General features: G+C 32.7%; 2 protein-coding genes across 2 annotated transcripts in view; both read right to left on the bottom strand.

Annotated features, from left to right (window-relative positions):
- The window catches only part of LOC127728411 (uncharacterized), a 12,501-nt gene extending 11,050 nt beyond the window's left edge, over positions 1-1,451 (bottom strand). The window contains exon 1 of the mRNA XM_052235776.1: positions 1,000-1,451. Coding sequence (XP_052091736.1) covers positions 1,000-1,090 — 91 coding nt within the window. The 5' untranslated portion in view covers positions 1,091-1,451. The remainder of the gene's footprint in view (positions 1-999) is intronic.
- A 25,195-nt stretch (positions 1,452-26,646) lies between these two features.
- On the bottom strand, positions 26,647-58,762 carry LOC127728386 (ATP synthase subunit beta, mitochondrial-like). The gene is made up of 9 exons (XM_052235738.1): positions 58,620-58,762; positions 57,487-57,660; positions 46,796-46,970; positions 41,283-41,404; positions 38,897-39,081; positions 36,625-36,906; positions 34,346-34,558; positions 31,586-31,787; positions 26,647-26,888 (listed from the first exon to the last, which is right to left on the bottom strand). The coding sequence occupies exons 1-9, from the start codon at positions 58,735-58,737 to the stop codon at positions 26,791-26,793; spliced, it is 1,569 nt and encodes a 522-aa protein (XP_052091698.1). The 5' UTR covers positions 58,738-58,762; the 3' UTR covers positions 26,647-26,790.
- Positions 58,763-72,089: the final 13,327 nt, after the last annotated feature.

The raw sequence follows: 72,089 nt of genomic DNA, 5'->3' as shown, positions 1-72,089 counted from the left end.
TTTTAATTATGAAAAAAATATTTATGATAATAAGCATGCTTATATTTTTTATTTGTAACGTCAATGACTAAACGCTTCAGGGAAACAAACACTTTTAAATGTTTACAAATGTTTAAGTGTATAAGCTCTTTATATCATGTTTGTCAAAAATATTGGCCTTGGTTTTACATGAACATGCATCCGTTAAACGCGAAAATAAACATTATAAAAACGCCTTACACTGTGTAAATATATATTATATATGACAGAGCGAGAAAAAAGATCCTAAATTTTAAGTCCGTTCACATTTTTATTCATTGTGATTTATGATAATTCAAAAATACATTAATATTTGTAGCCATTTACAAAAATGTATTATTTTCTTCTTTTCAAACATTCTCAAATGAAGGCCACTGTCACTCCCATTTATATATTTTATGGAAAAAAGGGCTATTGGCGAGTGTTTTGAATTAAGGAGATCAGGTCTGAATATTGATAGTAGTAAATAACGAATGCATATGTAATTTTATTATCTAATTGTGCATTCATAATTTATATGGTCGATGGCTCGGATTCTAACCGATGCTAGTAAATATGTATGTACACTGATGTTTATTGTTGTAACAATCAATTATGTCAATCAATTGTAACTGATTTTTATGCCCTTTAAGGGCCATGCAATTTGGGAAATGAAAATATTCTGTACTATTGTATTGTATTGTATTGGATTGTACTGTATTCTATTGTATTCTAAATTTTACAATTTTATTGCCTCAAGTTGGCTATTGTTAACATACTTTTTATTTAGATTTATTGTGAATATGTTATGATATACTAACTTGTCCTCCAGCTAATTATCTTAATCATTTTACTTGAATAACCAAACTTGCATGTTAGAAAATTGTTTGGCAGTCAATAATTAAAATGCTGTGTGTACAGTAGTATATAGCCTTTAAATTTGTTTACAACAGAAAATAAGAATAATTGTTGTGACAGCGTTTAAAATTAGGGGGTTCTTACCTATATGAAAATACGGCAATATGACCAACAGGCAGAATCCTACCAAGCACTGTGTATAAATGGATCCACACAACATCTTGAAGCGTTCCATCGAATCAATATATACGTTCTATACGTTAATGTTGTCCACCATTTCCTCTCACTTATCACTTTCAATACGAGGAAATAAAAATCATTATATTAGTAGTCGATAATTAATATGAATTAAGGTAACTTCTCTTGGTCATCTGTTTACGCATGTGTAAGACTTTTAAACTGTGTATAGTTGTATATATACACATTAAAAAGGGAATCTCACATCTGTGTATATAATAGGATTTCCATTACACGTCTGTAAAAGGTATCCTGAGGGTAAATAAACTCGACGCTGGGGGTTGAATTGTTTGTGTAGTTTTAAATTTATACCTGGGATCTTGCCATGCGTTCAAACTGCACATTACCAGTGTACATCAAGTGCGAATCCAGTTAGTTTATTGTTACTGTCGTATGCGAGTATGTCTATTGTAGCATAAAGGATGATGGGGGAAAAACTGCGTTTGTTTTCTTTTTGAAAATACAAAATAATTGATTTGATGTATGTTTTAACACAATTTCTTTACAATATAACTTTTTAATGTATAATAACAGGATTAAAGTAAAAAAAAAAGTGTAATTAAAGCAGCTGAATCCATAATATTGATTACTGAATGCGATTCATTTTAACTATAAATGCGATGCATTATCACTGTAAGAGCAATCATTTCTGATGTGGAATTTTTTATGGTGCGATAAATTTTCATTGTTGTTTTATATGATAATTCGACATGCAACAACTGAAAAAAGTCCTTTAATGACTTTATATTGATGATATTTACAACTTGAAATGCAAGCTAGTCGTAGATGCTCACTTGAACATACACAGGTATTATGATACCCAACGTATAGTTGATTCCGAACGTTTTGCGTTGTGTACTGTTCGTCGATTTGTTTTCTGTACGTTCGTTGTGTGTTTTCGTCATAGTTCTGTACCGTTCGTTAGTAAAAATCGAGAACAAAATTAGCTGTTTCTATTGAAATACCTATCTTTTATTTTTTGTTAGCAAGCATTTGAAACTACTAAAACTATTTGACATTTCTAACATTTCATATTGGAGATTAAAACTACCTGAATTGTGTATTTGTTTGACGTGAAACAGAACTTACTGGAGCTAGAGAAGCCCACTCATCGGCAGCGCCTGATTGCAATCCAGTTTCTTAGAAATCCTGTATTTTAATCTTGAGGCCAAAGGTCAAGCTCAGGGTGAATGCGTCACATCGCCTTAAGGTGATACACGTTCAAATCATATATTTATTCAAATATTTTTTGTGAGTTTGCTCTAAGTGTATCACGGATCCGAAAATATACTGGAGTAGAACATCCATGAATATAACGTATTTTTAAAGCTTTGTATGGTTTGAAAATTTGTGACGCCGTTTCATACATATTTCTACCATATTGATAGGCTTTTGCACACCGAATAGTAGAAGAATGTACAACGAACGTGCGTACGATACTAAAGAAAGCAAACAAACTACAAAGAGAATGAATCGCGTACAGTGCCAAAATTCTGAGGTCAGTTTTTCAAGTAAATGTCTGCAAATAAAATAAAACAACGGGTTTCTCATTCGCATTATTTATTTTAATCAACGACAAATCACAAAATACACGGCCGCATTTAGTGTAAGAGCCAGCCAACTATGCTGTATTTGTAGTTTAATCAAGTTACAGAGTGTTTGTTTCGCGATGTTTACAAGTTATTCACAGACCTGTCTATTTAAAATAGTCACATGGTGTTCATGTAATATAATTAACCCATTTCTCTGACGTCAGTCTATTGTTCTTACAGTAGATTATTTTTCAAGAATCCACTGACCACTTCGTTAACTTAAGATAACTTATTTTATAACTTTAAATTTCTAACTTACTATTTTTCATCCTTTCAAAAACGAGAAGCATATGAAGGGTTCGAACTCGCGCGTATTTTCTTCAGAATCAGTAGAGTCTTCAGTCTATGCATGATACCACTATACCACGAGTGCTGACATAAATCAATATTTAAATAACACTCTTAAAGCACACAACTGTCAATACATGTCAATAAACTGTATTTCTATCTCAGAGATAATTCGCTTTTGTTATCTAATAAAATATATATACTATGTCTGGATTTGTTCATGTTCTTTTCAAATTTATGTAAATTGTTTTATGCGTTATTTTTTAAGGAAGATTATGTTCTACATTTGAACGTTCTTGAGTATAGTTATATAGCAGTATGGAAATATCTTAAAAAAGAGTTTATTCACGATGTCAGGTTTGAACATTGGTCGATTTTCAACATCGTTATAATGAACCGATGGGTCTTTATACGATTGTGGCTATTACACACTAGTTCTAAACACTAGAGAATCGAGGAATTGTATATATTAGTATAAACAAACAACCATATGCCCATTACATATGTCACTTTTAACGTACAAGGACTTTTCCTTTTCATCATAGCAAATGCTTACTTAAGGTTTTAGTCTTATAATGATATCGAACTATCAATATTTTCTTCTTTGTTTGATTATAAATGGTCCAAATATACACCACGTCAACATTGAACGTACTCTAATTTGAATAAAGTGTGATATATAAGCTACGACCGTAAAACTACTTCTTTGACTGTAAAACCAGAAACAAAATCGCCTTAAAATGAAAATGAAGTATATAATACCTCTTAGATTAAAACAATATTTTTGTCGAGAAAAAAATTGCAATGAAAAATTATAGCTATTTTCCTAATGCTTATTTAAAGGTTTGGTTGGCTAGCTTGCTTTGTTTGTATAAATGTTTGCTCAATCTTAATTAAAATGCTTAATCAAACATTTATACAAACAAAGCAAGCCAGTCAACAACACCTTTAAACCTGCAAGACCCTCGTGGGTAGTCAAGGTCGTTAAAAACCAACCTCGTCGTCTTTATATGATAAAAACTAATTAATTTCCTTCTGTGAAAATGCATCGCATGTACAATAGAAATGAATCGCCCCTACAGTGAAAATGAAAGTCTCATATCATTATTCGACAGTAAACATGAATCGCATAACGGAAACAGCATAGTGGAATTTAATTCAATATCAACAAGCTGAATAACAAAACCTGTTTTAAGTAATACAACATTAATAATTATGTTAAAAGGTACATTTTTCTGCAAATGAAACTTAACTGCTGCTTTTCAATCTCGTGCATGCTCTGTTCGTGAACTATTCTTAATATTTATCTATTTGTGTATCAATTTTACACCTGGATGGCTGTAGGCGCGATGAAAACCCGTCCGCATCTCATACCTAGATATCATGAATTTATAAAAACAGTACACATTATGTATTATTTCTTATTTTATTCAAAAATCATGAATTTGTCGTCTGTTTATTTATCATTCTAAATTAGAAATTCATAACGGATACAGTAAAAATGGTATTTCAGGATTCGCACATTATATACACTGAGTACGTATGCCAACTTATGTTTGTTTCTCATTATAGAATACAACAGATGTCCCTTTAGAAACATTGTCATAAACATTTCATTATAAGTATTATAAATCGAGCATAGGATCAGATTATCTGTTTGTTCTATTTATCATGAGATAATCCTATCTACAAACTGATTAATCAGTCTCACTTGCGGACAAACTTGTTTCCCTCATGCATTAAATTAATACACTACACTAGTGTGCTAAACAAACAATAATTTTTTTGTTTTAACTAACTCTGAGGTATGAAATATGACCGCAGAAAGGAAATGGACCCAGAAGAAATGAGAGAAGGAGCCTCGAGAAAAAGGAGTCGAGATGGAAGAAACAAATCGCCTGTCCTTATGAATTAAAGCTATTTGTATAGTTGGTATTTTTGCGTTTTCAAAATCAACAGCGATGGACCTTTTAACTTAAAAGGTTAGGGCACACCCTGTACAAATTATAATTTGTATGAAATTACAACTTGTACACAACATATATATATATATATAGATATATAGATCCCCCTTACGGAGCTCCGTAAGTGCCAAGTAAATAGAAATATTTTCGTTGATCTGGTGCGCACTAGTTTGAAAAATCGTGCGCACGAGTTTTAATCTCTAGACGACATTTAAAAACTGGTGTACACGACTTTCAAACTGGTGCGAATGACTGTCAAACTGGTGCTTACGACTTTCAAACTAGTGCCCACGAGTTTCAAAGTCGTGCACACCCGTTCTTGAAAGTCATGCGCACCATTCTGAAAGTCGTACGCAACGTATTTTTGAAAGTTGTGAGCACAAGTTTGAAAGTCGTGCGCACCATTTTTAAAGTCGTGTGCGCCAGTTTGAAAATCATGTGCACGAGTTTGAAAGTCATGCGCACAAGTTTTAAAGTCGTGCACACCATTTTTGAAAGTCGTGAGCACGAGTTTGAAAGTCGTACACACCATTTTGAAAGTTGTGCGCGCCACTTTGAAAGACATGCACACAAGTTTGATAGTCAGGCGCACAAGCTCAAAAGTCGTGCGAACGAGTTTCAAAGTCGGGTGCACGATTTTTCAAACTGGTGCGCACCAGATTAAATCTCAGGCAAACGAAAATATTTTTATATTTACATGACACTTAAGGGGCTCCGTAATTATGCTTTACTACACTGACTGTATTATCAACTATAAAAACTATTGTTGGCGTCTTTGTTTGATTTAAATGTAAGTTTGTTTGAACATTAAATTAAGTTTTGTTGTATGTCTCTGTCTGATGTATGTTTACACAGTTTTGGCTGCTGGGTCCAAGATATGGCCACGTTAACCAATTATGTCTGTATGGGTTTCTTGGCAATATTACCGTACGGAACAATAAACAACTGTCATACACGTGGACGTATTAGCTAGCTAGAAAACCAGATTTAACCCACCATTTCTTTAGGAAAATGCCTGTGCCAAGACAGGAATATGACAGTTGTTTCCTTATTGTTTTTTTTTAAACAATGCTTTTTTCCAATTTTTACAAGAATCAACAAGGATCTTCGTCTTATAAATATGACTGCGCATAAAAGTTAATAGAAATCAGATGAGATAATCTTAACTTTTCAAACGACATAAAATTAATGCAGGACGGATAAACGGACTTTGTTATAAGAAAACTAGTCGGTGTGGTATTATCAAATAATCGGATCCAATTGCATTGAACCATCATAGGTCTATTCACAAACAAAAGTGAAGCGGAATAAGTCATGCAAATCCAATCTTTTGATAAACCAATTACAAATATGAATTATCATTTGTTTAAAGAAAGATTTTATCGTTTTCGTGGATTTTTTTGCAATAACGAATAAGCGGCAACAGACCTTTCACGATCATCAAAATGCGGTACCTGATCTTTCATGATCCGAAATATCAAATTTTGAAAAATATTTCTGTTTTTGCAAAGTTTCTGATTAAACTAAATCAAAATAACTTTAAGAACTATTTTATACAGTAATATTGAACGATATTTTTAGGAGAAAAGTAGTGTGTGCATTAAGAATTTGAAAAAAATCATGTTTGTTTACATTTTTATTTCTCTGAAATTTTGAAGAGCAATCTGCCTTTTTTAGTTTAGTAGAAACGGTGTACTTTTAAGCCTTGTTTTTTCTCGGATACTGATCATAATGTTGAACCATTTTGACATACAGTTTTCTTTTTCCAACATTTGTCATTGTAATTGATTAAATTAGATTATTTACTGACGTTGTATACGTCTTCTAGATAAGATTTCCTGACCAGCGGGAATAGAGGGTACCCATTGTGTGTTAGGAACTCCTACCACAGTTTTTAACCTTGTAAGACATTTCAAGCTTTGTATAATGTATACATGTATGTATGTCCGTTGAATCCATTAAAGGAGGTACACATGATCTAAATATTTTCGATATATTTTGTCCATTTTCCGGGTGTTGAAACTTCGTGAATTTTCGGCAAATTTGTACATATGCCTAACATGACACCTCAAGGGCTCCACGAGCCCTTATTAAACATTGCAAATGATCTTAAGTATAATCATCTGTTTAATACACACTCTATAATATATCTACAATGTGTGTTTCTTATTACAATGTACATCTGTAATGGTAAACAAGAAAGAATTGAATATATGTAAATTTAACCTCTGCTAGCATCCGTTCCATCCAACCAGGACTATTCTAAAGGACATATTATACTTATACTGTTTTATCCAATGTCTTCCCGTGTTTTTACGCGTCTGTGTTTCTCATTTGTCTCTAGTTTCAGTGTGGACTTGTCTATTGTTTTTTATCCTCGGGTTTGTCTTTTGTCTTTTAATTCAAGTCTGTTTTCCTGGCTGACCGTTTTGTATTTTGGCTTTCTTCTCTGTCCCGTTTACCCATGCTGCATGAACCCTTACGCTAGCGTTCAAAAAGTCGAAGTAGCTATGATAACCTTGTCATATTTATTTTTTGTTAGCCTTTTACTTCATGTATTCTTAGAACAAAGGCTTTATGGCAAATCGTAATTTCCATTATACCGAAATCATTGTTTATCGGTTGCTGGACCGAACGAAAAGACATATTTTTGCAAATTTTCAAAACATTTCACATTGGAATTTCAGAGAAGATCTGAGATTGTCTTACCTGTTTGACCAACCTTTCAGACAGTCCGAAAATTTACTCCCTGGACATATACCTTCAAAGGAATGTTTTTTTATTTATTTTTTTGCTTACAACTTCGTCTGTTTTTCTTAAACAAGTTTACAAAATTTTGGAAATTATTTTAAATTAAGAAATTAATTTCCCTCATGCAAGGCTCAGATTCCTTGCCCGGCTTTGGCTATACGCTTTGTCCTTTGGGAGTTTTATCAGCTCTTCAATTTTTGAATAAGATTTGGATTTCAAATAGTTTGGCCCGAGCATCGCCGAAGAGACATCTATTGTGCAGTAAAATTGGTATTGTTTATGTTAATTAGCTCAATTTGTAACTTGTAAGGATTATGTAAACCGTATTCGTCGGTTTGACCTCTTTTACATATTCCTGCAAAGATCATATGTCAAAGCATTTTGCATTGTAGTTTCTATGAGATATTTTCGAAAATGTGACAATTAGAATAAATGAATGACTGTGCAGTTACGTTATTCCACCAAATAAAGCTGATATATGACCTTCAATAAACCATTCTTGCAAAGTTTTGTTAAAATCCACAAACCGGTTCGAGAGAAAATCAAAGCATCGTTGATTTTGTGATCCAGCCAATTTTGTAGCTAGTCTGACATTTTTTTCTGAACCATACTTTCAATATTTTTTTTTTAATTTTTTATCTCATATTCTGACTGTTCAATTTCTATTCTATAGCCCAATAGATGGAGAATTTCGCAATATTTATGCAAATTATTTTGATATTCCAATTTTAGACAAGGTCAGATCTTCTTTTTTTAGAAACATTTGCAATATAATGATTTTGACAAGAAAGAAAAGGGAAATCTGCAAAAAAGTAATATATTTTTATATGCTATAAAAGAATAATTGGCTTAATAATTTCCAGAGAGAAGCATTGAAAATGCACTTTCTCAACAACAACAAAAATCAAAATAAATATCTAATCTTATCTAAATTGGTGTTCATTTTCATTAAAAAGAAAATACATTTCCTGTATTCAAATATACATGTACAAATACCTAATGCTGAAATATTTCAAGTTACTGTTAAATAGCAACATAATGGGGAATACACACATAAATTTTACTGCAGAAAATACTCAGGTAAGAGTTATGCAATTATTATCCGTGTTAAACATTTCAAATTGATATAATTACATTGAACCAAGACGTGTGTAAAGCGCCTGGTTACCATCTATCATAGGATTTAAAGTTTCGGTGCATTACACTGTACATTTGCACGTAAAATCACTTCTTTTGCGCACAGCTCTTTACCACATATAAATCGATAATCAATATATTTTGACACAGTAGCCACCTGCACATTCAAGGTCTAATTTGTGAACCTCAGCGTCGAGTATATATATACTTTTCTCAACAAGTCTATTTAAAGTACTTGAGGGATACGTTCCTCAGAATTTGATATTGTTTTAAAATTGTGAACACATTAGTAGCCCAACGATATTCATACACATATGAAATTTAATAAGGAAAGTTAATATATTTACGTTTTATCATAAGCGTTAGATTTCCTTTTCAGAATTATATATATACTGATTCTTTTCACTTCCCTTCTTTAAAAAATAAATATCATGGTTATGGAAATAACAATTACATGTTTAACCTTTAGCTGGTATGATCAATAAGTGTACAATTTTCCCTCTGGCATATGAATAAAAGTAGTATCCGATATTTGGATTGGTTTATTCCTGCTATTCCCACATTCTAAAATCTGGCTTGTCGGCTGTAAGTTAACTATTTAGGAATATGAGATATACTTGAATAAACAAAGAGATTATTAACTTATGAAAATATCTATATTAAAAACCCCAGAAGTTTTCATCCCAATATGCAGTTACTAATAGTCGAAAATGTAAAAAAAATAAATAAAAATAAAACATACTTGTTCTTGTCTCATTAAAATTGTCCTTATCTTTTAAATAATCTTCAAAACTGTGGTGTGGATTTCATCGTGTAATGACACATTTCTTCAATGAATCCATGCGCGATGCGTGGTTAAGTGGTAGTCTTTGTCCGTTCTTCCGAAATACTATTCTCTAAGACTTTGGGACGCAACGTTTCCACTCTTGTAATTCAATGTCAACTTGAGACTGTTCGACAGCAAGATTTAGTAATTAGGATTATTTGCTATCATGTGCAGCTGACCATTCGTTACCGTCATTTTTATTCAACAATTTATAGAGGTGTTATATGTGACTTTTGACCATTTTTTTAACTACCATTCCACAATGAAACTCTGTGAACTAAATCGTCTTGCGACCATTTGACTGGAAGCTTGTACTTGGGGGAATATTGTTTGTCATCATGTGAAATTGGTCATACTAATCCGTCAATTTGATGTTGACCATTTCTACTATTGTACATTAAGTTACATTTGTAACAACTTGTGAAAGCAACTTATCTGAAACCTTTACAAAACAGAAAGCTTCCATATACTTGGTAGGATTGGTTGTCATCTTCATATTATAGTCAATTTGATTTGGCAACTTATGCAGCAGTTATTTGATTTGATCACTTTGTGTAGTATCGTAACGACACCTAGTGAATGCAACTGCTTTATGATCTGTTGACAGAAAGATTTCTTACTAGGTAAAATCACCAGGCACAAAGTGCTCGGTAGTCAATATTTTATTATCAAATATATAGCTTTGATATGTACACTTATTAAATAAAAAAAAACGTCTCGCCTTTATATAATTTTGATAGTATAATGCAAATATTGAAGTTAAAATGGCGAAACTTTAATATGTAAACTATGCAAAGCATTCAAATTTAATGAGCTTTGACTCAAGAGCCATTGTGTAAATGACAAATACCAATACTAATTCAACTGCATACCCCATACCATTCACAGTTCATTTGTGGTTCCCTTTAAACTGTCTTAACACAAACTAACATGTTAAGAGAGTTGTCTCATTGGCACTCATACCACATCTTCTTATATCTAAGAATGATAAAGTGTCAAAGTCAATGAACCGTGATCAGGGGGTTAGGCCATATACTCCAAGGAAATAACATGTGCCAATAGTGGAGCGGCGGAGAGGACAATTTTAGAAATCTAAATTACCTACATACCTCATGGCATTATAATAGCTCATTGGAAAGCTAAAATCGTGTACTTTTTGAAAATATGTGTCGTAAATATAAAAGCTGGTGCAATCATGCCTTTAATCACGGTCAAAGATCATCACTAAAAAAATTCCTATTTTCATCTTGGGGAAACAAACCGCAGATATTTTCAAAATCAATAACATTCAATGAGTTATACAAGTAGTATTATTTATCAGTGCTTAAGTTCCGACTTAGATGTGTTTCATATTTGCACATGACGTCAGAATAACGTATTATTTAACTTTTTCGAAGGTAACACGTTTGGTGGAAATTTCAAAGACTAATAAATAACTGCAACAGAATGACCTTGATCTACGACCTCGATAAAAATGGCATTTCTGGAAAAGATATACATATATCTGAGAATAACAGATATTAATAGAGTATCAGAAATACATTGTTGACATCCAACAACATTTGCAAGTCAAATTTCGTCTCAGTTTTCCATGATTCGACATGTCACTGAGTTTTCTTGAAATAAATTCCCACTGTTAGTCTCAATACATGATAATTTTTCAGATAATACAAGAAGCATGAGTTATTGAAGTGAAAACTACGATTAACTTTCATTCGACGGTACTGTAATGAATGCAAGCGGAATTTATGACAAATTAAAAAAGTAAGATATGATCGTTTTCATATACAAAATGAAACGTCTAAAAAAATCATATAGAAAGTAAAAATTCACATACGACATAAACGGGGAACACCCCAATTTAGTTAGAAAATATTTCCTATAAATATTGTACATGATAGTTCATATGTTTCACTCAGCTATGTCGGTAGATATGGCCTGGACATTGTTACAACTACCTTATTTTTGCCAAAACACAAATTCGCGCAAGAAAGATGGTTGGTTGCTAAACGTCCAGTGGCAAATATTTCATGCATGTACACGACGAGAACACATTTACAATAAATACAATAGGTATTTCCTGTAACAGAGGACGTCCGGGCTGAAGGTCGGGGAAATTTGGACTGCCACTGGAATATGAGGATATATTTGATAGAGACAAATATTTTGCAACATTCCACCTACGATTCTTTTGTGGTATCTGCCTTTTCATGGTTACAACGTAAAGTCGGACAGCTGATAAAACCACCGTCTGTCAGCTTTAAAATTTGAACAATTTCCGATTTTGCTTTGATGTTATTTATGGCGTCGCCAATAGAAATGTCGCTAAATACTCGATTTACCTTGTCGTTGAGAAAAGAACACTATGGCATTCATGTAGTGCTTCGTAAGCTTACCCTTGAGTTTAGAGTAACTGCAGTAGGTCTTATTTGGTATGAAAAACTGGTACATTGTCAACATTAATAAAACAACAATAGTTTTTTTTTGTCACGAATAAGGTCTGTCTATAACTGTAACTACCCTTTCAAACGCCAACTCCTATGTAGATTTATCAGTGTATTTTGGTATTTATGCCAAACATGTGGTCAAACAAATGAATCAAATCATTTTATTAGTGTAAAATCCAAATATTGGATTGTTACCAAGACAAACATGACAATATTTTACAAACATACAATATTTAAATTTAAGTAACGTTCATATTATATAAGTATCTCGTATATTTAAATATTTTGGAGGAGGTGATACTTTTGCAAAATTGAAAGTAGAAATACAATATTCTTAATGTTATTGTTATAAAATATAACATAACAAATATATATATGAAAAATAGAAAATAATCACAAATTTGTATTACATAATTAGTTTTTCTTGTCACCTAGGCTATTTCTTAGTACATATAAATCATTAACCCCCTTAACACTAATTTTAGTTATGTCATACTCATTAAATGTAAACATAAATGTAAATTTTTCCTCATTAGACATTTTGTTGAAAGATGGAACTATTATCTCTACTTCCTGAAAAAAGTTTTTGTCTACGTTTTTCTAAAATTTGACATTTTAAAGCAAAATGATATTCATCTTCAACCCAATTTTTACAGAGGGGACTTAATCTTTTTTCCAGATGTAATTTACGGTGTCTACCCTGTTCAATATTTAGATTACTATTACTTAATCTGATTTTAATAAAATTATATATCATGTATCGGTCTAAATCTAATAATAAAAAAAATTGTATTTTGTACTCATTTTTTAATGTTCAGCTTCTGTATGTTCTAAGTTTGTTTCCTTTGGGGTTATTTTGGTCATTAAAAAGACTGTTTTTCCAGAACTCTGTATATCTTTCAGCTAATTTTTTCCCTACAGCATTAATCAGGCATATTTTTTTTGAAGAAAGTATTTTGATTTTCCCATACATGATTGAACCCTATTTTTGAAAGAGAATTTTTCAAATTGGCTGCAAAACCATTAGATAAATTTATACTACATTCATAGGCATTTGAAGCACAACTTTCTTTGCATTTATCAAATGGCAGCAAAACCCTAAAGAAACCTTTAAAGCATCAACAGCAATAGGTAACATACCTATTTCTGCTAAAACTGCGGTGTTAACTGCTTTATTTACACCAACAAGGTATTTAGCAAATTTTATTTGAAATTTCGATGGCAAAAATGATGAATATATACATTCAAGACTTGAATTGTCTTTAACTATCATATTAAGTGCCCATATTTTACTGCAATAAAGTAGTATAGGTTTCGAACAACTTTCAAACAGTTTTAAATGTGAATAAATATTAAGTTTATCAGAGAATAAAAGCCTTCTGATGCAAAACACTGCCGTTGAAGCTTTTTTTCACAGATGGTTAACCGCACAAGAGAAAATTCCTGAAGGCTTAAAAAAAATACCAAATATTTATATTCATTGGTCAAATCAACTGTCTGTTCATTGAATTTAAAGTTGAAATTTTTTAGAACTTTACCGATTTATTAAAAATCATAATATTAGTTTTAATTAGGTTTACAGTTAAATTCCACTTATCGCAGTAAGTGTTGAGTTTGTCTAAACATCGTTGTAAGCCAGACTCTGATTCAGATATTAACACAAGGTCATCTGCATAAAACAAGCATGGAACATTTGTATGCCCCACCTACGATAGTAGTAGGGGCATTATGTTTTCTGGTCTGTGCGTCCGTTTGTCCGTCCGTCCATCCGTCTGTCCCGCTTCCGTTTAAAGTTTTTGGTCAAGGTAGTTTTTGATGAAGTTGAAGTCCAATCAACTTGAAACTTAGTACACAAAAGTCATGTTCCCTATGATATGATCTTTCTAATTCTAATGCCAAATTATAGTTTTGACCCCCAATTTTACGGTCCACTGAACATAGAAATGCGAGTGGGGCATACGTGTACTATGGACACATTCTTATCATTTAATATGGTAGGATCACAGGAGCTATCAGATATGGTAACTAAATCATTTATATAAAATGAGAAAAATGTAGGGCTTAAAATGCACCCTTAATTGCTTTACTCCAACAGTAGAGCTGAAGGATTCTGTTAACCCTTCACTAAACTTTACAGAAAAGAAAGCCTTTCTATTCATGTTCTGTAAAATGTTATAAAATGATCCATTTATATAATAAGAACACAGTTTGTAAAACAGTGCATTTCGATTAATTGTATCAAGAGCTTTTTCAAAGTGTACAATATATATTTTTGAAACTAATTGTAAATGCAAGCTAAAAAGTGTACTATTTTTTTTGCCTTCTATTACCCCTGGATAGATGGTTCATTTTGTAAACAGGGGCCCTTAGTATGTTCACTGGACGACTAAGGTAAATGTATACAGAAAATATTTAGGAATAAAACGTTTATATGTGTTAAAAAAAAGTCTACAAAACATGAAAGCTACATTATAGAGCATAGAAGGAACTTTTGAAACAGTTTCATTTACCCCTTTTAAAAGCGGACTACTGGAATCCAACAAATTATGATCATTATAATTGTTGGAGTCCAGTACCAGTGTGTCTATGTCTTTTGTAATTTCACAAAAATCATAGGATAAAAGATTAGCTTTAAATACTCCTTCCCGAGCTCCATTTATGTTAATTCTTTTAATGTTATTTTTCTGTAAATTGAATACAGTTTCTTGTACTGACTGAGATAAAATCTGAACTGATATTGGTCAATGATCATAAATTGTAGGGCAGTACTTTCCAATTGTAAAATTGTTAATCTTGGATAGAAATGATACACTGCAGATGCAATAGTCAACAATGGACACACCCATGTGGTTGTAAAAAGTTATTTCCCTTTAAAATTTCCTAATGTTCTCCCATTTAGAATTCTTAACTTGGACACTGTACATATCTCAATTACTGATTTACCATAATTGTTAGTTATTTGTGGAATTTCTGTATTTCTAAGTTTATGAATACAATCAGCTTCATAGTTGTCAGGGAGAAACTCATCTAAAGTATCATCAACTTCATTTGTAATAAAATCTAACTCATCACATTTTACTTGTGCATTTAAGTCTCCCAATAACATTATCTCCCCTGAAGTACAATACCTGGGTACATCATTGTATAATTTGTCAAATATCTGTTTGTCGCAATTAGTACGAACAATATAAGATGAGTTTGCAGGTGATATATATATAAAAAAAAAAACCAAATAAATCCCTTGTCAAACCAAAATAATTTTTATCAAGCTTCAACCACATTATATCATTAACAGATTGATAAACTGCATTATTGAGCAAATTCACATGCTAGATATTCGGTATATGATATCAGCGTCGTTTGCTCTAACAGAACAATCAATTTTGATAATCTTCCAGCATGGTATGTACTTGTTATGTTTTTTCTTGTAAATTATACACTTTGATGTATCGTAAGGGTCAACATAACTTTCAACCAACAAAGAATTGGATAAATCTGGCTTCATATCTGGTGCTTCCTTTTCAGCCGCTCTATACTGATTTCAAATTCTGTTTACTTTGTGTAGCTTTTAAAACAAGACGAGATAGATAGTTATCTTAGGAGGTTTGAGCGTTATGCTACTGCTCAAAAGTGGCAACCAGATATTTGGGCCACTCATCTTAGTGCATTATTGAAGGGCAAGGCTCTAGATGTCTATGCACTTTTACCTGTTGACAAAACTCTTGATTTTGCAGCTTTGAAAGATGCTCTACTTAAAAGGTATGATATGACTGAAGATGGATTTAAACGTAAATTTAGAAGTTGTAGACCAGAGCCAGGTGAAACTTTTGTACAGTTTTCTATTAGGTTAGATAGCTATTTTAAGCGTTGGATTGAGATGGCACATACAGAGACTACTTATAAAGTTTGTATGATTTGATTATGCGGGATTATTTACTGCATATATGTTCGAAGGACTTGTCATTGTTTTTGAAGGAAAGAATACCAGATTCTTTAGAGAAAATGGTAGGTTTAGCTGACCAATATCGTGAGGCAAGACATACCAGTGCTTCCAATCTTATAAGTAAAGGCTAATCAGCCAAACTCATCTGCAGTAAATATATAGTCAAAAACCAGTTGATAACGCAAGAAAAGAACAGAAAGGTAAAACCTGCAGAACGTACTTCATTTATACCTGTCAGAGACAGAAAGTGTTTTAGGTGTGGTAAGACTGGACATATTGCATTGGAATTTGGATTGTAGAGTTAATCTACAAAAGACAAGCAGTGCATTGTCACAGAATCAAAAGAGTTTTAAGGGTAAGCTATGTAATACCTGTACTATACCTACAGATTCTATAGTAGATGCTATTCCTACTGGTTGTACAAGTACACTTCCGTCGTCTTGTCAGTCAATCACAAATGTAAGTATGCCTGTAAGTTCCGGTTATGTTGATGGTAAACCAGTGACAGTTTTACGAGATACTGGTTGTAGTGGCATTGTTGTAAAACGTGACATGGTGGACAATGAGTCGTAAACGGGTAGAAAACAGGTATGTATTTTGGCAGATGGAACCAGAGTTGAAGCGCTAATAGCTAGAATTTTTATTGATACACCATATTTACAGGGAGAATTTGAAGGATGGTGTATGGCCAATCCGGTTTATGACTTAATTATTGGTAATGTTGCGGACGCTAGAGAACCAGGGAAACCTGATCCTTCGTGGCAACACACATGCTCTGTTGAGACAAGGAGACAAGTAAGGAACAAAAGTAAGCCGTATGTTCAACTGAAGGTGAAAGATATTATCACAGATGAGGTAAATCTAAGCGATATTAAGAAAGCTCAACTAGAAGATGCAACTTTGGATAAAATAAGAAGATATGTATTAACAGGTGATACAGTTGCAAACAAGAATGGAACAGTAAAGTGGATATTAAAAAGAGGTATGATATACAGACAGTTTTCGATATCAAAACCCAATAAGGTAAGTTGTAATCAGTTAGTAGTTCCGAATTCTTATCGTGATACAGTGACGAGATTAGCACATGAGTCGATTATGTCAGGTCACATGGGCACACAGCGTTCCCTTGATAGAGTATTATCAGCTTTTTATTGGCCAGGTGTTTCAGCAGATGTTTAGCGATTTTGTCAGTCTTGTGACATATGTCAGCGTACAGTTCCCAAAGGAAAGATAGGTAAGGTACCTTTACGGTCTATGTCGCTGATAGATGAACCATTTAAACGCGTGGCGGTTGATCCTATTGGACCCCTTTTTCCTAGAACAGACAGAGGTAGTAGATATATACTGACTCTTGTAGATTATTGTACACGTTATCTTGAAGCAATAGCTTTGAATGATATTGAGACAGAGAGCGTTGCTGAAGCATTAGTAGATATATTTCACAGAATAGGAGTTCCACAGGAAATGTTAACTGATATGGGAAGTCAGTTTACATCTCGGCTTATGGCTGCGGTTAGTAGACTCATATCACTTAGACAGTTGACTACAACTGTTTATCATCCTATGTGTAATGGGTTGGTAGAAAGGTTCGATGGAAGTCTAAAACTGATGTTGAAAAGAATGTGTCATGAACGACCTAAAGATTGGGACAGGTATGATAATGCTTTATTGTTTGCATGCAGAGAAGTTCCACAGGAGAGTGTGAAGTTTTCGCCTTTCGAGCTTGTGTATGGTAAACAGGTAAGAGGACCTATGGCAATATTAAAGGAGCTAAGGACTAAAGAGATAGATGATCCTGAAGTGAAGTCTACATATCAGTATGTGATAGATTTAAGAGATAGAATCTACATGTGAACTTGCTCGAAGCAATTTGGCTTGTGCATCAAGGAAGAATAAGGTATATTACGATAAATCGACCAAGCAAAGACACATGAAGGTAGGTGAAAAGGTTCTTGTACTCTTACCTACAGATAAGAATAAACTGTTGATGCAGTGGAAAGGTCCTTATACCATTGTTGAGAAATTTGGTAATGTAGACTATAGGATACAGATGAATGGATAGATAAAAACGTTCCATGCAAATTTATTGAAAAGGTATGTGGAAAGATGTGACGTAGGAGATATTGTTTCAATGGTCAACGATGATGTTTTAGCAGTGGTGAGTTCTGCCGTGATAGATACTGATAGTGACCAAGTAGATGTTTATGACGAGATTCATGAAATACCGTTTACAGACTCAGGTGAGAACGCTGAGCATATTGATGTTAATCATAACTTGAATGAAAGTCAAATATTACAGGTAAAGGAATCGCTGTTTTCATTTCCAGAATTCTTTACTGATAGTCCAGTCTTGAGCATGACATTAAATTGTCCAGTGAAACGCCTATCTGGATGAAATCGTACCCTATTCCATATAGTATGTTAGACACGGTGAATATTGAGGTTAGTAAAATGTTAGATCTTGGAGTCATAGAGGCATCTACAAGTCCCTATGCATCACTGATAGTCATTATCAAGAAGAAGGACAATACAAACATATTTTGTATTGGTTTTAGATCTTTAAATAGCCAAACTTTGTTCGATGCGGAACCGATGTCGAATGCAGAAGAGATGTTTTCGAAGTTGGCAGGACATAAGTACTTTTCACGACTTGATTTGTCAAAAGGCTACTGGCAGATGCCGTTATCAGAGGACGACAAACCTAAAACCACCTTTCAAACACCTAAAGGTTTGTTTCAGTTTCGTAGAATGTCGTTTGGACTGGTTGCTGCACCAGTGTCATTTTGCAGACTGATGAGAATATTGTTAAAAAGTATGGAGAATATAGATAATTTCATAGATGATATAATCATCTTCACCTTGACATTTGAGCAACATTTAGAGGTACTTTATGAACTTTTAATCAGACTTAAAGAGGCAAATCTTACAGCTAGACTTAGTAAGTGTTCTATAGGTTATAGCAGTCTAGAGTGTTTGGGTCATTTTGTCGGTTATGACAAACTTAGTCCCCATCCAGATAAGGTTAAAGCAATACAAGAAGCCCCAAGACCGGTTACAAAAAAACAGGTAAGATCTTTTCTAGGATAAGTTGGTTTTTACAGGAAGTTTATTCCAAACTTCTCCTGTATTGCACTTCCGCTCACTGACCTCATGAAGAAAGGACAGCCTAATAGTGTGGTTTGGGAAAATGTACAGGAGAATGCATTTCAGTCCCTTAGATGTGCCTTGGTAAGGTTCCCCATTTTGAAATTGCCGGATTTTTCTCAGAATTTTGTTCTGATGACTGATGCATCAGATAGAGGCATTGGTGCAGTACTGATGCAGATCCAGGAGAACATCAAGATGCCTATTGCCTATGCAAGTAGAAAACTTAAGAAGGGTGAAGTAGCTTATTCTTCTATTGAAAAGGAGTGTTTAGCCATTGTTTGGGCTATACAAAAGTTTCAAAGGTATTTATACGGTAGAGAATTTATACTTGAGACTGATCACCAGCCACTTACTTATCTTAATATGAAGAACGTAGCGAATGCTAGACTTATGAGATGGACATTGGCTTTACAACCTTGCAGATTTAGAATTGTAGCAGTTAAAGGTAAAGATAATGTTGGTGCAGACTATCTCAGTAGAGTTTAAGATGTAAATATTAGTGTTTTGTTTTATCATGAACGGTAAGTAATGAAGAATTTATGGTTTAAGTTTTATTTTTTATTGAACAGTCTAAATATCACAGGACTAGATTTTAATTGGTGACATACCGTGATGTTGTGGGCAGGATATGTCGGGACGTAACACCTTAAATAGGTATTAATTATGAGGCGACAAGACCTGATAATGATCCTTATTCATCTTTTAGGTGAGTATACTTCGATTTATAGTAAGCTTCAGTTTGTATTTTATTTGGACCTGGTCATGAGTTGAGTACTGTCCGGTAAGTGATGGTATGAATAGTTTGTCTTTTGAATTTGGACTAGTGTATTTGTGAATGATTTTTGTGTATAAATCTATTTATGGTTATAATTGTTATATAGTCAGTACTCCGTACTTCTTTTGGTGGGGAGGAACTGTCACAGGGTGACTTTATTTACTCATATATTTATAGTTATTTTGGTTGATTAATTCTATTGTAATTTGCAGACCGTCAGTATCTTATAAAGTGTATATTCTGCAAACTTCAGTGTATAATACATGTCCACATTTTACATCTAATTAATTAGGTAGTGTCCACTTTTTACATGGGCATTTACCTGTAAACTCGTCGAACGGGTTGTATCACCTGTAAACTCGTCGAGCGGGTTGAGTATCACGTGACACCTATTCTTGATGAGCTGAGTAGTCATTATCATGAAACACCTTAACGAGTTAAGGTGTGGTTTTGTAAATTAGTTTAAAATTAAGTTTGCAATGTGGCGAGGATGCACTCACTGGATTTCTGAGGTAGGATTCAATTTATTCTTATTGTTAATATTTATTCGTGCTAAAATGTTCAGTTTTCTGCAACAACGCAAATATATGATATTTGATATTTATTTACATTTTAATTTCCGACATTGTAATTTTGCCAATGAAATAAGTTAATTAATGTTCTTTATACATTTGTGATGATATTTTAGAACGTGTGAATGCTTCCGCCTATAGTAAATAAGCGATTATCGAAACTGTTAGTATTTTACGTAAGTTGCTTACGATAATGCAATGTTGTATGAATCTCCATAAGTATGTAAAGCAATATATGCAAAGTATAGACATGAATATATATTCAGCGTTAAAGCTATATATTGTGAGTAGTAATTTAATAATGACATTATACTTTATAGTCAATTATGAGACATGTAACGTAAGGCATTATGCGATATGCCGTAATTATTTATTGTGTCAAGTAAAGCATTAAACATTTGATGTAACGCAATCTTCTATAGATTGAACGCATAAGTAGTCGTACTAAGTATTCATAATTATTTATGCGACATGTGTAATACATAAGCGTATGTATATGTTTTATTATAACGTATAGTATATATTTCGATAGGTCCCAGTCAGAGAGAGAGAGCTGAGTAGTATGTTGTTAGTAGTATGTAGTAAGGAGATAACAACCAACTGGTAAAAGCATTAAACAGCATGAGATAAACGTAAACCTTGTGAGACGCCAATAGGGCAGCCGTAACCTACACGTTTATATGTTGGGCCAGTTTTGATGACCGGAAGGATTATTTTTCCACAGCATTCCAGTTAACAGAATGAACAGTTTAATTTGAACATTTATCAGTATATATAATTGTAAATTTGTACTATATTAAATTGTTAATTGTTTAAAGTATTAGTCATTATTTGTACAGACTCCTTCTAAGCCAGCACTCGTCTATCCATGACAACGACCTTTACGGTTGTACCTTTAAAATAAGCAACAATACCCAATAACATAAATAAATCGCAAAACTTCGGAAATTCTTAAGTAAACAAGAAATACGCGTTATAATAACTACAAATGACAATGGAAAATTCGCCTAATGTAGGTTTATAACTTGGAACCAGAACAGTGTCGGTTCGTGTGTGACAAATATCCGGAATTGAAATTTGAAAAATGCAGATGTTTAACCAATTATATTGCTTATTACTAATTTTTTTTTCAAAAAGTAAATCGGGTCGATTGAAGTATTATACGACGTCTTTGCGGTTGTACCTTTAAAATACACATTTATTGCAAGTGCAAATAATGCTAGGTGAAAACAGTTGATTTTTTGGGTTTTTTCCCACTATTTTCAGATGCTGTGTGCTTTAAATATAGGACTAATCATAAACTGTTAACACAGAGATATGTCTCGCCTTTTTGTATATTGATAATGCAAATGTTGAAATTAAAAGAGCAATACCTTAACATGTAAGTTATGCAAATATTCAGAGTCAATGAACCATGACTGACGGTACATGGCCAAACAATCTCCATGGAAATAGATGTGCCAATGCTAATACAACTGCATACCAAATACCATTGACTTATCATAAGTCGTTCCCTTTAAACAAACCCGCTCCAGTCATGCTTAAGTGATTCCCTATTGATCAACCAAATTTTTCCCACAAAAGGGAGGGGGTGCCGGCAACTTATATATGTGAATATCTAAAAACATTTCTAAAGATCACTTGTATCGAATCTTATGAAAAAATTCCAATTTTGGAACTTTTAAAAGGTCAAGGTCACTGTATTTAACAGCTGAATGAAAATTGTAAATGTGCTCCCTATAAGTACAAATGTCAATATCGAACCATATTTGGCAATAAAATTATCAAATTAGTCCTAAATATAGAAACTATAGTTATAATCCTTTGAATTATTCGAATTTATTTTGCTATAAACGCAAATATGAAGGGGCGGCCAGCTGACTAAATGTGACTCTACGGTTTCCTTGAAATTTTAAATTTGACCCAAATTTAAGAAAATCGTGACCACTGTAGACAACGACATCAATATTTCGACGAGGCTTGTTCTCCTCTTTCCAATGATATAAAATATAGCCGTGTGTTATTCCGTTAACCCAAATCGATCAAATTTGTTGACTGGGCACCCTACTACAACTGCATACCAATTAACATTGGCCTACCACTAATGGTTCCCCTTGAACTGACCTAATCACAAACTAATACATGTAAACTAAGGAAAAGTTTCAAAGTCAATAGACCATGACTGAGGGGATGGAGCCAAATAATCTCCATGGAAATGAGATATGCCAATGCTTATACAACTGCATACCAAATATCATTGACCTACCACTAGTGGTTCCCCATAAACTGACCCAATCACAAACTAATACATGTAAATTCAAAGTCAATAGACCATGACTGAGGGGGCAGGGCCAAACAATCTCCATGGAAATGAGATGTGCCAATGCTAATACAATTGCATACCAAATAACATTGACCTACCACTAGTGGTTCATCATAAACTAGACCTAATCACAAACTAATACATTGTTGACGCTGCCGCTGACACCGCTGGAAACAGCATACCTATGTCTTGCTTTTTGGCTCCGTCAAGGCGAAACAAACACTGCCCTTATAATGTATGAAGTTCATGAGTATGGTAACCATATTTACCAATTTAGCTCACAAATCATGTTTAATTAGTGGTTTATCGTGAGATTAATCTATAGAAACAGCAGTGGGATCTTCAATGACAGTTGGGCAACGTGAGTTAAGGTTGTTTTAACGTCATATGTACCACATTTGACATTTATGACAAATATTTTTCTGAAGATGAATAATCGATAGACCTTTTAAGATATTAGAATTCCATGAGGTATTTAGGTAATTTAAACTCGTTATGCGTCTTTTTCAACATTCGTCGCTCCACTACATTGCTTATACAACTGCATACCAAATATCATTGACCCGTCATTAGTCAGTGTTTCCCTTTAAAGGTTAAACTGATCTTAACACACTTCTAACAGTGTTGACACCACAGCTGCTAAGTCCCTCTTTTTCATCTTTGAGACAAAATCATGAAAAATGTATTGTTAATGTTGTATGTATGTTAAATGATCAATTGATATTATGAAAATTCAATTTAACTCCAGCTGTATTTACTATTTTGTTTAAAGTTTGTTAATGTTTACAAACGAAATGTACAAAAATGCCCCAAAAAGTGCCCTATATTTGTATATAAACAAGCATTCTGAGAGTATTGCATGGAAATACATAGTCCCCTACCGGTTAAAAATTAATTGTACTGGAACAAAATACTAACTTGATCTATAACTTGTCATGGTGTAAACTAGATAACAAATATCAAGTCAATACCTTCAAGCATGACGAAAAAAAGTGTGGAAAACTGATTATCTAAGTGAATTTTCTAAGTACAAGGTCCATAACTCTGCACAAAATCATCAGACCGGAACAAAATTCAAACTTGATCTGTAACATGTCATGATAAAACAATGTACCAATTATTAAATCAATATATTCAAGCATGACGAAAAAAAGTGCGGAAAACTAAATATTTGAGTGAATTTTCTAAGTCCAAGGACCATAACTCTGCACAAAATTATCAGACCGGAACAAAATTCGAACTTGATCTGTAACTTGTCATGATAAAACAATATACCAAATATCAAATCAATATCTTCAAGCACGAAGAAAAAAGTGTGGAAAACTGATTTGCCAGACTGGTAGATGGAGTGCAAACCTATAAGTCCCCTTCCTAAGTCGGTAGGGGACTAATAATTTCAATTAACAACTGGAGCACATATCAGACCAATATGTAAATTTATAAGTCCAAGTGTACGTATTGCAAGTCTGTTTCTCCAGAATGTATCCCATATGTACCTTTCATGGATTTTATTTGTGTTAGTTGTGCCTTTGGTTACAATTTTGTAAAACATGCTGTCACATCAATTCCAATTTATTCACGAGACATTTGCTTGTATATATAGTCAACTGAACAAAAAAAAAATCCCATAAATCCTGCCAAAATCATCAAACCAAAATGCCGAAATAGTATGGTCATTATGCCCATTAACTCTAAAGTGTCCTCCTCTTATAAAAGGCAATAATAGTCAATGTCCAAGTATTTCTGGAAAGCTTAAATAAAAAGTGGTGGAATATTATTGTCAACTACACCTGATGTCAAACAATCCTACCAGGTATGAAGCTTTTTCTAAAAAATGTCTTTGAGTTGCTTAAGGTTACAATAGGCAAAAATGGTCAAAGTTCTATAACTCCTGGCAAAATTTTCAAATCCAAATGGTTGTATATTATGATGAATGTAAAGTACTAAATATTTACCCTGATTCCAATATCCTTATTTAGAAAATTTAATGGAGCTTTAAATAAATAACTTATGGAGAAACTGGTGATGTTTAATGGAAGTCAAATCTATTTGAGGCTCCCATGGCTTTCTTGGCAATTTTTTCAGTTTTTTACCTAACCAAGCGATTCCATAGGAAATTTACAACAATTGTGATGAAAATTAAATAAAAAATATCTGGTTCTAAAAATGATTTTGAGGACAAATTTGTGCTTGCATGGAACATTATTCATAATGCAATCCAGGAGAAAACTATGTAAATGATAACATTTAGCTAAAATTTATTGTTATGTTCCCTTTACAAATGGTTGTGATCATGTAGCGCTTTTCATTATTATTGATGAGAAACAGTCTAACCTTTTATAAAAGCATTCAGTCATAGAGTCTCTGGAAAGTTGCATGCATAATACATCAAATGGCTACAAGTGAAAACATTGTCAAATCAAAATGTGGTAAAGTAAGGTCCCCTACATATGATGAATAAAATGCTTCTTTGAGCGCAGCCTGATACGACCGCAGAGGTCGAACCCTTAAGAGTTGGGGCAAATTTTGACACAATATTCAAGCTTGATACTGTCTGAATTTGGATTGTGATCAAATTTTTGACATAATATAGGTTTCTGACACACAAAGATTTCTTCTTGAAACTTTTCAAAAATTTTAGAAAAAAAAAATATGAATCCCTTAAAAAACAATGGGAAAAAAATCCCCCCCCCCAACTTTTTGAAAAACCCCTTTGAGCAATAACCCCATAACTCAATCCCATCTTTTCCTTTGTAGTATGGAACCTTGTGGTACAATTTCAGAGAGATCCATACACTTACACACAAGTTATTGTCTGGAAACTAGAAAAAGGCTTGTTTTTGGCCCCTAATTCCTACATGTTTGGGGCAATTAACCCCAAACAATTGCCCCAAACTCAATCCCAGCCTTCCCTTTGGTATATGGAACCTTGTGGTACAATGTCAGAGAGATCCATACACTTACACACAAGTTATTGTCTGGAAACTAGAAAAAGGCTTGTTTTTGGCCCTTAATTCCTGAACTGTTGGCCCCCATAACCCCTAAAATGAATCCCAACCTACTACTTGTGGTATTAAACGTTGTGGTACAATTTCAGAGCAATCGAAATACTTATACACAAGTTATTATCCTGAAACTAGAAAAATGCTTGTTTTGGGCCCCTAATTCCTAAACGGTTGGGACCATCATCCCCAAAATCAATCCCAACCTTCCTTTAGTGGTATCTTAAAAAATTTCATAGAGATCCATTCACTTAAACTAAAGTGATTGTCCGGAAACCAATGTGTTTTCAGACGACGACGACATCATACCATCCCAAAAAACTTTTTGCGGTCATATAAAAACAAAACCCTACCAAGTAAGAAAACCTTCAGTTAATCTTAAAGAAGTGGTGGTAACAAAGAGTTATAAATCAGCTTACAAAAGAAAGACTTGCTACAATTTTCAAAGTTCATACGAAGAACTCTCTCTCGTGACAATCTTTCCAAATGCCACCCAAATTAGAATTTGATCTGTGTTTGGTGGTAACAAACATTGTGTACAAGTTTCATAACATTAGTTTGATTCAAAGTTAAGTTAGAGAACATAACCCAATTTTTTAGATGTAGGGACAGACAGAGTAAAACTTAATGCCCCTCGCCAGCTAGTGGTGGGGCATACAAACATTTATCTTGAAAATGAATGAACAAATTAAACCTTAATCTTTCTTTCAGAGTAGTTGAGAGAACAGAACACTTATTTAAGGCCTGACAACATACATAATATATAATAAACTGGAAATAAAACATCTAAAATTTCTATATTAAGATTTAATATTCAAACTGGACTGTCAAAAATACAAGAAGTTTTAAGACAATCAATTCTTCACAAGTCAACAATAGTATCACTCATTCAGCACTATAATAATTTAATGTCCATAAGATGATGTATGTATTATGACTGTTCTTCGGCCAATCTTTCTGCTTTAGCTACAGCCTCTTCTATTCCTCCTACCATGTAGAAAGCTACTTCTGGTAAATGATCTAGTTCACCTAGAAAATATATCAAAATTCAACCTGAATATTTATGCTGTATGAATATAAAATTGTTTATTATAAGATGTATTTACTTTCTTAATGTTCTTTCAAAAGTAGATTTCCCGTACCATATGCATATTTCTTTCAAATTATTGACCATGACTGAAAACAGCATCATCTATAATTAATGATTTTTGAAAGAAAACTTTTCCGCTAAAACACAATCAGGTGGGAATATTTTGTGTCACATTTTTGAATCAAAGTACTTAATAGCACTGAAAGGTAAAGATTGCTTAAATTCATCGGTGTGATGTCAAATTAAATATTGCATTGTATAAAGCATTGGTTGTAGTTGATGCAACTATAATTCTGGACAAAGGAAGATAACTCCAATTTTTATAGATGACTTTAACAATGACATCATTGATATTTTTAGAACAGATATTAAGATTCCTGCACCTTGCAAAAGTTATGTAATTTTCTTGACAAGTATAACATAATTTTTGACTTGAATATCTGAGTGTTTATTTCCTTGATAAATTTCCTGAAATGTTCATGGATGGGATGTATAGAATGTTATGATCAATGCACTATATTTTGTGTATCTCAAAAAGTAGTGATAAACCTTGGAAGATTTAGATATCAAGTCAGTACCATATGGTTTTGATTACATTTCATGCAATCTTTACCTAAAAAATTCGTAAGGGTTCAACGGAACCCAGTGTCTCGCCTACTTTTTCTGTTAATTGCAGGCTCAACAAAAATGAGGAAGTAAATCAATAAAAATATTTCACTTGATACTATCTTTTGATTGTAAGAAGCTTCTGTCCAAGTTTGGTAAAAATCAAGGATAGTTTATGAATCTAATAAATGTTTAAAAACTTTAACTGCAGACTGAATGTAATGTTAACTGGAAGAAAACAAAATTTCCTTCTAGATACTAGCATTTGATCCTAAACAAGCTTCTGTCCAAGTTTGGTACAAATCCAAAATAGTATAAGAAAGTTATTAAATTTTTAAAAACTTTAACCACAGAGTAAATGTGTTGTTTCCTGGCAGAAAATCTAAGTCCATTTAAAAGTAAAATACGGAAAAAATGGATTTATTTTTTTACAAAATTTCCTTCTAGATACTAGCTTTTGATCATAAACAAGCTTCTGTCCAAGTTTGGTACAAATCCAAAATAGTATAAGAAAGTTATTAAAATTTTAAAAACTTTAACCACAGAGTGAATGTGTTGTTTCCTGGCAGAAAATCTAAGTCCATTTAAAAGTAAAATAAGGAAAAAATGGATTTATTTTTTTACAAAATTTACTTCTGGATACTATCTTATGATCATAAACAAGTTTCTGTCCAAGTTTGGTACAAACCCTGGATAGTTTAAGAAAGTTAATAAAATTTTAAAAACTTTAACCACAGAGTGAATGTAATATTTCCCGGCAGAAAAACTAAGTCCACTTATAAGTAAAATACGGAAAAAATGGAATTTTATTTTTACAAAATTTACTTCTGGATACTATCTTGTGATCATAAACAAGCTTCTGTCCAAATTTGGTAGAAATCCAGGATGGTTTAAGAAAGTTATTAAAATTTCAAAAACTTTAACCACAGAGTGAATATTTGTGTACGCCGCCGCCGACGGAATGTAGGATCACTATTTCGACTAAAGTCGAAGGCTCGACAAAAATAAAAGCATAATGAGTATTGATGAATTTCTGTTGTTAAATATGTCGGGGATAAAAGTCTGAAAGGATTTTCTTTTCTATCAAGCAGTTAATTTATATTTAGTATTATAACCTGGGGGGTCTACGGACACTTCATATGTGTTATAATAACAATGTGTAGAATATTAATACACTTCTAAAACAATTAAAAAGTTTTTTATTTGTGAAATAATTAGGCCATCTGTGTACAGTTTGCTCAAACAGTAAAGACCTTTAATGAGGAGAAAAGTGATAAATGCCAAAGGTCTATGGACACTACAGATTTTGTCTTATATTCATATATTATTAAAAAAGGTGGGGTTTTTTTTCATTTACAGTGTATAATTTAACTTAATAGCAATATACAATTATCATTACATGTCTAACTTTTCATACGAAGCTTGAATTAGAAAAGTTAAAATACTGGTCTACAGATAAAATTTTCCTCAAAACTGACGAAAATTTTGTCCTATCTGCCAGGATGTGTGAATTTACTTTAATTCTAACCATCAGTCTGCAGAAGAAAAAAGATCAATTAAAGAATTTATTGCAAGACAAGTAATATTTCTTTGGAAATAAAGTAGGGTCCACGGACATTACAATGTAATTGAAACTTTCATTGATATTTTTTTATATGCTTGACGGTTTTCAGTTTGATTCTCCAGGAAAAACTGATTAAGGTATCAAATTAGATTGTAAAAATGTCATATGCTTTCAACATTTGAAGATATTATACTTAAAAGTCATATATCCAACACCTTTCAAAATTAGTATTTTCATAACAAAGATGTCATTTTAGAATTTATCCATTAAAACTTTATCATTTCATAGTAGGGGACTAAAAATTCGTAAGGGTTCCGCGGAACCCAGTGTCTCGCCTACTTTTTCTGTTACTTGCAGGCTCAACAAAAATGAGGAAGTAAATCAATAAAAATATTCCACTTGATACTATCTCTTGATTGTAAGAAGCTTCTGTCCAAGTTTGGTAAAAATCAAGGATAGTTTATGAATCTAATAAATGTTTAAAAACTTTAACTGCAGACTGAATGTAATGTTAACTGGAAGAAAACAAAATTTCCTTCTAGATACTAGCATTTGATCATAAACAAGCTTCTGTCCAAGTTTGGTACAAATCCAAATAGTATAAGAAAGTTATTAAAATTTTAAAAACTTTAACCACAGAGTGAATGTGTTGTTTCCTGGCAGAAAATCTAAGTCCATTTAAAAGTAAAATTACGGAAAAAATGGATTTATTTTTTACAAAATTCTTTCTAGATACTAGCTTTTGATCATAAAAAAGCTTCTGTCCAAGTTTGGTACAAATCCAAAATAGTATAAGAAAGTTATTAAAATTTTAAAAACTTTAACCAAAGAGTGAATGTGTTGTTTCCTGGCAGAAAATCTAAGTCCATTTAAAAGTAAAATAAGGAAAAAATGGATTTATTTTTTTACAAAATTTACTTCTGGATACTATCTTATGATCATAAACAAGCTTCTGTCCAAGTTTGGTACAAACCCAGGATAGTTTAAGAAAGTTATTAAAATTTTAAAAACTTTAACCACAGAGTGAATGTAATATTTCCCGGCAGAAAAACTAAGTCCATTTATAAGAAAAATACGGAAAAAATGGAATTTTATTTTTACAAAATTTACTTCTAGATACTATCTTATGATCATAAACAAGCTTCTGTCCAAGTTTGGTAGAAATCCAGGATAGTTTAAGAAAGTTATTAAAATTTCAAAAACTTTTAACCACAGAGTGAATATTTGTGGACGCCGCCGACGACAACGACGCCGACGGAATGTAGGATCGCTATGTCTCGCTTTTTCGACTAAAGTCGAAGGCTCGACAATAAAAGTGACACACAATAACACCACAAATATGTCCTTTTTGATGTGTTTGGCAGCATTCTACGTGTTCACAAAAGGCACAACTTCAGCATTGTTATATATCGTTAGAAAGAACACACTGCTGGCAAACTGGATAGACTTGTTTCAATAATATACAATCAAATGCAATTAAATAATAGTTCCATAACACTGAGTCATGTTTTCTGCTCCTTGGTCGGGTTGTTGTCTCTTTGATCTATTCACCATTGCCATTCTCAATTTTATTTGCATTTCCCTATCTGATTGTGTTTTAGCCGTTTTATACTTTTCTTTGAGGCATTTATTGTTGAAAAGCATCTACATATACGCTGATTTTTAACATGTTTATTGTCAAATCAACACCATGTGAAACATTAGGTATAATTGTTACAAAACAAGCAGAAAACAAGAACCTAAACCAATACAAGTAATTTGGTTGTGTTTACTGATCTTCTATAAAAGCATGCAAAGCAAACCTTTGATCAACTTGCTTGCTATGTTTGCTTGGATGTTTGCAAACAATAGGTAGGCGAAGTTTCAGTCTGTTTTATATATACTGGGATTTGATTGGAAAATAAAAATTGACATGCAATGAAGTTAATGTTTATTGTCCAATCAAATTCCATTATATAGTAAACAGACTGAAACAGACTACCTACCTTTTGTTTACAAACATCCAAACAAATATAGCAAGCAAGTTGATCAAAGGTTTGCTTTGCATGCTTTTATAGAAGAGCTGTAATAACAAAATATTTTAACTTCTCAAACAGTTACTTATAATAACCGAGAAAAAAATGTTTTTATTAGGTGTGGACAGAAACTTGAGAACAGAAGGTATCTGTAATAGATATGAAGTGTCAAGGTCTTCTACCTACTGAAATATAAAGCTAAATGCAGAGAACTGTCGCCACACTGGTGACGGGCAACAATAAACTTCTTTTTGATTCTACTGAAATTCAGATTCTGGTTAAATAAAATGTCCACATAAAATTCATATTTATTTTCTTTAATTTTGACAAATCTAACAAAGAACCTGTAACTTTATTGTCTATAACCCCCCCCAAAAAATGTGTTTTAATTCTAATGTTTGTATGTGTTCATGGATGCTAATGTTCAACTTGTATGTTTCACTGAACTAACCTGACATAATTTTCTGGAATCCAATAATTGATTCTTTAAGTGGTACATATTTTCCTTCTGATCCAGTGAAAACTTCAGCCACTTGGAAAGGTTGTGATAAGAACCACTGTATTTTACGGGCTCTAGCTACTGTTAATTTATCTTCTTCCGATAATTCATCCATACCCAAAATGGCAATAATATCTTGCAATGATTTGTAATTCTGAAAGGAAACAAAGAAATATTACAGTGATTTATTCTTTTTTTTTATTTAATCAACTCCTAATGAAAATTGAAAAAAAATCATATATGAATTTAAACAAATGAAGTTTTTGGATACAATATTTAAGGTTTAACCAAAATGAATTTTGCAACTATAGATGGTATCAAACATTATTTCTTGCAGTTTTTTATATAAACTGTTGACACAGAGATACATGTTAGTCATGTTTTGTAATTTTGATAGTATAATGCAAATGTTGAGATCAAAATTGCAATATTTAAACATGTAAACTGAAGGTGCAGAGCCAAATAACCTCCATGTAAACGAGATGTGCTAATGCTAATCTAACTGCATACCAAATACCATTGACTTATCATAAGTCGTTCCCTTTACACAAACCTTAACACAAACTTAAACTTGTCAACTATGCAAAACATTCAAAGTCAATGAACCATGACTGAAGGTGCAGAGCCAAATAATCTCCACAAAATATATTTTTATTTCTTTATATTTGGATTTTCCCTTTTCTATTTCTATCTTTAAAAAGCATTCTGTGAGTATTGCATGGCAATACATAGTCCCTTACCGGTTACAAATTCATTGTAATGGAACGAAATTCTAACTTGATCTATAACTTGTCATGGTGTAAACTACATAAAAATATCAAGTCAAAATCTTCAAGCATGACGAAAAAAACTGTTGAAAATTGATTATTTAAGTGAATTTTCTATGTCCAAAGACCATAACTCTGCACAAAATTATCAGACTGGAACAAAATTCCAACTTGATCAGTAACTTGTCATGATAAAACTTTATACTAATTAACAAAATCAATATCATCAAGAATGACAAACAAAAGTACCACTAAATTCTTGAAACAATTTACCAAAGAAAAGGAAAAAAATTCAAATTGTCATTTTTACTTTTAAAAAATGTTTAAAAAAATGAGTTATTTCCCTTTGAACAGAAATCTACTTTTTAATAAGTATTTCATAAAAAATTTAATTCTAGGGAAAGGGCTTTAACTGAACAAAGAGAAAAGCTAAAATTGTGAAAATTGAACTTGACCTGTAACTTGTCATGATAAATCAATAAACAAAATATCAAATCAATATCTTCAAGCATGAAGAAAAAAAGTCTGGAAAACTGATTTGCCGAACTGACAGATGGACAGACAGACAGACAGACGGACGGAGTGCAAACCTAAAGTCCCCTTCGACTTCGTCAGTAGGGGACTAATAACTGTGGAACAAGTTTGAAGAACTAGTTTGTAAAACAAGTTTTTAGAACTAGTTTGATTAGTATCTAATTATAAGTCTTTGATACTGCACGGGCATTTCTAAGGCGGTATTACGGGTGGGGTTCTATAGTCATATATAAGTCCAATGCTTGTATAGTATGTATCCAGGTGCTTATCTGAGATATGGACTTGACCACCAAAACTTAACCTTGTTCACTGATCCATGAAATGAGGTTGAGGTCAAGTGAAAACGGTCTGACGGGCATGAGGACCTTGCAAGGTACGCACATACAAAATATAATTATCCTATTACTCATAATAAGAGAGAAATGAACATTACAAAAAATCTTCACTTTTTTTTCAAGAGGTCACTGAACCATGAAAATGAGGTCAAGGACAATGGACATGTGACAGACAGAAACTTTGTAAAATAAGGCATCTATATACAAAGTATGAAGCATCCAGGTCTTCCACCTTCTAAAATATAAAGCTTTGAAGAAGTTAGTTAACGCCGCCGCTGGATCACTATCCCTATGTCGAGCTTTCTGCGACATATGAAGCAGGCTCGACAAAAATAGATTATTATCTAATGAAAATGATATTTGCAATCACAATTTCTGTTCAAAGGCAAATAAATCATATAATAAGATAACTTTTGGCAACTAAAAGGTTGACAACTCAACAACGAGATTAGCTAAAATCGTGAAAATTGAACTTGACCTTTATTTAGTCACTGGAAACGACATATCTAAATTTGAAAAAATTTCTTGAAAGCGTTTGCCCAATAATGAACGGACAGTTTGGTGGCCCGCCCGTCCACCCACCTGCCGTATAGCCCCAAATCAATAACCGATGTTTCCTTCTAAAATCCAGTTAAAAATGAGATGTGCAATGCTTATACAACTGCATACCAAATATCATTGACCTACAACTTATGGTTCCCCTTTAACTGACCTTATCACAAACTAATACATGTAAACTAAGCAAAAGTTGCAGAGTTTAATATCATTGACCTACCATAAGGGGTTCCCCATAAACTGACGTAAACACAAAATGATACATTGTTGACACTGCTGCAGGAAACAGCATGCCTAGGTCTCGCTTTTTTGACTTCTCGACGCAGGACAATAAAATGAAAAAGATGTGGTTTTATTGCCAATGTGACAAGTCACAACTATCCACCAAAAAACGTTAAAACTACTACAGGTAATCATACTGCCTCCAACAATGAGCAAAACTCAAGACAATTTAGTAAGCTGTGAAATGGATAGATATCACAATGTGAAACAATTCAGAGAAAAAACTAACAAAAATTTACCTGTAAAATTTTTTGTACATTACGGGCTACTGTATAATGTTCTTCTCCTACTACATGTGGATCCAAAATACGTGAATTAGAGTCCAAAGGATCTACAGCAGGGTAAATACCTAACTCAGCAATACCACGGGATAACACAGTGGTAGCATCCAAGTGAGCGAATGTTGTAGCTGGAGCAGGATCTGTCAAATCATCAGCTGGCACATAAACAGCCTGAAAATTTAAATAACTAATTTACAACTAGTAGTTATGAGCGATATAATCAAGAATTAGAATTAGATGGTTGTTCCTCTGTCCCATAAAGTCATCTGTGTAGCATAAAAGCAGGGATAACTTGTGTTTTTTCAAATAGAGATATGTGGAAATACTTTATTTAACACTAGAATATGACCAACAAAACCTCTTACAATTTGTTTAACCTGAAAGACTTGGAACATATTGGACAAGTAGGACAGGAATGGGATATCCCTGAACATCTCACTTGTTCTGCCATTTTTGTATTAGAATCATAATCTATGGAGTTGTAATCTGATGAATACCAATACCTATGACAATGAATCATGCCTATTTTTCAGTACTGGTATATCAAACAATAAATTAATACACAAATTCTAGAGTGTGAGAATTTAATAACAAGAGGCTCTTAAGAGCCTAAATCGCTCACCTGTAATTTTTTGCTTAAATCTTTCATCAATGATTATTTTTGCTTTTCAATATATATCAATGAGTGGCTTAAAAATGCCATTTAAATGTTCTTTGTATCTCACTATCTGTCATATTTTCTTCAAAAGCAAAAAAAGGCATTTTACCCTTATGTTCCATTTTAGCCATAGTAGCTATGTTTCTTGACGTACAAGGAAATAAAATACAAAATTTATACTAGATACTCTGAAACTCATTGAAATTGATTCAACAGTTTCAAAGGAGAAGATTTTTTAAAGTAAGCAATCTAGATGAACAAATTGTGAAAAATTGTCTTTAAAGGGCAATTACTCCTTAAAAGGTCAATTGGCAATTTGGTCATTTAAACTTATTTGTAGATCTTACTTTGCTAAACATTTTTGCTGTTTACAGTTTATCTTTATCTATAATAATATTCAAGATAATAACCGAAAACTGCAAAATTTCCTTAAAATCATCAATTCAGGGGCAATAACCTAAAAACCAGATACCTGATTTGACTGATAATTTCAGGGCAGGTAGAACTTGACCTAATGAATACTTTAACTTCTTGTCTGATTTGCTCTAAATGCTTTAGTTTTTGAGATATAATTCATTTTACCCTATGTTCTATTTTTAGCCATGGCGGCCATGTTTTCTGAGGAGACAGAAAATAACACAAACTTTATTCTAAATAACTTAAGAATCATTCAGCTTAAGTTTGGATTAATTTGGTTTAGTAGTTTCAGAGGAAAAGATTTGTTAAAAGTTAGAAAACATAAGCAAATTGTGTAAAATTGTCTTTAAAGGGCAATAACTCCTTAAGGGGTCAATTGACAATTTTGGTCATAAAACTTATTTGTAGATCTTACTTTGCTGAACATTTTTGCAGTTTTCCTTTATCTACAATAATATTCAAGATAATAACCAAAAACAGCAAAATTTCCTTAAAATTACCAATTTAGTGGCAGCAACCCAACCATGGGTTGTTATATTCATCTGAAAATTTCAGGGCTGATAGAACTTGACCTAATGAACATTTTAACCCGTGTCAGATTTGCTCTAAATGCTTTAGTTTTTGAAATATAGGCCAAAAACTGCATTTTACTCCTATGTTCTATTTTTAGCCATGGTGGCCATGTTTTTTGAGGAAACAGAAAATAAAACACAAAGTTTATTCTAGATACCCTAAGGATCATTCAGCTTTAGTTTGGTTGGAATTGGGTCAGTAGTTTCAGAGAAGATCTTTAAAATAGTCTACAATGGATGGACTACGGACGCCAAGTGATGGCAAAAGGAACGGTGAGCTAATAAAAATTTATGGGTATGGTCTATGATTGAACCCTTAAATTGCCAAGTAAAAATTCTACGTGATTTTTGGGGCAAATTTTTCTTACTTCTAAAAATTCAAGTTCACAGAACACTGAAATGATCACTTTAACTATTCCTTTAAAGTAGGTTATTTCTACTCACAGGTAATGTAATGTAAATGTATGATAAAGACTTCAGTGCACACTAAATGTAAATATGTTATGAAAAATTGAATCCAAAAAAGGAGTTATTGTATGACAAATGGTTGTTGGATAAATGGATATGTATTATCAAAGGTGCCTGCCTACCTGTACTGATGTGATAGAACCTTTCTTAGTTGTTGTAATTCTTTCCTGCATAGTACCCATGTCAGTAGCTAGTGTTGGTTGGTAACCTACAGCTGATGGGATACGACCCAACAAAGCAGATACTTCGGAACCTGCTTGTGTGAATCGGAAAATATTGTCAATAAACAACAACACATCTTGTCCTTCCACATCACGGAAGTATTCTGCTACAGTTAAACCAGTCAGAGCAACACGGGCACGAGCTCCTGGGGGCTCATTCATCTGTCCATATACCAAAGATACCTAAAGTGGTATTGAAAAAAAAAAAGATTATTCTTTAACAACCAAAACTTGTTTAGTATGTAACAAACCACCATTATGCATGTTGCAGTTTCCAGTTCGCAAGGAGTAACAATACAATTAAGCTTGAGATTGAGATCGGGCTATTTCCAGAGTGCATTTTACAGTTATCTGGTAAAATGTGTTCTTAATTTCTGTATGAAGCAACAGAATGTTCCAAAATTTGCAGATATGTTGCTGTTATAATGAAGATATAGCATGATTAATTGAATATAGATTGGTTGTCAACTTTTTCTATAAGATTATGTTTCAATAAAATGCTTCGCCGAGCGCAGCTAGATACGACCGCAGAGGTCCAACCCTGAACAGTTGGGGCAAATAATGGACACAATATTCGCACATGATACAGGTCTGAATTTGGATTGTAATTAAATATTTGACACATAATAGGTTTCTGACATAGAATAACTGTAGTCAAAGAACTTAGAATTGGTTATATGATTTGAATTTATATTCAATTTTTTGCTTTTGTGCAATACACTATGCTGTTGAGAATTGACCCCCCTCCCAAAATATTTTTTTTTACCCCACCCCTTTTTTTTGCAAAAAAAAAAAAAAATATTTGAAGAAATTTTCTTTTTAATTTCTGAAATTTGAAATGAGAAAAAATTGCCCCCCCCTCACAATTTCTTTTTTACACCCCCCCTCCCCCCACCTTTTCCAAAAAAAAAAAATTCTTTTCCTCAAGATATGGTCATAATATGAATTCAAATTTCCATTGGAGTTTGCAACTATAATTACCCATTTAAATACATCATAAAAGTCTTAAAATAGAAAATGACATACATAATCATGGCTAAAATTAATATTCCTTAATAAGCATTTTTAAATAGTAACTTCTAAAAATAAATTGACAGCTAATCACCTCAAGACAATACAACATTTCTTTATACATAATTTAAAAACAGTGTAAGGGAGGTAATCAAAACATTACATTGTACTTTTTTTTAATTGTCCATTAACCAGGAAACCCTTGTTTTTCCCCTTTTTTTGCCCCTTATTCCTAAACGGTTTGAACCATAACCCCCCAAAGCCAATCCTTACCATCCCTTTGTGGTATGAAAACTAGTTGAATAATTTCAGAGAGATCCATACACCGTTCCACAAGTTATTGTCTGGAAACTAGAAAAATGCTTATTTGGGCCCCTTTTTGGTCCCTAATTCCTAAACTGTTAGGACTATAACCCCCAAAATCAATCCCAACCTTCCTTTTGTGGTTATAAACCTTGTGTATAAATTTCATAGATTTCTATTTACATTTACTCAGGTAATTGTCCGGAAACCAAATGTCTTCGGATGACGACTTGATACCAATAAACTACAGCAAAATTTTTTGCGCTTGTATAAAAACGTCTAATTTTTACTCTTTTAAAACAGGACAATCAATAACCAAGTTCAGTTCAAGATTTTTTCAAGACTTTTAAAGCTGACTATGCTATGGGTTTTACTCATTGTTGAAGGCCGTATTGTGACCTATAGTTGTTAATTTCTATGTCATTTGGTCTCTTGTGGAGAGTTGTTTCATTAGCAATCATACCACATCTTCTTATTTTTATAAAGACATACATGTAAATAGTAGACCTATTTGAGTTCAGATAATACTGCTGGGTTTTTTCTCATGCATGAAATACAAAAAATAAAAAAAAGTATGCTTATCTAAATTCTTCCAAAATCAAGAATAAGGAATGTTCACATTACTTTGTTTTAACATGAGCAGAAATTATCATTTTTGCATTGTTCTAGACAATATTTTAATCCTTCTAAATCAAACATTATTCATGAGCTTGATATATGCAAGGATGATCACTTTCATCAAATAATTGTTAGTTTCCTGCAGAATGGAACATTTCTCCTATTCCAGTTTACATGTACTTGTAGGGAAAGAACCAGATTAACTGCCTCCAAAATTGTATTTTCATATGTAAATAAATACCTTAGATGTGTCGTCTGTCAAGCTAATAACTTTAGATGTGATCATTTCATGGTACAAGTCATTGCCTTCACGAGTTCTCTCCCCTACTCCTGCAAACACTGAGTAACCACCATGAGCTTTGGCAACATTATTAATCAGTTCCATAATCAAAACAGTCTTTCCTACTCCTGCTCCACCAAAGAGACCTATTGATAAGCAAAAATAATCTATGTATTTTTCAAGAATTCTGCAGTATACAAACTACAAAGTGACAAAATGGTACATTTATTATATTCAGATCTCATTTAACTAAATCTTGACAAAGTAGACCATTGACAAACTCACCTAATTCAGCCATCTTTTGTACAATAATTATATGATATTAGTTTTGAAAAAGTTACATAGAAAATTCAAAACAATAAAGGAAAAATTAGTTTTGATATTTTCTAAGTGTTTTTTTTTATTAATTTATTTAAAAGCAATGTAGTAATATTGCTACATATTAAATTAAGCAGATTATTCGAGTATTTCATCTGTGCAAGCTTTAACAAACAACTCATATAGAAAGATGAACATTCTATTTTCTGCATTAAAATTTTATTTTATATAAAAGGTATGTTTTTTTGGTAAGGGCCCTAATTGGTGCAAAATATTAAGTTGATTGTTGCAAGATAAAAATGGATTCAAGTTGATTAATAAACTAATAGAATTATTTTTGTCATGCTCCTTTGCTTATAAAGCAGACATTTACACCCCAAAAAGACCAAAGAGATTTTTTCCAAAGTTGACAAAATCGTCTAGATTTCAACCACATTATGGTCTGGGAAACATAGAGACCAAGACACAATTAATATTTAACTCAATTTGTGATATGATATAACATAGACAAACATAATGTCAAAAGACCTTTTTTGTCAATGTGTGCTCTGTATATTTTCGGTCCTAAAAGCCAATGAAAATTGACCTGTTTTTACTGAAATTCTAGGAAAATCAAAAGTTATGCTGTTTTTGACGCAGTGATCTGGAAAGATTTTTTCTGTATGGGCCCAGGGCCCCATAAAAAAAAATTAAAAATCGTCCATTTTTTGAAATAATGAGCCATGTTGTCAAATGAATGGGCCATTCATTTTAACAAAAAACTTAAAAAGTGTATGTTTCAGCAAAGAGGTACTAACCTGTATGATTCTAATTGATATTGTTCCTGTGCTTTTATAGTTTCAGTGAATAAATGTTTACTTAGTTCATGGTGATTTATGTGACTAAGACTCAGTGACATCGTATGTATTCATGGTATGTAACATCACTCAGAAATTAACACTTTATGACTTAAAAATAAAAACTATAGAACTGAACAACATATGACCAAGACCAACACCACTTCAATGAACAGAATCATGATAAAGGAAATGCTGAGATCAGGATTGTACTGGTTTTAAATGTTGTGCAGCCTAACGCAGGGTATTTTTCTTGACAGCTTTTTGGCAAGATTTGCAGTACATTTTGCTGCCATCATACAGTAACCAGGGCCATAACTTCTCCCAAACCGAGCGATATTTACGAGAATCTTTATGTACAATGTTAATACTTGAACCTTCACCAGTACCGTTGCCTTAAGCATGTTCAAGTTCCTGAGGACGTTTCAGGCATTTCCTCTGCATTTCTTGTATCATTATTCTTATCACGACCAACAAAAGAAAGTAACATTTTTTGGCCAGGCAAAACAACAATTCGCTGTTTCTATGGAGGCATGTTTACAAAAAATTTGACAATGACAGATAAGCGCCTTTTATGGAGACAAATACGATATTTAAAAAAATAAAAAGGCCCTTGGGTCTTTCAATCCAAATTATAGCAAGTTTTCTTTAAAAGATTATAATTTGAGAATATTTCTTGTCTGTTCTAGCCAACTTTCACAGAATTAAAGATGTTTTCTTTGAAAATTTAGATCATGGTTAATTCCTTTTTTTCTAGTTATCAGATATACCGCATGTTGCTATTGTTAACATAAAGCAAAACCCCAGAGACAGCCCAAAATGTAGTTGGTACTCCTGTCATTGGAATGTAACACGACGACGTTTTGTACACGATCAGAAATACATTTTATGATATCTAAACGTTAAGATACGGAGCGAAAATACTGTGCGCCACACTGGCTCTGTTATTTGTCAATCTATGCACCATTTTTTTGTCAAAATGCGCATGGCTCTGGACCTTCCCAATCACTGTTGACGTAATAAAAAGAAGACTGATTCCAAAAAATGTCAAAAAGGGGAGACCATTTTCGTATCAAGTCATTTTTAAATTTTTTTTTAGCTATTATTTATTATGATTATGGTCAATTAATCCTTATTTGAAAATTAATTAATAAATGCATCTTTTTTTTTTACCATATTTGATTGACACTTACCAATTTTACCACCCTTTGCATAAGGAGCCAACAGATCTACAACTTTAATTCCAGTCTCAAGTACTTCTTGAGTAACACTCATTTCAACAAAATCTGGGGCTTCAGCATGTATAGACAAAAATCTGGAAAACAAATCAGCATTTGTACAAATTATAAAATTATGATAATACAAATGTGTGTTGATTCTCTCCATGTCAGATCTGTATTTTATGGATTATGACATTTGTGTTAAAAGCTAAAAAGTTTTGTGTCAAGTTGCTTTTGAAAAGAAATCATCTGGAAACCAAACAAAAATATGAGATATCTAAGGGGCATAACTCTTAAATGACAAATGTCAAAATTGTTTTCACAAGATTTGGTCTGCGCAACCCCTGACACTAGAAAAATTTCCATTTTTTTTTTTATTTCTTTGAATGATTCATTTTGGAACAAGATGAGCTGTGTGTAAGAATATATAGTATTCTGCAGGGTTTTCATTAAGAGCCGGCACCCGGCGGAATGTCGCCGTTTCAAAAGACGGAAATCGCCGGTTCAAATGCTTAAACAAAAAATGTTTTTGAAGAGTAAAACAAAAATAAAGTTTTATTAACCTTTTGTCTCATGCAGTTTTTAGTTTCATAGATTTTTCAAAAACGACAGCTTTTTATAACTGACTGGACCAGTTTGTCTGACTGAAAGTAAACTTAAAATCGGCGTCAGTAAGACGTTTGCCTGCATTCAAATACGATGTTCAATCAATCGCTTGAATGATCAAGATTGTCAATGGTAAAATCAAGAGAGATATCGAAACAAAAGCGTATGTTATCAATGGATAACTCATGAGAAACCAAAATTAAAAAGTTTTAGGAGGCAATTTTTTAAATTGAATGTCAATAAATTAAATGAAACTACATGAAATGAAAAACCAAAAGGAAATGATTTCTTTACCAGCAAAAAGACAAAATCATTAGAACCATTTACAGGTAAAAAATTTTATTTGAAGTTATTAAATTTCAAAGAAGCCTTAGAAAATAGAAGGTCTGTACAGTCTCATGTTTATATAAATGAGGCCTGCCCAAGCTTGCCTTCTATGCCCTTTTTATAATGTAACAAGTATTTCATTAATTATTACCACCCTTGAACTCTTGGGGAGGGAAGGGGGGTTGAAAATAGTGCCTAGGCTAGGAGTGGTGCTGCCCATTTTTTTTTTTTTTTTACCTTTTCTTTGTAGTATATAGTTCCAGGTTTATTACTGCCCATTTGTTGTGGATGGGGCCATCAAAGAAGCCTAGGATAGGAGGGAGGCTTCCCATTTTTTATTTATAGTTGTACCTTTCCCCTCATGTTTTACTGAAAAAGCAGGTAGGAGGGTAAATGCCAAGGCTAGGGAAAAGGCTCTCTTTATTTTTTTCAGTTATAATTTTCTCCTTGCTGTTCATTAGCCCACTCGTTGAAAAAAGTACCAATGTTAGGATGGGTCCTGCCTCAGTTTGAATTTTTTTACATTAACTATCTCGAATGGACGCCTTTGTTAAAAATGCTGGCTAAGAAGGGGTGGACATTTTCCCACTTCAGCATATATGTCCTTTCCCAGGTTTGCATGTTTTTATTGAATTATAGAACACATGAAAATAATATTTCTTTTCTGGATCAAAACTGAAATTGTCAGATTTTGCAGCTGACATATACACATGTAGGTCTTTACATAAATATGAGAATATGTGGTACAAGTGCCAATGAGACAACTCTCCATCCAAGTCACAATTTGTAAAAGTAAACCATTATAGGTCAAATCAAGGCCTTCAACACGGAGTCTTGGTATTAATAGTTTATGCTGACCCTCTGTTGCTTTCTTACTTTTTGCGAAATCTGGCAATACAATAACAATTAAGATTATTTTTGATATATTTTTATTTGTCTTATTTTAATACGCAATATCACAAGATTGACCTTACAAGCTAAAAAAAAAGATAACATTTCTATGAAACCCCATTTTTTATGCACTTATAAATAGTTTGAAAATGCCTCAGAGTGCACCATTTTCAATGTAAGGTCAAAAAAAATTTCGGGGGGGCAAGCCACCCCGGACCCCCCCTTTTTGGTCAGCCACTTCAAATAAGTAAACAGCCTGTTCATTGAAAAGTTATTGAAAGCCCTGATTCTGTAAACAGAAAGTTGATTTAAGATAAATGTGAAAAGCATGTGGACATGGAACTTGATGTCAAATTTCATGAAGCTCTGAATTGTTGTTCCTGAGAAAATTCAACAAAAATATAATCAGATGTACAAACAAACAAATGTAAACTCCATCCTTTGGAGAGGGGTATATTAATTCTATACTTTTCAGAATAATTTATGTGTAAGATAGAAACCAATTTCAACATGTTCAATTGAAAATGAATATTTTCATTAGACATTTTCAGATTTGTGCAAAATCAGATGAAATTTACGGATTTTGCTAGAATTTGAAATAAGGAAACATTTTTTTTGAAAGAATATCGAAGAATTGAAGCCAGACTAGTATACTTTTTTGACATAAAATGCCGTTTTATGTACAAAAACCCTTGGAATGGACATCGTTCAGTGTAAGGAATTTGTACAACCTTGTTGAATTTTTCAAACTTTTGCCGTTTTGGGTTAAATAAAATGCTCCGCTGGGGCGCAGCTTGATACGACCGCAGAGGTCAAACCCTGAACAGTTGGGGCAAGTATGGACACAACATTCAAGCTTGATACAGCACTGAATTTGGATTGTAATTAAATATTTGACACAGCATAGGTTTCTGACACAGAATGAATGTGGTCTAAGAACTTAAAAAAATTTAATTTATCTATTCAAAACATATCATTATTATTTGCTTTTATATATAAATCAGAAATAACCAATTTAAAATGGAAAATTTTAAAGAAAAAAAAAATCCACCCCCAATTTTTTGAACCCCCTTATGATTCATCACCCCCAAACTCAATCCCAGCCTTCCCTTTGTGGTATGGTACCTTGCAGTACACATACATGTGATGGACTGTGAAACTCAGATTAGGAGTTTGGGAAATTTTGGTCAGGAGATTAGGACTCAGATCAGGAGGTTTTAGTGTGTTTTCTTCAACTTTCCATCCGAATGTATTGTTTATAGTACCCTTGTACTTATTAATTTTCTCTATCTTTTTAAACTTTGAACTTGTTCAATCTAACATTCTTCTTTTTTAGTATGTTCTTTAAATATTTTAGGTCATATCTTTTTTACCATTATTTATTGCAATCAGAACATTTGCTTATCTATCTGCAAGTAGATCTTGTTTTTTATCTATATGCAAGTAGATTTTTACTGCATGATAAGTAACACATTCAAACAATAGTCATGGGTCATAGTTATTATATAAATTTCAATTTAAGCCTTGAAAGGAAGTATAGAACCCTCAAATAATTTTCAGATTATTATTTTTTTATTTGTCCTAAGACATTTAAAATCATTTAATTACCATCCTTTTATGATTATTTGCTCAATTTATATTTTATTTATATTCTTTTAAAAATTTACATTATTTAAAGGAAAGTAACTTAAAACAGGATAAATCAAGGGAAGTAACCCAACATTCATTTTAAATACACAAAGTTTTATTACACAGCGGCAGTTACCCTGAGGTAAAAATCGTTGATTACCAGTATGTTTGACACCCAAGGTGACAAGTGAAGCCATATAATTATGCATGTTAATTGATTTACAGGTAAAATATAACTTCAGGTAATGTCAGTTACACCGAGGATTTGTATGTGTATGTGTATTTCTATACAAATCCTTGGTTACACCAGATATGTTGGGCTGAAATTTTTCATTCATGAAATATTTCATACACGGGATTTCTTTGTCTTCAATGGGAGGTCCGGAGGAGACCCCTGAAAACAGGATTATTGTACTCCCGTTGGGAGGTTCACATGTATGAGTACAATTTCAGAGAGATCCATACACTTGAAAACAAGTTATTGTCTGGAAACTAGAAAAATGCTTGTTTTTTGGCCCCTTTTTGGCCCCAAATTCCTAAACATTTAGTGCAATTACCCCCAAACTCAAACCCATCTTTCCCTTTGTGATATGGAACCTCGCAGTACAATTTCATAAAGATCCATACACTTACACACAAGTTATTGTCCTGAAACTAGAAAAATGCTTGTTTTTTTGCCCCTTTATGGCCCCTAATTCCTCAAATTTCTAGGGAATTACCCCCAAAATCAATCCCAGCCTTCCCTTTGTGGTATGGTACCTTGCAGTACAATTTCAGAGAGATCCATACACTTGAACACAAGTTATTGTCTGGAAACTAGAAAAATGCTTATTTTTGGCCCCTTATTCCTAAACGTTGTGGGCAATTACCCCAAAATCAATTCCAGCTTTCCCTTTGTGATATGGAACCTTGTAGTACAATTTCATAAAGATCCATACACTTACACACAAGTTATTTTCATGAAACTAGAAAAATGCTTGTTTTTTGCCCCTTTTTGGCCCCTAATTCCTAAAATTTGGAGGCAATTACCCCCAAAATCAATCCCAGCATTCCCTTTGTGATATGGAACCTTGTGGTACAATGTCAGAGAGATCCATACACTTACACACAAGTTATTGTCATGAAACTAGAAAAATGCTTGTTTTTTGCCCCTAATACCTAAAATTTGGGGGCAATTACCCCCAAAATCAATCCCAGCATTCCTTTTGTGATATGGAACCTTGTGGTACAATGTCAGAGAGATCCATACACTAACACACAAGTTATGTCTGGAAGTTACAAAAATGCTTATTTTTGGCCCCTAATTCCTTAACTGTTGGTACCATAACCCCCAAAATCAATCCCCACCTTCCTTTTGTGGTATTGAACCTCATGGTAAAATCTCATAGCGATCCATTCACTTAAACTAAAGTTAGAGTGTGAAAACCAATGTGTCTATGGACGACAACGCCGTCATACCAATATACGACCACAAAATTTTTTTGCAGTCGTATAAAAATTACGATTTTGGGTCAAAAAGTCGAATTTCGAGAATTTCATCTCTCTAATGCCGAAAATTTGCAAATTTTAATTTTTTATGAAGAAAAAATGATCAAAACAAATGTGTCCATGGTGTAAGTGAATAATATAAAGACAAATAACTGCAGACAAGTTTTTATTCTAAGTTTTCATTTGTTTAAGTCAGTATTTTGCATGAAACTAAAGTTAGAGAACGGAAACAAAAAATACAGCAATTTTTCCATTTGTAAAGGGGCATAACTCTAGAACGGTAAAAGTGACGCCTCCAAAATTCAAACTTGATCTGTGTTTTGTGGTAATAAGCATTGTGTATATAAGTTTCACAACATTTGGTTGAGGCAAACTAAAGTAAGAGAACGGAAACCAATTTTGGGACGTACATACGGACAAGGGTAAAACTTAATGCCCCCTCTACTACGGCGTGGCATAAAAATGAAATAAGGGAAAAAGTAGGCAACTTACGGTTGTTGACATATGGAATGGTAAATTGATAAAATCTACATTTTTGTACTTACTTATCTGTGTTGACTGGTCCTCTCTCGTCAATTGGGTCCCCTACAACATTGATAATTCTTCCCAGTGTAGCTGGTCCTACTGGAATTCTAATTGGATAGCCTGTATCTATACAACTTGTTCCTCGTACCAAACCTTCAGTACCATCCATAGCAATTGTTCTTACAAAGTTCTCTCCTATAAACCATAAATAAATAATATACATGTAGATATTGGATAAGGCCTAAAAAAAATATCTGTGTTTCCGGTAACATCATTTTGAAAAATAGGGTTGGTAGGTCGGATTTTTTTTTTTTTTTTTTTTGACATTGTAAACGAAATCCGGAAAATTATCATGGTTTTTCCAAGTCCGGGTCCGTAATTAGTTTCAAATACCGGAAGTGCGGCCATTTGCAATATTTTTGAAGCACCTGCTGTGCAAATTTCTTGGATTTTAACCTATTTGGAATACCTTTTGACATAAATAAAATGTTTTACTGGCTTTCAAATTCTGTGCCAGTAGAAGCAAGTTAGATAAATAATTATGTCGATTAACAGAAGCCTGTGTCAAAAACAGGGTCGATTGATACCTTTTATTTTGAAGATCCAATAAAAAAATTAGGGTCAGGGCTAAAAAAACAGGGTCGGTCGGGTTACCGGAAACACAGATTTTTTTTTCTCGGCCTAAGAGAACATTATTCTCACTAAAAACAAATTAAACTGTTCCTGACAGCTTATTTTTTTAAGGTTATCATCAAGCTCCTACATGTACATAATAATTTTTAAAAAGTCCTGGCTATTGATTTTCTTTTTAATTTACATGTAGGTACAACCATGATGTTTTTCTATCATCCAATGGATTTAGTGTAAAGACGTCATAAACAGTCAGAGAAAAACATGACCTTGTGCAATGCCAAGATACAGGTATCGACAGATTGTAGATCCATAAATGTGTATATGTATATAACAATAATATTTAGTTTGCTTTTAATTTACTGATAACAAAATCAATATCAGTACCAATAAAAACAATATTTAATGATCTAATTACAGTGTTGAATTGGTAATCTTTTAGAATAAGTTTATTGAAAGGATCGATAAGTTTACCAGGATTGTTTCTAAATTACCGGGCACGTTTAACAATATTGCCGTAAAAATGGGGATGTGCAATCCCGTTTGAAATAAGTTTTCTACAGGTACAACCAAACTTCAAAACCAAATCTTTATATCTGTGGAAGAATTTAGTAAAGGTTTTAAGTAATTTGTGGTAATGAAATCCCTGGCTTAATAATTTACCAGTAAAACATAGATTACGTTCGTTAAAATCAAAAACGTCACAACAGACACGTGCATAGCGAATGAGTTGTGAAATATAAACACTGTAAGATGGTGCCAAAGGAACATCACCATCCAAAAAAGGAAAAATTAACAATAGGGAACGAAAAATCGTCCCTTTTGTCGTAAATTTTAGTGTGGAGTTTCCCGTGTAAAACCGAAATATCTAAATCTAGGAAAGGACAGTTGTTACCGTTTAAATTTGATTTATTTAAAGCAAGTTCCTTTGGGTAAATTTCAGCAGTATATTGAGAAAATTCTTGATTATTTAACGAAAAAATATCATCAAGATAACGGTAAGTGTTGTTGAATTTATCAATTAAATGCAATTTAGACGGGTCTTTACTGAGTTTGGTCATAAACTGTGATTCATAACAGTACAAAAACAAGTCTGCTATTAAAGGGGCGCAATTTGTGCCCATATGAATACCTACCTGTCGATAAACTTTGCTGCTGAAACGTACATAAATATTATCAAGGAGAAAATTAACAGCTTCAATCATCTCATCACACCTCCAGTAAGTATATCTAGCATATTTACCCTTCTCGTTAGAGAAGAAGGCTTTAAATGAGTTGCAGCAAATATATTTGCATTCAGATTTACCAAACGACCATTTAATTAAATAGTCAAATTTTTGTTTGATAAGATTGTGTGGAAGTGTAGTGTAAAGAGTAGAAAAGTCAAAACTGTCAACAGAATCAAAAGAACCATCAAAAGCACGCAATTTATCTAAAACATCCAAAGAATTTTTTACACTCCAAAAAAAGTTCATTCCACTATTTTCATATATTTTATTACAATAGTTTATGATAAGCTCTTTGATAGTAGTTAAGGAACTTGTTAAAAGCACTGAAAGATTAGTTGTAGAACACTTACAAGAGGCCGAGATGAAACGATATTTTACTGGTTTTTTGTGTAGTTTAGGTAACCAATACATAGTAGGGACCTTCAAATGTTCAGAAGAAGCCATAAGCTGTGATGTGGTTATGATATATTGGTTAACTATATGACTCTCTGTGGGGCGTATGGACTTGAATGTAGATGAATTTAAAATTTCATTCTTAAGAACGTCCGTGTAGTATTTACAGCATACCACCACCACATTGTTGGCTACTTTGTCGGCCGGTACAAACACAAACCGCTTTGAAAGTTAATGCCTAATTTTAAAAATAAAGTTTTTATGTTGTGCACATCCTGTACATAAACATTACAAATGGATAACATGTGGACATTTTCATTCTGTAATAAATATACCTAGTATTTGTTCAATTATCTTAAATCACCTGATTAGCAGTAAACAATCATTTACAGAGGTGATAAAACTTCCAAAGGCAAGGTATTTAACTTTATGCCATTGTCAGTTAATTAAAGTGTTACACTCAGTTTACAATTTTACCAGAAACAACGCAGGTAGGCATGTAATTTGGAAAGTTTATTTTTTGAAAAGACAGAAGAGGGCATTTTTTGGCTTTGGAGGGCAGAAGGGTGGGGGTAAGGGCAGAAGGGTGGGGGTAAGGGCACCAAGGGCGGACTGCCCTTCTATTTTGGGCAGGCGGAAACACTGCATTTTATGATTGTATATTCATCTCCATATTTTTTTTGTCCTTCATAATAATTTAACACACAAGTACAGATACAAATCTTCACAAATAAAATCAATAGTATACACTTATATTTACAAAAGTCAGTCACTATAAATTATGAAATCACTGGCGGAAACCAAAACAGTTCTGAACGGTCTCTCATGAGGTCGTCTGCTTTACATTAAATTATTAAGAATTTATCATAATTGTCTTAATCGTATTACCTATTGTAACTAGACATCATTGAGATGGGAGCCATCTCTGTGGGCCCCGCTGTAAATAACAGTTGTCAGCTGAAACCAAAGTTTTTGACCTTGACCTTTGACCTAGGAAGTTGTACAAACATTATGACACACCCTCTGGTGTTGGTTAATATACATGTCAAGTATAAAGTATGAAATTATAACAGTTCTCTAGATATAGAGTGGACACAATTTGTTACGGACAGACTGATCACTATAGGGCAACCCGCCTAGTGCTAGTGGCCCTAATTAATGAATTTTAATTCGAACAATTTATTTAATCTCGGCTTGTCTCATTTCAATTTGTTTCGTTTTTATGTGAGGTGAAATGTGTTCGAAACACTTGCGTTCCGCTTGGACAATCAACAAAGATGTTAATTACCAGTCACCATAAACATTTACCAGTCACCATAAACATGTCATTTTAATTGTTATACAAACAAGTATGTTTACTCAGCTTTAATCTCTTTTGAAAATGATTAGGTTACATAAACTAGAGGCTCTAAAGAGCCTGTGTCGCTCACCTTGGTCTATGTGAATATTAAACAAAGGACGCAGATGGATTCATGACAAAATTGTGTTTTGGTGATGGTGATGTGTTTGTACATCTTAATTTACTGAACATTTTTCCTGCTTACAATTATCTCTATCTATAATTAACTTGGCCCAGTAGTTTCAGAGGAGAAGATTTTTGTAAAAGATTACTAAGATTTACGAAAAAATGGTTAAAATTGACTATAAAGGGCAATAACTCCTAAAGGGTTCAACTGACAATTTCGGTCATGTTGACTTATTTGTAGATCTTACTTTGCCGACATTTATCGTTTTTTACAGTTTATCTCTATCTACAATAATAATTCAAGATAATAACCAAAAACAGCAAAATTACCTTAAAATTACCAATTCAGGGGCAGCAACCCAACAACGGGTTGTCCGATTCATCTGAAAATTTCAGGGCAGATAGATCTTGACCTGATAAACAATTTTACTTCATGTCAGATTTGCTTTAAATGCTTTGGTTTTTGAGTTAAAAGCCAAAAACTGAATTTTACCCCTATGTTCTATTTTTAGCCGTGGCGGCCATCTTGGTTGGTTGACCAGGTCACGCCACACATTTTTAAAACTAAATAACCAAATGATGATTGTGGCCAAGTTTGGTTTAATTTGGCCCAGTTGTTTCAGAGGAGAAGATTTTTGTAAAAGATTACTAAGATTTACGAAAAATGGTTAAAAATTGACTATAAAGGGCAATTACTCCTAAAGGGGTCAACTGACCATTTCGGTTATATTGACTTATTTGTAAATCTTACTTTGCTGAACATAATGGCTGTTTACAGTTTATCTCTATCTATAATAATATTCAAGATAATAACCAAAAACAGCAAAATTTCCTTAAAATTACCAATTCAGGGGCAGCAACCCAATAACGGGTTGTCCGATTCATCTGAAAATTTCAGGGCAGATAGATCTTGACCTGATGAACAATTTTACCCCATGTCAGATTTGCTTTAAATGCTTTGGTTTTTGAGTTAAAAGCCAAAAACTGAATTTTACCCCTATGTTCTATTTTTAGCCGTGGCGGCCATCTTGGTTGGTTGACCAGGTCACGCCACACATTTTTAAAACTAGATAACCAAATGATGATTGTTGCCAAGTTTGGTTTAATTTGGCCACGTAGTTTCAGAGGAGAAGATTTTTGTAAAAGATTACTAAGATTTACGAAAAATTGTTAAAAATTGACTATAAAGGGCAATAACTCCTAAAGGGGTCAACTGACCATTTCAGTCATGTTGACTTATTTGTTAATCTTACTTTGCTGAACATTATTGCTGTTTACAGTTTATCTCTATCTATAATAATATTCAAGATAATAACCAAAAACAGCAAAATTTCCTTAAAATTACCAATTCAGGGGCAGCAACCCAACAACAGGTTGTTCGATTCATCTGAAAATTTTAAGGCAGATAGATTTTGACCTGATAAACAATTTTACTTCGTGTCAGATTTGCTCTAAATGCTTTGGTTTTTGAGTTATAAGCCAAAAACTGCATTTTACCCCTATGTTTTATTTTTAGCTGTGGCGGCCATCTTGGTTGGTTGGCCGGGTCACGCCACACATTTTTTAAACTAGATACCCCAATGATGATTGTGGCCAAGTTTGGTTTAATTTGGCCCAGTTGTTTCAGAGGAGAAGATTTTTGTAAAAGATTACTAAGATTTACGAAAAATGGTTAAAAATTGACTATAAAGGGCAATTTCTCCTAAAGGGGTCAACTGACCATTTCGGTTATATTGACTTATTTGTAAATCTTACTTTGCTGAACATTATTGCTGTTTACAGTTTATCTCTATCTATAATAATATTCAAGATAATAACCAATAAAATGCTTCGCTGGGCGCAGCTTGATACGACCGCAGAGGTCGAACCCTGAACAGTTGGGGCAAGTATGGACACAACATTCAAGCTTGATACAGCTCTGAATTTGGATTGTGATTAAATATTTGACACAGCATAGGTTTCTGACACAGAAAGAATGTGGTCTAAGAACTTCAATTTTTTTAATTTACCTATTATGGTCCAATGTCCAAAATCAAAATACATGGTTAGATTCAGCATATCAAAGAACCCCATATATTCAATTTTTGTTGAAATCAAACAAAGTTTAATTTTGGACCCCAACTTGGACAAACTTGAAAACTGGTCCCATAATCAAAAATCTAAACACATGTTTAGATTCAGCATATCAAAGTCACCAAGAATTCAATTTTTGTTAAAATCAAACTAAGTTTAATTTTGGACCCTTTGGACCTTAATGGAGACCAATTTAAAAAACGGGACCCAAAATTAAAAATCTAAAAACACGGTTAGATTTGGCATATCAAAGAACCCCAATAATTCAATTTTTGATGAAAGTTTAATTTTGGACCCTTTTGACCTCAATATGAACCAATTTGATAGCGGGCCCACAAAATAAAAAATCTAAATACATGGTAAGATTCAGCATATCAAAGAACCCCATATATTCAATTTTTGTTGAAATCAAACAAAGTTTAATTTTGGACCCCAATTTGGACCAACTTGAAAACTGGGCCAAAAATCTAAAATCTAAATACATGTTTAGATTCAGCATATCAAAGAACCCCATATATTCAATTTTTGTTGAAATCAAACAAAGTTTAATTTTGGACCCCAACTTGGACCAACTTGAAAACTGGTCCCATAATCAAAAATCTAAACACATGCTTAGATTCAGCATATCAAAGAACCCCAAGAATTCAATTTTTGTTAAAATCAAACGTGTTTAATTTTGGACCCTTTGGACCTTAATGTAGACCAATTTAAAAAACGGGACCCAAAATTAAAAATCTAAATACACGGTTAGATTTGGCATATCAAAGAACCCCAATAATTAAATTTTTGATGAAATCAAACAAAGTTTAATTTTGGACCCTTTTGACCTCAATATGAACCAATTTGATAGCGGGCCCACAAATAAAAAATCTAAATACATGGTAAGATTCAGCATATCAAAGAACCCCATATATTCAATTTTTGTTGAAATCAAACAAAGTTTAATTTTGGACCCCAATTTGGACCAACTTGAAAACTGGGCCAAAAATCTAAAATCTAAATACATGTTTAGATTCAGCATATTAAAGAACCCCATATATTCAATTTTTGTTGAAATCAAACAAAGTTTAATTTTGGACCCCAACTTGGACAAACTTGAAAACTGGGCCCATAATCAAAAATCTAAACACATGATTAGATTCAGCATATCAAAGAACCCCAAGAATTCAATTTTTGTTAAAATCAAACTAAGTTTAATTTTGGACCCTTTGGACCTTAATGTAGACCAATTTAAAAACGGGACCCAAAATTAAAAATCTAAATACACGGTTAGATTTGGCATATCAAAGAACCCCAATAATTCAATTTTTGATGAAATCAAACAAAGTTTAATTTTGGACCCTTTTGACCTCAATATGAACCAATTTGATAGCGGGTCCACAAATAAAAAATCTAAATACATGGTTAGATTCAGCATATCAAAGAACCCCAAGAATTCAATTTTTGATGAAATCAAACAAAGTTTAATTTTGGACCCTTTTGACCTCAATGTGGACAAAGTTGATAACGGGGCCCAAAAATCAAAAATCTAAATACATGGTTAGATTCAGCATATCAAAGAACCCCATGTATTCAATTTTTGTTGAAATCAAACAAAGTTTAATTTTGGACCCCGATTTGGACCAACTTGAAAACTGGGCCCATAATCAAAAATCTAAATACATGTTTAGATTCAGCATATCAAAGAACCCTAAAAATTCAATTTTTGTTAAAATCAAACTAAGTTTAATTTTGGACCCTTTTGACCTTAATGTAGACCAATTTGAAAACGGAACCAAAAATTAAGAATCTAAATACACGGTTAGATTCGGCATATCAAAGAACCCCAATAATTCAATTTTTGATGAAATCAAACAAAGTTAAATTTTGGACCCTTTGGACCTCAATGTGGACCAATTTAAAAACGGGGCCCAAAATCCAAAAACTTAATACACGGTTAGATTCAGCATATTAAAGAACCCCAAGAATTCAAGAATAAAACCCCATTGAAATTGATCAAGAAATAAGCAATTTATACGAAGTATCTTCTTTTGCACAATACTGTGCAATTGAATATTTCTTGCTATTGTGCAATACTGTACAATTGACAATTTCTTGCTATTGCGCAATATTGTGCTATTGGATATTTCTTGCTATTGCGCAATACTGTGCAATTGAAGATTTCTTGCTATTGCGCAATACTGTGCAATTGAAGATTTCTTGCAATTGTGCAATACTGTGCAATTGAAAATTTCTTGCTATTGCACAATACTTATTATATAATAATTTACACATCCTGTTTGGTGTGTATCTCCTACCATATCATTATTATTTGCTTTTAAATATTAATCAGAAATAACCAACTTAAAATGGAAAATTTTAAAAGAAAAAAAAAAGGAAAAAAAGAAAAAAAAATTTTAAAAAAAAATCCCCCCCCCAAATTTTTTTAACCTCCTTATGATTCATCACCCCCAAACTCAATCCCAGCCTTCCCTTTGTGGTATGGTACCTTGCAGTACAATTTCAGAGAGATCCATACACTTGAACACAAGTTATTGTCTGAAAACTAGAAAAATGCTTATTTTTGGCCCCTTTTTGGCCCCCTTTTCCTAAACGTTTCAGGCAATTACCCACAAACTCAATTCCAGCTTTCCCTTTGTGATATGGAACCTTGTAGTACAATTTCAGAAATATCCAAACACTTACACACAAGTTATTGTCATGAAACTAGAAAAATGCTTGTTTTTTGCCCCTTTTTTGGCCCCTAATTCCTAAAATTTTGAGGTAATTACCCCCAAAATCAATTACAGCCTTCCCTTTGTGATATGGAACCTTGTGGTACAATGTCAGAGAGATCCATACACTTACACACAAGTTATTGTCTGGAAGTTACAAAAATGCTTATTTTTGGCCCCTTTTTGGCCCCTAATTCCTTAACTGTTAGTACCATAACCCCCAAAATCAATCCCAACCTTCCTTTCGTGGTATTGAACCTTATGGTAAAATTTCATGGAGATCCATTCACTTAAACTAAAGTTAGAGTGCGAAAACCAATGTGTCTTCGGACGACGCCAGACGACGACGACGACAACGACGACGACAACAACGACGACGACGACGCCAACGTCATACCAATACACGACCAAAAAATTTTCAATTTTTGCGGTCGTATAAAAACAGCAAAATTTCCTTAAAATTACCAATTCAGGGGCAGCAACCCAATAACGGGTTGTCCGATTCATCTGAAAATTTCAGGGCAGATAGATCTTGACCTGATGAACAATTTTACCCCCATGTCAGATTTGCTTTAAATGCTTTGGTTTTTGAGTTAAAAGCCAAAAACTGAATTTTACCCCTAGATTCTATTTTTAGCCGTGGCGGCCATCTTGGTTGGTTGACCAGGTCACGCCACACATTGTTAAAACTAGATAACCAAATGATGATTGTTGCCAAGTTTGGTTTAATTTGGCCACATAGTTTCAGAGGAGAAGATTTTTGTAAAAGATTACTAAGATTTACGAAAAATTGTTAAAAATTGACTATAAAGGGCAATAACTCCTAAAGGGGTCAACTGACCATTTCAGTCATGTTGACTTATTTGTTAATCTTACTTTGCTGAACATTATTGCTGTTTACAGTTTATCTCTATCTATAATAATATTAAAGATAATAACCAAAAACAGCAAAATTTCCTTAAAATTACCAATTCAGGGGCAGCAACCCAACAACAGGTTGTTCGATTCATCTGAAAATTTTAAGGCAGATAGATCTTGACCTGATAAACAATTTTACTTCATGTCAGATTTGCTCTAAATGCTTTGGTTTTTGAGTTATAAGCCAAAAACTGCATTTTACCCCTATGTTTTATTTTTAGCTGTGGCGGCCATCTTGGTTGGTTGGCCTGGTCACGCCACACATTTTTTAAACTAGATACCCCAATGATGATTGTGGCCAAGTTTGGTTTAATTTGGCCCAGTTGTTTCAGAGGAGAAGATTTTTGTAAAAGATTACTAAGATTTACGAAAAATGGTTAAAAATTGACTATAAAGGGCAATTTCTCCTAAAGGGGTCAACTGACCATTTCGGTTATATTGACTTATTTGTAAATCTTACTTTGCTGAACATTATTGCTGTTTACAGTTTATCTCTATCTATAATAATATTCAAGATAATAACCAAAAACAGCAAAATTTCCTTAAAATTACCAATTCAGGGGCAGCAACCCAATAACGGGTTGTCCGATTCATCTGAAAATTTCAGGGCAGATAGATCTTGACCTGATGAACAATTTTACCCCATGTCAGATTTGCTCTTAATGCTTTGGTTTTTGAGTTATAAGCTAAAAACTGCATTTTACCCCTATGTTCTATTTTTAGCCGTGGCGGCCATCTTGGTTGGTTGACAGGGTCACGCCACACATTTTTAAAACTAGATACCCCAATGATGATTGTGGCCAAGTTTGGTTAAATTTGGCCCAGTAGTTTCAGAGGAGAAGATTTTTGTAAAAGTTTACGGACGACGGACGCAAAGTGATGAGAAAAGCTCACTTGACCTTTCAGGTCAGGTGAGCTAAAAATACACATCCGATTTGAATTTTTATCATTAGGTCTACATCTTTCGAAAAATTATTACAAACTTCGAGACATCAGGGCTTGAGTTCAACACAACGAGGTTCAACTGTATTTTGAATTTATATTTTTATTTGAATCTTGAAATCCAGGTTAAAACCAAATTTTTTAGTGTAATTCATTTAGGTCACATCACAATGAGCTTGTGTACTAAGCTTCAAGTAAATGAAAACACAACTGCATGATAAACTACTTTTAACTTCAAACTTAAAACCTGATACTGGACATCTGATGACTCGAAAATTAGATAAGTCAGATGCCTTCGACTTATTGAGGTTGGACTGTATGTGTTATTCAAATTTAAAATACAATACCTAAATGCTGAGCTACTTCAAGGATGAGTTTTGGTGTTCTGTTCTCTACCTTCAAGGCATTGAGAATTGGAGGTAGGTCTTCATCGAACTGTACATCGACAACAGCTCCAATGACCGACACCACACGGCCTTTTGCTGTTTTAGGTTGTGCTGCTGCTTCTGCTGCATAGTAGCCTACCAATAAAAAAGTGTGTATGCAAATTAAAACTTCTTTTATCATAAGCAATAATTTTCATGTAAAGAGGAGATGACAATCAGAAACTAAAGACTTCTTACAGTTAATAAGGCAGTACATGTATCTATGGTTTTCACCAAAGATAGGCAGAAGGATTTCCAAGGATATAGTACATTTTGAACAAGTACAGTGCTGTCTGGTTAATCTGCCTGTCTAAGGATTTTAACTAACTATTGAAGTGTTGTTATAAAAAAAAATTACATTCATAATGTACCATATGCTTAATTTGATTTATTTGAAAATCGTAATATTATAATGAAACACAACAATAAACAATAAAAAATAAACTGTTATCACACAGATATGTCTCACCTTTTTTGTAATTTTGATAATGCAAATGTTGAAATTAAAATAGCAATTTGATCTAAATAAATGCATTTTCAATATTTTTCTCTCAAATTAAAAATTAAGATTTTTGCAGAGTGAATTTAGATCCAGATATTATAATATATTATAACTCATTCAAGCAACGGGTTTCGACCTGTTTCATTCCTTTCAGCTGAAAAACAAAAGAATGATAAAATTATCAAAGAAATGTTTATTTAAAAAAATAAATGACCTCGGAAGCTAAAATTATCAAAGATTGACATTCATTTTTCAATTCTTTTAGTACGTCAGCAACATGTTAAAATTCGTATTGAAATTTCAAGGTCAATTTGTTTACATCAGAAATTTCAGTACAGCCGCATTTTCAACTACTGCTACTTTTAATCGCGCATCATTTCATTACATCAAATCTCCATGTCAACTTATCTGAAACAAAATACACACGTTTGTTTTAGTTTAAGAATAACCTTTGCCAAGGGCGAGAACCTATGCAATTTTCTGCAACCGGCATAATTTGATCATGGATTACAGTCTGAAATATGAGTTTGCAATGTCGAAATAGTGATCTTACGTGTATTAAAATATGCAGGGAGGACTTTAATAGCTGAAGCTGGAACTGCTGGTGATGTAAGGCTATGTTGTGTAGCCTTTAACACTCCAGCACATGCCCTTCTAGCTGCATGCATCATGGCGACTGTGAATATAGTGACATCACGTGACTGCACAGAACTATGGGATAGACGTAAACAATATCAAAGCACAAAAGTGATCAAGGACTACGATATCTCCTTCCAAAACAGAATACTAATGTGTACTTGTAAAGTCTATATATCAGGGGCGGATCCAGGATTTTTGAGAGGGGGCGTTATTCCAAAAAACTAAATAAAGATTAAAACAAAATATAAAAAAAGTTTACGAATATGAAAAATTCCGATAACAATTTCTCATCTTCATTATTCATTTACCATATCAATTTTTTTTTGGTAGGGTCTAGATTTTTAAAATTCTTACAGCAATTATTTTTCATTAGTATCATATCTTTTCGTAGGCCAGTTTATAATAGACTATCACAGTAAAAAAGAAAATGTGTTTCATCTTCGACCTCATTACTACAACATCTTTGACATACTCTATTGTGTCGAGGAGTATTATTATATCTACCTCTCTCTATAAGTAAATGGTGAGCCGATATGCGAAATCTTGTTAGACTCTTTGTCTTTCTTTAATTTTTTTTACAATATCAAGATATTTTTCGCAACCAACATTTGATTTAGTTTCCCTTCCGAGTGGTTATTGAGATTTTCCCAATCTTTCAAAAAGGCCGCCTGAATTTTAAATTTTCTGTTCACGGTCTAATGATTTACCCTGTCAGAGGAAGTTCCTTAGACGACATGTACCACGACGGTTTCTTTAAATAACTCATCCAATTTCTTAGTTTCTAAAAAAGGATTATATAACAGTGGGAAGTTGGTGCCAGATTTTGTCTAATCTGTAGTAGTATTTAATCATTGCTTTCATCATGTTAAAAGATATTGGCAGTCTTCCCAACTCAATTAACACAGCAAAGTTAGTACTTCTTTTTGGAGCTCCGAGAATGAATTTACAGAAATTAGTATGAAGTTTTCAGCAGGTAATTTAAAGTAAATATGGTCAAATGAAACAATCCCATTTCTAAATTTAGCAGACATTGGATTAAAGGCACCCAATATCTCACAACTGTATAAAAGGATAGGTTTAATGGTATGATCGAATACATGCATGCTTTGTTTTGATTGAAGGATGCGAGGATAAAAAAATCTTAAGACAATTTAAAATATGCTTTTAATGTCTTTTTATACAATTCATCCTGTGCTACTGTAAAGGATCCAGATGCAAAATATTTATATTGATTAACACACTCTAGTTTTACACCATTTAGCATAAAATCATATTTGATAATCAATCAATCTGCCTTGTTGAATATAAGAACCTTTGTTTAATTTGTATTCACACTTAAACCCAGTCATTGCGGTAATTTTGCAAAATATCCAATTTTATTTGCAAGCCGTCGGGAGATCTCGATAATAAAACAACAAAACAATTGTCGTCAACATACATAAGAAAGTGTAATTCTTGATTATATTTATTTATCGAAACTGGGTCCTCAGAGTTTTTAAATAGTTTGTCAAATTATAAATAAAGATCTTGAGTAGATTAGGACACATGTTGTCTCGAAATCCTTGTTTTACCCCCAGGTGTGTTGAAAAGCTGTTAGTTAAGTTTTCATTTGCTTTTACACACGATTTGCTTACTCCATACATGTTTTTAATGATGTTGTGAAATGAAGATCCCACCCTAATATCTAGTAGTTTCAGTTTGATTCCATTGTGAATAACAGTATCAAGGCCTTTTCAGTTGAAGTCTACAAAGCAGGCATATAGTCTACCACCAGGATTATTACAATATTTATCAATAATTGTCTTGATTACAAACATGTAGTCAGAGGGGGTGTTCACGTTTCTCCAACATTTGTTATTTTAGTCTGCAGGTAAATAATTTCTTGTTGGATAAACGTGATTTTTTGGCAATAGGGATTAATGAAATTTAAATGTAAATGAAGTTACAGAGAATCCAACTCAAATTAACTTTTGAATAATCTGACGGATTGGTAGTTGAAAAAATGTCAAAACTGAAAAAAAAATATATATATATTTTACCAAAGAGCACTTTATAAACAAAACAGTGATTAACAACAGAACTATTTTACAATCGTATAAAACTATCAACAATATTTGCACTTATGGACAAATACACTATAAAATACGGAAGCCCAAACGGCCATTTAGGAAATATAATCCGAATTCGATATCACGAATTTAAATTGTTATCACGAATTCTAGAATTAGTTATTAAGTTATAACAGTTTTTGTAATTCGTAATAACGGATTAGATTCGTTATCAATTTTTTTTGTAATTCGTGATAACGGATTAAAAACGTGATAACCAACTTTATAATTCGATATTACGGATTAAAATCGTTCACACGAATTTGTGTAATTTGTTATCACAGTTTTTTTTGTAATTCGTGATTACTGATTAAATTCGTTATCACAGATTATTGTAATTCGTGATAACGGTTTAAAATCGTTATAACAAATTGTATAATTTGTGATAACGGATTAAATTCGTTATAACTATTTCTACGAATTTGTGATAACGAATTTAATTCGTTAATTATAACTATTTATGAAATTCATTATAACGATTTTAATCCGTTATTACGAATTACCAAAAAAATGTGATAACAATTTCTACAAATTCGTGATAACGAATTCAATCCGTTATAACGATTTATACAATTCGTTATCACGATTTATAAAATTCGTTATTACGATTTTAATCCGTTATTACGAATTACAAAAACTGTTATAACTAATTCCGGAAATTCGTTATCACGAATTCAATCTATTATAACGAATTCTTCAATTCGTGATAACGATTTAAATTCGTGATTTCGAATTCAAATATATATTTTTAGGAGGTCCTAAATGGGCTTCCGTAATAAAATCTTCAAATTATGCACATGAAAATAATGCCTTAAATTGAAGGCACATTAATAGTATACATTTTAATCTTTAAATTAAACACAAAATGTTTCATTAATAAACAAGAGTGCACACGATGAAATGTCTTGCCTGCTTTACTTATGATTGAATTTATGTTGAAAGTCTTTAACAGCTATATGAAGGTTTTGTTACAAATATCACATAAACTCTACACAATCAATGCTACATGTAAATGAGGACCAGGTGAGATGAACCCTGTACACTTTACAATCATAAAATACACCAAATATAGTTAGCCTATTTCTTTAATACAGGATCTGGGAAACATTTATTGAGTGCAGTGTGAAAAGCAGCTTCTCAAGGTTATATTGGGGAATGCTTTATGGGCAGAATTACGGGTAGCTGTCTCAAAGTCAGTAAAGAATATATGTGGTGCCAATTGGAGTTGGTGTTGTTGAAAAGCAGTCTTCAGCAAGTTGAATAATCGGTCTTACATGTATGTCTGCTCACTTTAATTGTGTATTAGACTTAAGACGAGTTGGTATATTTCTGAATCGACCATTGCGTGTATTTGTAGAGTTGAACAAACTGGGAATGGTAGTACCGTACCCTTCAAAGGAGTTGTATAAGTTCACTTTATTTAATACTATGGTCAATGATTTATTAATTTGTTTACAAGATTGTGAAATTTGCAGATGACGGTGTTACATAGAAATCAGGTTCATGCATTTAGTTTTTACGGACAAAAATACGACAAGACTAGATAATATATGTAAATGGTGCTCTTCAGGGGGGTTTTAAAATTTCTCCAAGTAAAAACTGTAGCTATGATATTTATCAGAAGGAAAAATGTATATACTACTTAGAAACTTGGAAATCATATATTGGAAATAATTAAAGAAATAAAATTTAAAGGATTATTTTTGACAGACTTAACTTTCAAATTGCATAAGCTGTGTATATGTTCCGGACCATATGAGTATTTGGACAATACGCGTATGGTCATGACCATATGGGTATATACTCATATGGTACGACCATACGCGTATGGTCCGGATATTTAATACGATGAACATTGTATTATGTATGACCCTTCAAAGTGTCATAAATTAACAGTTTCTAAAATGAAATTGTGACTTATTTAATCAAAATGGTAACCATTGTGACATGATTAAAGAAATAAAGTAAATTTTACTGACAATTTGAAATTATAGTAAAAGCAATTTTACATGGTCATTATCTATTTTTCCTTACGGAACACAATATGTCGACTTCGAATTCGGAATATAACTTCAAGAAATATCTAAATGAATCGTTAATACAGAAGTCAACTGTTTAATTCACATGCGCTCTATTTTTTTTTTCTTTCTATTGTGATGTTTTAATTTTGTTTTTAGTAAATTAGAATTTCTTAAATATTTCAAATAAGTGAAAATAAGTAGAAATAAGAAGAATAAAATAATTAAGAAATCTAAATACCCGGGAAAGAAGAAAAAAGTCCCCAAACACCGGTGGTTTCACTTACGGAAGAAAAGGTCGACAGGATAAAGGCGCTTTAAATTGTCTCAGTTTAGCGAAGGCAAGATAACAGATATAAAAACATTCAAACAACAGGATTTCAGTAACTAACTAAGTGTGGATTTTGGTTTGAAGAACAGGATGTGTGTACCTGCGAAGGGAGTTATGATTTATTCGAAAAAATACCTATATGGTCTAAATACTCATAGGGTCCGGCCCGTTAATAACCAAACGAGTCATGACCATAAGCGTATAGTCCAAATACTCACATGGTCCGGAACATATTCACTTCGAAGACTTATCTATCTTTGATTGGATGAAAAATTGATTATGGCTGTGAAATATATAGTTCAGCTTCTTTTACATCTAAAAATGTTTAGATACCATACAAACTCATTAAATGTACCGACTCAATGCGATCTGCTTCTTTGCAATCTTCACCAAGTTGAAATGGATGATTAACCTTAAGAAATAAAAAGACAGAGTCTGGCTAAAGATGCGGTTTACGATACTTTTTATTTTTGATTATTAATAAAACATTGTTAAACAAAAACCTTTTTAAAGCTGTCATATAATTATATTCTTATTTAATATTATAATCGCAATTCGAACCGTATTGGAAGAATAATTTTTTCTGAAATTGTTTTTATTATTTTACATTTATTATTCAAAAGTATTATATGAAAATTATAGTATACATTGTGAACATGTCTCACTATACCGTCCTAGAAACAACAATTTTAATATTATCCTATCTTGATAACTTGCATCACTTGTTCCTATGAAAGACAAGGTCTTCCTTTTAATATTGAACGAACCTTTTAACTGGCTTTCTAGTATAAAAAATAAATATTTTTTTTAAAATTCCGATGTCGGACTGATGGAGTGTCGGACTATTGAAATATTGGACCAATGAGGTGGACTATTGGGGTGTCGGACCAATGGGGCAACGAAATATAGGGATGTCGGACTAATGGGTGTCGTAATATCTGCGCTGCCCCTTTCAAATAGACGTCGAAATATTTCATACCGTGTAAAGGATGTATTTAACTATGTTTTATAATAGACGAATTTGTTGTAATGATTTAATGTTATAGTCTCGTATATTTCTGTATAGACTCGTTCACTATTTTGTATATTTATATTATACTTAATGTAATGTATAGTATACGGCTACGGAAGACCATTTAGGACATTCCTAAAATATAATTTGAATTCGAAATCACGAATTGTATAATTCGTTATAACAGATTAAATTTGTGATAACGAATTGGTGGAAATCGTTATAACATATTTTGTAATTCGTTTTTACGAATTAAATTCGTTATCACATTTTTTTTGTAATTTGTGATAACGAATTAAAATCGTTATAACAAATTGTATAATTGGTTATAACGGATTATATTCGTTATAACGAATTTGTGCAATTAGTTATCACAGTTTGTATTGTAATTTTAGCTCACCTGACCCACAGGGTTAAGTGATCTTTTCTCTTCACTTTGCGCTCGTCGCTATTCATTACTTTAAAAAAAATCTTCTTCACAGAAACCTTTTGGCCAAAGTGAAACAAACTTGACCACAATCAATTTAGTTTTAACGCATTTTATTTGCAAAATTAGCAAAAGGGATTGGACACAAACTGAAACAACATAAGTGGGGTCTTCTCAATGTACAAATATAAACACAGAAACACTTAACCTAAAAGTTTTTGTCGTGTAAACGAATGGGTGTTTAACTCACAAACTTATATGTAAGTTTATTAGCTAGTGACCCAGTTTACACACCAAAACTCTCTAGAAAAAAATGTGTCTAATCCTCATATTTTTTTACCGATATATTTTTATTCCTTATTTTTTTTAAGTCTTTTTAGAGCGGTGAATGTCATTAGTGTGTATCGCACATGGATACATTTTACACAGAGGCAACGAAAATAGTTTCGCAAACATGGTTTATCGAAGTGTAAACCTAGGAATGAAAATCTAACACACCAATCACTTTTAAGTATTTGTTGATATGTTAACAATATAAAATGTTTAAGAAACCATAATAGGAGTGTAATTTTTTGAATTACATACAATCCTATTATTGTTTCGTCATTATCAAATAATTCTAAAATTATAAGCAAATCAACAAATACGTGAATGTGATTGCTCTGTTAGATTCTTGGGTTTACACTTCGATAAACCATGCCGAAACTACTTCTGTTGACTCTGTGTAAAATACATTTATTGGCGATACACACGAAAGAAATCGCCGGTATAAAAAGACTTTTAACTAAATAAAAAATATTGAATAAAAATGTATCGATTACGAATTATGAGTAATAAACACATTTTGTGTGCCCCCGCTGCTAGGCAATGGGGGCATAAAGTATAGCCCTTGTCCGTCAGTCCAGTCCGTCCGTCGCGTACGTTCATAAAAACTGGTTTCCGTTCTCTAACTTTAGTTTGCCTCAACCAAATGTTATAAAAGTTAATTATACACTATGCTTATTACCACAAAACACAGATCAAATTTGAAATTGAATGGCGTCACTTTTACCGTTCTCGAGTTATGCCCTTTTACAAATGGACAAAGACTTAGTGCTAAATCTGTCGTTTCCGTTCTCTAATTTTAGTTTGCCTCAACCAAATGTTATTGAACTACTACACAATACCTATTAACAAAAAACACAGATCAAATTTGAAATTGGGTGGCGTCACTGTTATCGCTCTTGAGTTGTGCCCATTTAGCGCCAAATTACAAAACAAAAAACAAACAATATTCCTAATTTAGTGTCCAATCTCTTTTGCTAATTTTTCAAATAAAACTCGTTAAAATAAAATTGATTGCGGTCAAGTTTGTTTCACTTTTGACCAAAAAGTTTCAGTGAAGAAGTTTTTCGAAAAAGTTAATGAACAGCGACGAGCGCAAATTGAGAAGAAAAGCCAACTTAACCCTGTGACCAGGTGAGCTAAAAATCTGTGATAATGATTTTAAATCCGAAATCACAAATAACAAAAAACTGTGATAACTAATTCCACAAATTTGTTATAACGAATACAATCAGTTATAACCAATTATACAATTCGTTATCACAAATTACAAAATAATGTGATAACGAATTTAATTCGTAATAACGAATTACATAATCTGTTATAACGATTTCCAACAAATTGTTATCACAAATTAAATCTGTTATAACGAATTATGCAATTCGTGATAACGATTTAAATTCGTGATTTCGAATTCAAATTATATTTTAGGGAGGTCCTAAATGGTAGAAGCCCATTTAGGACCTCCCTTAAATATGATTTGAATTCGAAAGCACGAATTTAAATCTTTATCACGAATTGAAGAATTCGTTATAACAGATTAAATTCGTGATAACGAATTTCCGGAATTAGTTATAACAATTTTTGTAATTCGTAATAAAAATTAAATTCGTTATCACAATTTTTTGTAATTCGAGATAACGGATTAAAATCGTAATAACGAATTTTATAAATCGGACTCTATACTGACTATATGAGTTTACAAAATATGTTCTGGTAAATAGTAATAAGGGGAAATAACAATACAATAGGGTTATCATATTAATAATTTCTTAATTTTCCTAGACATGACAAACGATGAGATTATTATTAGGTTATTGGAGTTTTGTATAAAATCAGAATGTTATTTTGCTTAAAAAAAACCGCTTTGGATCCTAACGGACCAACCAGTATTTATTTCTTGAATAGCTGTATATGTCACAGGAACGTACTAATACTCCTCATTTGTATGAAGCTAGAGCAGAGAAGTTAAAATTAGAATAATTTTGATTGATTGTTGTTTGCTTTACGTCCAGTGGCAAATATTTTATGCATCTCCAGGATGAGAGGTAACTACTTTAACGATAAATACAATAGGTATGTCCAGTTATATAGACCGGAAAGAAGGTCGTTAAATTTGGAATGCCGCTAGAAAATGATGATATATTGGATAGGGAAAGAAAAATAAATCATTAAAGATACCAGGCTTATAAATGTACCTTTACAACAGGTCATCTGCGGACCCCTCAAAGAGCTGATTAAGGGTTCTTAAATTGCAAAGAGTGTGGTACTCTCTTTACACGAGGCATCTGATTTTATGTCCCCGGTCTGACCGGACGTGGCTGCGAATTAAACATCCAGCACAGCCAAACGGATAACCCACTTTGGCAGTGGTTACACTATCGGCCGGAAAAAAAACTCCATTACCTTATTATATACCACATGCAGTCACCCTTGGTGTTAGAAAGAACTTATGGGCAAATCAAATGATATCAAGCCTAGGTTAATAACTATTTTGGAATTTAGACCCCAAGGTGAATTCAGATGAACTTTATTTTGACATACACAATGCGAATAAATAAACTTTAAGGCCTGGACAGTCTTACTTGTCAAAATATCAATAATTTCACAGACTTACTTGCCAAAAACATCAAATATTTTACACAATGTAAAAGTTAAATGCTATGTGCATTATAGTAATAAACACAAGCCACACATTTCTTCTGAGGTATACTCACGTGCTAAAATACTAAGTCTATGTCAAAAGGTAAAAAAGGTTCTGAAACATAAAAAGAACAAGAAGGATATAGTGTCAAACAATATCGTTTCCCCTGCCTGAATAGGAGACATACATGTCTTTCTGTTTAGGGTTTCTCTGGCTACCTTATCGTTTCCCCTGCCTGAATAGGAGACATACATGTCTTTCTGTTTAGGGTTTCTCTGGCTACCTTAACGTTTTCCCTGCCTGAATAGGAGACATACATGTCTTTCTGTTTAGGGTTTCTCTGGCTACCTTATCGTTTCCCCTGCCTGAATAGGAGACATACATGTCTTTCTGTTTAGGGTTTCTCTGGCTACCTTATCGTTTCCCCTGCCTGAATAGGAGACATACATGACTTTCTGTTTAGGGTTTCTCTGGCTACCTTATCGTTTCCCCTGTCTGAATAAGAGACATACATGTCTTTCTGTTTAGGGTTTCTCTGGCTACCTTATCGTTTCCCCTGCCTGAATAGGAGACATACATGTCTTTCTGTTTAGGGTTTCTCTGGCTACCTTATCCTATTTATTTGGATTTTCGGTCAAGAATTCATGCAAGTCCAGATCGTTTCCATAAACAACCGCACCAGTGGGGTCGTGCTCGTCTCGCGTAGTAAAGGAGGACGCCAGGTCGATTCAAACAATGCTACATCTATGCCAAGCATTTAGAACTGATCGACTCAGGAGTGGGAATAATATGTCCATTATTAGCAGCATGTTAAAAATGCACAAAACGTATTGTGTTTAGTACATTTCTGTACGCGTACAAACTTTCATTTCATTCCTGTGTCAATTATTTTATGTCCTTGTGTGCTGTAACAGAATTATTTTCACACATTGTGTTTGCTTATGCTGTTCAAACGACTAAACTATTGACCGATAATCGATTTTTACTTTGCTGCATGGAAAGAACGTTACACCGATAAAGTATTATTTTGTTTTTAATAGTTTTATTTTTTAATTAATATGCAATGCAAAATCTGAATAACTGCTTTCAGAGTACACTCCCAGCCGTTCTTACATGATTGATAATTTTTTGCTTGATCAACGTCCAGTTGCAAATGTATTCACTGTAAGTCTATCATAATGGCAAATGTCATCCGTTTTAAATTTTTAATTGATTAAATAACAACCTTTATTAATTATTCAATAAAGAACCAAATAATATCGATTGCACAATTTTACTATGGTTATTTTGTTGTTGTTTTTTTGTTTTAAGTTTTTGATCTTTAAATTCAAGTTCAGTGAAGGTAAATCGAATCCAACATGCTTTGATAACATAAGTCTCTTTTCATTGTAAATGAAATCTTTTTCAGTTTTGACCAGTATTCGGAGATTATATTGCAGTTTGGACATTTTCATTTACGAAGAGACTGTTCTTCAAATTCTCTTTACCAAAAAGGTATAGACTGGGTATAAAACCTTTGCCAAAGTGGAACGTCCGTTTGGCTGTGTAGGATATATACATATACGCAGTCACGTCAATTTAGAATTGGGATGTTTAATCCCATTCCTCGTGTAAAGGGAGTGCCACGCCTTTTAACTTCTTGCCAACCTCGATACAGCCTCTGTGTTCTACTGCATGGAGCGTAAAACAAGAACAAATGTACAACAACAAAATGATGAAATATCGTTATAAATGTCATGGCTTGATAACTTATTTTACAGGTTATATAACTTATTGTGATTTAAAGGTTGGATAACTTATTTTTTTTTTTAGAGGTTGAATTACTTCTTTTATTCTAAAGGTTGGATAAATTATTACTTAACATTGGAGAGTATTGGTACCACGAAATTATATATCTGAAAGGAAAGGCACCGCTCTCCCAAAGTTTGTAGTAGTACAGAGACGTTTGAATCATCAGGGATAATGTATTTTAGGATCGCAAAAATAAAAATAAAAAATCTCTTGACTAACATATGAGTCACCTCAAAAGAAAGAACAAACGATGTATATACGTATATTCTTTGTCTAATTACGCATTTTATACCATATTCGTCTATATCCCTTATCGCTTTTTACACTAGATGCAGTTTTAAGTCTGTCTTTTCAAGTTAAAAGTAATCATCTTTCATGATCAAACTACAAAAAGATGCATAGTACAGATAAGATTGGCACTCTAAAAGATTTAAATAAACTTTAAATATGTAATTGAAAAGAATTGTCAAGTTCTACACTTTATTTTTATTAATAAATTAACACCCGGTTTAGTTTCTTCAACTATATATATGCTACTGGAAATATTCAAACAGAATGCTATAAATATCATTTAACTTTGCGGATGTAAAGATAGGCAATTAGTAGTAACACTACCAGTGAGAAAAAATGACTGGAAATAATATGTGCCCAACAGTTGAGCATTATAGTGATCGATTAAAGAAACTATGGTTTCATCTATATATATATATATATATATATATATATATAAAACGTCTGAATAATAGTCAACGATTTTTCCCACGAGGGCGCTGGATCGTTACGAGTAACGATACACGTACACAATAAATAAATTATATAAACGCCTAAAAAGTGTACACAACAACACCAATAACAAAAAAAGGAACTATAAATGTAATTATTTATAAATATTTCGGATAACAGATATCCTTCATCAGTAAATATGATTGTGATGTTGAATGAATCATATATCAGTCTACTTAGATTAAACTATACAAATCTTGAAATTTATACAATAAAAATGTCAAACCGAACATCAGGTAAGACGCTTGCACAATTCTAAATATGTGTTAAACACGACATAGGTTATATGACTAATTACAACAGAGAGTTCAAATATATGCTTTAAATAAAAATAATAATGTGCGATATGAACTAGCACAATTCTAAAGCTTTAACGGTGACGACAGTTATGATGTTACAAGAACGATTGCGTCAATAAGAATTCCAAATAAACAGCACTGAACGATCTAAATTTGTAAATATTTCAAATTTGACAACGGTAGAGTAGTTGCAACAGAGTCTGCGTATTTAAACATCGCAAACAAACGGTTTGCGATGTTTAAATACGCAGACTCTGTTGCAACTACTCTACCGTTGTCAAATTTGAAATATTTACAAATTTAGATCGTTCAGTGCTGTTTATTTGGAATTCTTATTGACGCAATCGTTCTTGTAACATCATAACTGTCGTCACCGTTAAAGCTTTAGAATTGTGCTAGTTCATATCGCACATTATTATTTTTATTTAAAGCATATATTTGAACTCTCTGTTGTAATTAGTCATATAACCTATGTCGTGTTTAACACATATTTAGAATTGTGCAAGCGTCTTACCTGATGTTCGGTTTGACATTTTTATTGTATAAATTTCAAGATTTGTATAGTTTAATCTAAGTAGACTGATATATGATTCATTCAACATCACAATCATATTTACTGATGAAGGATATCTGTTATCCGAAATATTTATAAATAATTACATTTATAGTTCCTTTTTTTGTTATTGGTGTTGTTGTGTACACTTTTTAGGCGTTTATATATATATATATATATATATATATATATATATATATATATATATATATATATATATATATGTGTCATACTGGTGCGTAAAGTATACGTTAAGTATGTTGAAATAATCATTGCAGTAATAGTGGTTAATTCTTTACTTTTTAACTATATTACAAATTTAAGTAAGTACAGGCAATTGATTAATAGTTTCGAAAATCAAGCTGACAAGTATATATCGAAACAAGTATAACATGTTTTTCAAAACGATTGAATTTTTTTTAATCATAATTTTATTTGGTGACATCTTTTACAGGGGCTCATGTCACTCGGGAAGGATAAAAACAGAACACGTATTTTAAGTTTTAAAAAAGTATGTAAGAGCACGGAATTACAATTGAGCATGCGATTTATTCGAGTAAAGTGTCGAATGAAGAGAAATTTTTTGCTGATTAAACATCTATTTTCTATCACTTGTATGGCCTCATCCTCTTTATCATGACTGGTACTTACCAGGTTTCGTTTCGCTAAGAAAGAATCGAAGGGAAATCAGTATAGGACATAACGAAAATGCATGTACAAGAATTCGTTCGGTCTTTAATGCGCATGCGCTAGTAATTGTCTACAGACAGCAATTAATTTTACTATAGATTTGTATGGGCAAAAAGTTTTTATACCCGTATTACTTTATATTAACTTTTGAATTTCTTCTTCGCGCCGTTAAATAAAGTTTATTAAAGGTTTAAACTGTGTAATGATGTTAATTTTATGAAAATAAGATATTTTAAACATCCGTCACTTTTGATTTAAAATTTGCTACCATAAATAGCGAAGTAGCCCGTTTAATGTATACAGAGAAGGCATTGTTTTGCGAACCCCTGACATCTGTTTGCTTCAATAACAAATAGTATTCGTTATTTTCTTATTTTGGCGTCGATATTTTTATAATCTCCAAA

The sequence above is a fragment of the Mytilus californianus genome, unplaced genomic scaffold (assembly GCF_021869535.1).
Source record: "Mytilus californianus isolate M0D057914Y unplaced genomic scaffold, xbMytCali1.0.p SCAF_2, whole genome shotgun sequence".
Lineage (NCBI taxonomy): Eukaryota > Metazoa > Mollusca > Bivalvia > Mytilida > Mytilidae > Mytilus > Mytilus californianus.
The sequence above is the reverse complement of the archived record's forward strand: the minus strand, read 5'-3'. Positions and strand labels throughout refer to the sequence as shown.

Coding starts and splice junctions, on each gene's coding strand:
- LOC127728386 (XM_052235738.1), bottom strand. CDS start 58,737: ATGATGCATGCAGCTAGAAGGGCATGTGCTGGAGTGTTAAAGGCTACA. Junction 57,661..58,619: donor CCCTGCATATTTTAATACAC/GTAAGATCACTA, acceptor TTTTATTGGTAG/GCTACTATGCAGCAGAAGCA. Junction 39,082..41,282: donor TGCAAAGGGTGGTAAAATTG/GTAAGTGTCAAT, acceptor GCTTATCAATAG/GTCTCTTTGGTGGAGCAGGA.